This window comes from Lygodium microphyllum, chromosome 8 (genome assembly GCF_053477565.2).
Source record: "Lygodium microphyllum isolate KBCC chromosome 8, Lygodium_microphyllum_v1.1.10, whole genome shotgun sequence".
In the NCBI taxonomy this organism is placed as follows: Eukaryota; Viridiplantae; Streptophyta; class Polypodiopsida; order Schizaeales; family Lygodiaceae; genus Lygodium; species Lygodium microphyllum.
In genome coordinates, this window is record NC_141142.1 from 135,343,337 (window position 1) to 135,415,425 (window position 72,089).

Genomic DNA, 72,089 nt, shown 5'->3' on the forward strand with positions numbered 1-72,089 from the left:
GGTGTCTGAACATGATATGATGTAAGCAATGGAGCAAAGGAGCATGAAGGTGGCTCTTAGGGATTATGTAGAGCGTCAACATGCTATCTAAGTGATCCCAAAATCATAAGAATAAAACAATTTTATGGAATATTTTACAGTAAGTCTTATTTTATTTGAAAATGGTAAAAAAAATGGTATATGTACATATAAAGTAATCTTAATGAGAAAATTTTTGAAATATAATCTAAAGGCTTAATGAACATGCTTATTATAATAACAATTGGATTTTAGAAGGTATTCATATACATAAAATTGAGTAAAATTGTGGAAAATATAGATTTGAGAAAAAATGAATGATTATATGGATCTCGAAGTTGTGGAATAATAAAGATATTTACAATTTTTGTATGGATTCCACAGCATGAAGATTGCTTTGGCATGGCCTCATATTGTGTGTTAAGGTGCATTTCTATGCAGTTTTTGTCATTTCACTATATACCCAAGAATATAAGAATGCTTACAAAATCTATCGATAGGAGGTGGTGAGAAGAAAAAAATGTGATTAAATGTGCTAATTTTCTTATCTTTTTCATATGCACATAGGTTAGTTCATTTATTATAAAGAAGATAGTAGCACAAGTTTTCTTGATGATATCTTCTACGTCGCCACAATATATGTGGGAAAAAGCATGAAAATATATGATTGTGCACATGTAACACGATGATATTTTTCTTTTTATTCTACACTTTGGAGTATTCCACCTTACATGGAAAGGGAATGAAAGCATGGTATTGGAATAAACCTCCTTGATGCATAACAATTATTTGAAAAATCCGTTGACTCGTGTGGAGTAGAAGAGAATTGATAGCCATAAGTTAGCACCTTTATTATTTAGAAAAAGTTTATGTGAGGTTATAGAGAAAGTCTCTTGCAATGATAAATATCAAGAGAGAAGTATGTTATGATGTTTAATATATTTTACACGACACATCCTGGGACCAATCCTTGGGGTGTAGGAGAGTTGTAGAGGCCATAGTAGTCAATTAATGGGGATGAGCTTTCTGTATGTAATTTGAGGTGAGATAGTTGCCTATGTGTGGAAAAATCCTTTGCTTGGAGTTAGAAATGGTAATTAATTGGACTACAATCCAAAATTGTATCTATAAACACAACAGTCACAATACTCATTTATAGTACCCAGACACTCATAGCAGCAAGGTGTGTGGGGTCATTTGGCATGTTTAGGAGCCCAGGTCATAGCCATCAAAGGTAGTGTTGGATCCATTTTGGGTTTCCAAATCAATATGTATAAAAAATAGTATCATAATGTGATTTACGTATAACGAGTAGTTTTATAAACTATAGATAATGGTATAAAAATCAAACAATAGTTTAAGGTAAAAACAAGTTATTTGTACATTCCCATAGCTTCAAACTTGTAAAATTTTTAAAATATTTGAACAACCATCTACATAAAAATATAAAGAAAGAATACCAAATGAAAATATATAATGGAGACATGTATTACATGTCTGCATTTGATATTTAAAAAATGACTCGGACCCCTACACTTTTCCAATCTTACTAAGCCTTGAACAAAAATAAGACTTCACTTTCCACATTTCTCTAATGTTAAAAATATTTCGAGGAACCTCCAAGGAAATGTGGTTCTTGCATTTGTGATAATGAAGATGGATAGGTCAATGTAAAATGTATTGTCTCATGTGATCATGAAATGTCCAATTGATCAAAGGGCTCCTCTAGCATTCTCATTGATTTCTCCATGAAAGCTTCATGAGACTGAAGAAATATGGCAACTAGAATTATTTTCCCTAGTTCTATTGATTTTTATATTGATATCAACTTCCTTTGTTGTGTTTTGTATATTTTTTCCTTTTATCTTATCATTTTTTATCTCTACCTAAAAACCAATACATGTAATATTCTTGAATAGTAATTATTTGTGTACTAATGAGACAAGGTCATGAATTATCAATGATTAAGTGCAGATGAATTATGCTTTAAAATAGTAGTATATATGCTAAACTACATGTAAATTATGTTGTAAACCAGCATATATACTCCATTTCACATGAGTAATTGCTATACTAATGAGAAGCACATAAGCCTGGTCCTAAATAGAAAAACCAATAAACAAATATCTAAGTATGCAAAATAAATTTATGCAAACTATATATTCTTGAGACATTGAAGGTAAATCAAACCTAGTATCTTTTGAGGGGAGGGTTCTCTCTATACTAGGAAGTCCCCCCACACCTTTAATACAAGCTCTAGTATCTTTTGAGAGGAGGGTTCTCTTTATGTTAGAAAGTTTCCCACACCTTTTATGCAATCTCTAATATCTTACAACATCCTAAACTAACTAATAAGCAAGAACATGTGAAAAAAATCGATCTAAAACTGATAGTTGATATAGATTGTAGTATGCTTAAGACACCCTAAATAGGTTTGCACAAGTATATCTATTATATTTTTAATGTGTTTTACGAATGCATATTTGTAGTATCAAAAGCTTGTAGAGATTTTTATAGTCTTATTTAGATCCACGTGTAAAACATCATTGTGAAAATACATGGATCTAGGACATGGCTATGGAGGTTAAAAGAGGAAGAGTGAGCTCATGAGGACATAGACATTAAAACTGACTATCACACAAGTGAATTAGGTTCCAAGATTGAGACTTGGACTCATAAACACAATCTTGTGTGTTGATAATGACACAAACACTTTACTGGAAGGACAAAAGTACTACGACCTTGCATTAAAAAAGAGAGCAAGTACAAATTATGCTTTATAGGGATAGACTGGGCTGCACTTTCTACCACTTTGCATATGGGATTCTACATCATGAGCCCACATTGCTCCATACAAAGAGGCTAAGCTAGGTGTGATTGTCAATATCTCAACACCCCTTCTCAATCACAACCAAAAAAGTACAAAGTGTATAGAGGCTTTAGTGAGCAACCACATGCAAAGTGTGGGCACACCACAAACATGGTAAAGACTAGAGGCTATCGTAGAAAAGGCTAACTGTGGGTACCAAAGGCATGGTGGACATCCAGAGGCTGTAACAGGGACCTCACAAAGTGTACAGAGGCTATAGTACAAGGTTATATGAAGAGTTTACAAGCTTATGTTAGAAGCATTAGGGCTAGGCAATACAAGGCTAAAAATGTCTATCAGAATAGGAGTAGAAGGACTGATGAGGCTTGTCCTTCTCCTGGTGGTCTTGTTCTTCTTCTTCTTCCTTTGATCCATGGTCTTCTTCTGCTTTAGCAACAACTAGATAGGCCTTTTGAGACCTCTTCCTACTATGACATAATTTCTCCGTGTGCCCAATCCTTTTGCAACAAGTCACATTCGAGTTTATCTTTCTTGCCCTTGTACCTGTTACCGACATATAACATTTGTTCATCTTTAGAGGTGCTTGGTTCTTCTTTGGATTTTATCTTTTTTTCTTCTTCTAGCAAGGAGGCCTTAATGTCAACGAGTTTAGGACTAGGCATGTTGATCAATGTAGTTGGCCAATTATTATAGTCAAGAGGTAGGCTTTTTAGCAACACACCAATACAAATATCTTCATCCGTCTTGAGATTTATCCCTGCAAGCTAGGTTAGGAGACTTTCCATGTAGTTCAGATGAGATGCCAGGGATGTATTAGGTTCCATATCAACTCAAAAGAATTCAATCAATAAACCATACTTTGAGGATTTTGACTGTGCACCAAACAAGGTATCTAATCTATCCCGAGTGTCATGGGATATGTCACATGCATCTACATGATGGATGTAGTTATCATCCAACTCCAATTTGATGATGGCATGTGCTTTGTCATCATTCTTCTGCCAAGTAGTTGTAAGAGTTGCATCTTGAGGCTTCTTTCTTGTAATATTTCTACAACAAAATATTATGACCCTAGATCCCACGCAAAAACAATCCGAAGTAGTCTCCCGCAACAAAGAAACTCTGGCCTAAGTGCTCCATCCTCGTGTATTAATAATACCATCCCCCACGTTGTACATATGAAACAGTGGCTCAAAACCGCAACCCACTGCGGGAACTCACCTTCAAGGGAAAAAAGAATAATCAATAAATTGCAATTTTTTTTATATAACTCCCTCTCCTTCACCCATTGCATGGCGGGGAGAGAGAGTGTGTGTAGGAGCTTGTGGAGGGGCATGGGGAGGAGAGCATGCAATCTCCCACCTGTGTGGTCACCCCCACACCCCCCCCACCTTCACCCTATAAAACCCCCCCTCCCAAGCTTGGGGGGCATCACGAGGAAGCTGCCCCGCCTACGCCGTCATCGCCAGGCTGCTGCCATCGCCAACGCCATCATCATCATCATCCTCATCGTCATCCTCACCATCATCACTCCATTCATCCTCACCATCATCACTCCATTCATCATCACCATCACATCTTCACACGTCATCTCTGTTCATCCAAAAGCTTGAGAAGCTTGAAGCTTCTCTAGACCAAGTTCACCCATGGTGTTGGATTTCTTAGACCATGTTCCCCACGGCCTATTTTCCGTGCCACGAGAGACATCTCGGGCAAAAAGCAATTTTGAAAATCGAAAAAAAGGACCAAGGGAGAGTTTGCTGAGTCGAAATTTACTTCATCAATGGCTCCTAAGCAAAAGTCGAGAGGAGCGCATGCGGGAGCTTACATTTAAAGTACGAGAGTGGACAATGCCCCGATATTAAATGCCCAAGTTTCGAAAAATATCCCCGCATGGAAAGGATGCATAAAGCATGTTTTAATTCACATAGGGAAACCTTGCATTGGAAAATTTATATACTTGTTCGATTTACAAAGTTCAGTTGCATGACGAGGTACTTGCATTTGCTTGCACTTCCGTGGTCAAGGGTAGTCGCATTTTTTAACGTATGATGCATAAGTTAAAAGATGAAATTGTGCAAAGGCATCCTTGTCGCGAAGGATAGGGCATATAACACATAATGCACTTATGTAATAATATCCTAGTTGCGACTCGTGTATAAGATAATTGTAGACGGTTATTAAATGATGACTAAATAGTTGCAATGGAAGGAAAGATTTATGAACTTTGACAAAAAAAAACATATAGTATGCAATTCGCATGCAATGATAGTTACATTTTAGGTTGAGTTAAGCGATAAAGGAAGGATTAAATCAATGGTGTATTCATTGGCATCCGACCATGAAGGAATGGTGCATCCATGCATGGAGATCCTTTATCAAAGTTCGAAATTGGGAAAGAATGCATCTTCATTAAAATTCTAAAGCTTGAATTCGATGCATAAACGTAGGGTTTATAAGAAATAGCTCTGAATGTCAATCATTATAGTATAGGGCAAGGAAAAGAAAGATCACTGTAGATCCTATAGTTGCATAAAGGCAAAAGGTCTATGGTCTTGAAATTGCATGGTCGCATGGAATGATACATCTCATACATCTTGCAGTTACTAACATCTTTTAGAGAAAGTACTTGCAAGTTTAGAAGAAAGTATTTTCATCTTTAAAGGGAAGATCATCTTTAATCGTAGGTTGGTTAGATCAATTAAGTAATTCGCGTGTAATTGAATAGCTCACATGAAATTCATAAAGGTATGATTAATTGTCACCTCAATGTGCTAGGTAGGGTTAAGCTATGATAAAATTCTCCTTAGTATCGCACTTAGGATGCCGATTTGATATTTTCGATCTTAAAAGTTCTACCCACATTCACGAGATGTTAGGGTTATCAAAACGCCCGTGTAAGAATGATCTAGGGTTCTCACCCTAAGGATCAGATGACCAAATGATGGACTTCCGCAAGGAATTCAGGGACCCTAGGGCCAAAACGTTTATCAACCTAGTAGGGTTAGGGTTTTGGATTGGGTCAATAGGACTCCCAAACCCTATATCTTGATCAAAGGTATTCGTGATCAAGAAATACCATATGATGAGAGATATAATCCCACAAGTTAGGTACTGATACATATCTCGTGCAACATGCCTGCAAGGTCCTATGCTCTTGCGACTAAATCACAAGTTAGTACCGCTACACCTTAGACCAAGGTTGGCGAGTTCTAATTACAAATTAGTTCTCTAAGAATTGAGTAGTTGCCCTACTACAACACTCGCTCTTGGGAGCTGATTTGTCAAGCTTAGGGCAGTGGTGATTTGCCAAGAAGCAATTTGACCAACCAAGTTAGGACGACGGGGTTGTCTAGGAGCTATTCAACTATAATATAAGGAAACCTAAGGTAGTGACAATTTGGGGTCAACAGGGTATAAACCCTAACCCAAGGAAAAAGGATAAACAAGCAACCCAACTTGCTAAACCTTTGGGATCTCTCCAAGTCGAGAATGATCTAGGATCGAATGCTGGAAGTATTCGAGAAGAAGAAATCACACCTTAGCAGTTGGTCGTACAATGACCACTGGAATGCTCCTGATTGTATACTTAGGTGCACTGTTTGTACTTCTTTGCTCAAGGAACTAATTTAGGAAAAACAACTAATGCTTCAAGTTAAAATCCTGGAGGGAGTGGCAGTATCAGTTACCTCCGACTGTCTGCCTAACCCTATCCAAGGCGGTTGTTAGCCACACCGTGTACGTGGACCAAACCCGCCGCGAGAGGTCTGTCCGCGGGTGCTACTTAGAGCAGGAGGACGCTTGGGTGCCAGGGGAGGCTCTGGCCGTAAATTCCTTGCCTCCAGATCCTGCACAAGAGGCCGACATGACTCAAGATGGGATCTCGAGGCTTGCATACTAGTCAATGGGCGAAACTTGGAATAGCAGTCCTTGAGGATTACTGGGATAGCCTTCGTGCAGGATATTTAATGTATTCCAAAGACTATGATAAATAAAGATCAAATGTTGAAAAAGGAACTTGCTTGACATTGTTTTTCTGTGTCAGTGCCTAAGTTAGGTGAAGGAACCAGTGATTAATTGGTTAATTAAGAAAGTTGTTTTTGCTTGTCAAACTAAATGTGGTAGGTAATTAGATAACTAAGCAACCCGAGGAAAGTGCGGTGGACGTGCCTCTGGGTCCGTCCTACGGAAGGGTGGTCCCGGTTGGCCAAGAACTTTTCTCGAAGGAATTAACAGCGAGGTAGCAATGACCTAGAATCAATAGAGTTAGAGTCCCGATTTATGCTTTTTTAGGGGAATGGAATGGGACTATGCCTTACGGACAGAGAGGTCGAGTTTCGCATCCCTCTCGTTTCCCATTCTCCTTAAACCAAGTGTAGTATAAATCCACTTCGACCCTGATGTTTCTGCGCAAAGTGGTTCGTCTGGGGCTCAACGCTAGCTACTTCCTAGAAACTTGACTATTAGGAAAACCCTGATACAGGTCGGTCCTAAGTGGGAACGGCCAGTTGCTTCCACTTCGTGGCAGACTCGGGAAGACCTTGATCGCAAACCCCGTGACATTCCTTGTGAGTGCCGGGCGGCGCTTGCTAAACTCTCTTCTCGATGGGCTGCTAAGACGTGTCCTACAAGTGGACAGGGGGACACTTTACATTTCTTATCCATTGGTAATGGCCCATAGGCCCTTCTTCATCAAGATGATTTTAATGTGGGTTTGCTATGCTTACTGCAGCTCACAAAGATGGCCATTTGGGAAACCTTCTGAGTGGGAGAGGGCTTGGATGTGGTTCTTCAATTGCTCTATGGTAGATGTTAGAATCACTATCTACACACAATATGCCATCGGTACGAACAAGAATAGGCACAAACTCGGTAGCGATGGTAAATTTTTGCAATGTTGGAAGTATAGTCCACCAATTCAGCAATTGAAGTGCCACAAAGAAGCTTTGGAAGAAGGAGAACAATTCTCCAAAAGGAAGCTCAGTGAGATATGGCCTGGTTTGAGAGATATGAAAGCTCTAAGTAGTGTAGGTATAGGCTGGCTATGGCTGCCAAGAAGGTTAAGTGGAGATAGAGGTGGAAGATGATACCTTTAGCTTGACTTGAGCTAAAGGTCTGAGCAATGATGAAGAGAAGCTGGAAGAGCAAAGAAGGAAGCTGAGATGAGCTCGGCCATGCCCTACTGGGCTCTGATACCATGTGAAAATACATGGATCTAGGACATGGCTATGGAGGTTGAAAGAGGAAGAGTAAGCTCATGAGGACATAGGCATTAAAACTAACTATCACACAAGTGAATTAGGTTTCAAGATTGAGACTTGGACTCATAAACACAATCATGTGTGTTGACAATCACATAGACACCTTACTAGAAGAACAAAAGTACTATGACATTGCATTAAAAAAGAGAGAAAATACAATGCTTTATACGGATAGACTGGGATGCACTTTCTACCACTCTGCATATGGGATTTTGCATCCTGAGCCCACACTACTCCATACAAAGAGGCTAAGGTGGGTGTGATTGCCAGTATCTCATTGAGATGTTAAACATGTCATTTATGAAAAATCTTAACAACATGCTTAACACAAAATTTATATTTGCTAATATAGATAATCTCCTTTATGCAAGCATAGAGCAGTACAAATTAAGAAGCCTAAATAATGAACACAACCATGGATCCAAATCATTTAAAAACACATATAAGTTGCATGTAACCAAAACAAATGTATGCAAACCATAGATTCTCAAGGTGTTGGAAGCAAAGCAAACATTGAACACTTTGAGAAAAGGTGTCTCTGTAGGCCTTGGGTATGTTCTCGAACACCTAACAACACCTTGGACCGGTTCTTTCTCCTTTCTTCTCTCTCCCCCTCCCCCTCTACTTATTTAATTTTAATTTACACATTCTTTTTTGGATTTTTGGAATTCCTAAATTTGGCATACTGGTGTTTTAAATTGTTGTAGGTTATTTATACAATAGCTTAACAACATGTTTAATAGAGCATTTGTATTTGCTAACACATATATTATCCTTTATGCAAGCATACAGGACTGTAAATTAAGAACCCTAAATAATGAAAAACACCATGGATCCAAATCATTCAAAAAAATAAACAAGTTGCACACAACCTGTAAAACAAATGTATGCGAGCCATAGATTCTCAAGGCATTGAAAGCAAAGTGAACCCTCGATACTTTGAGAAGAGGCATCACTCCTATCTTTAACTAGAAAGTTTAGTATTATAATTTTTGGGTAGAGCATAATGTAAGTTCCCTAACAAATATGCCACTACCATGCATGGCATAAATCCGACATGCATATGATTAAGTACTGAGAGAATATGACCTAAGAACTCATGTAGCATATCTATATTTGTGTATTTGAGATCTAAGTCTCACTAAGATTATGGATGATTGACCCTTCTATCAATAGCATCTATAAACATGCTTTATGATTGCGAATAGTGCTAAAATTTACTACCTTTCTAATCAAACCATATCCTTCTTCAATGAAAATAGCTTATATGTGTAATCAATTGCTCTTTAAAGTGCTAAAAATTCTCATTTTGCATCCTTGTAAATGTGCTATGTAGCATGTATATATACTTTATTTATGCACTTATAAAACTACTATAAAGTTGCAAAAGTATTTGAGCCTACCATCACCTCATTTTGATTTTCAACCTACTTTTGAACTATTCATGTAGAAAGGGCTGAAAGCTTCAACTGAGGGACTGATGAGACATAAGACAAGAGTAAGAGCTCCCATGTGGGAGATGTCATGGAGGATAGCTATTATGGTGGGAGCACATTTTTTCCCTCACTTGCTCCTGTTTTCCACATACATAGGTGAAGTTTTTTTGTTCTTCTTCTTGTCCTCCTCTTCATCACTATTTATCTCTCTTTATCTTATTGTTCTTATTCTTCTCATTCTTCTTCTTCTTATTTTTTTGTTTTCAAAGGTCGAATAAGAAAGAGAAACTCCATACTCTCAAAGCAAGTGAGACTATCGCAAGATGTATTTCATTTTTCTCTCCTCTTTTCTTTTGTAATGTTTACAAGCATTCTTCATCTGTGCATCAATATTATTTTTTTTCAATTCTATTTTATATTTAGGATTTAAAGAAATCTCTCTCTACAAATTTGCAAATGATTTGGCAATACATGAAGTGTTTGTCAAGTATGTCTGTACACAAATAAGTTATAGTTGTATGCATCATTTTCCACATTAAAAAAGGTGACAGGGTTTTTTGCACAACTTGTAGAGGATTTCTTCAACATTTTATCAGCTCATGTAAGGAAGTAGGTGTGATAGAGTTGCACACATCCTTTCCCTTGTTGGTAAATGCCTTAGGGGAGGGTCACTCATAAATATATGAATGTATTACATGCATTCAACATAAGACACTATTCAAATATAATTTTAATACATTCATTTACATAAATAAGAATCACATATAGAGGGGTTATTTATAAATTGAATAGAAAATGGTTATATTTTATTTAGGAAAAACTCAAATATAGTTATTTATAAATAGCTCTTGAATACACATGATATAGAGGATATAGATACAATGAATCCACCGAGGTAAATGTAAAATATTTTTTGCCTTCATGTAGTAATGTAATTTTTTTTATTTTACTTTTCTATAGGGTTCTTTAAAAGGTCTTTATGCATTTTTGCAAATGATTTTTCACAAATACAATATGTTAGCATGAACAATGGTTTTTTTTCTATCATTTTTTAAAAACAAATAACCTTGTTAATTTTTTCTTTATTTAGTTTAATTGTATTGTTTCTAGGTTTTTTGTGGATGGAGGAGATTATAATTGCATACATTGTGTCCAATGCCATATTACTTGTATTTTTAGAAATATCTTGAAAGCAAAGATAGAGGAACATAATTAGGGGCAAAAGAATGCTCTTATATCACGTATGATATATGCATCATCACGAGGAGACCCAAATCCTTCTCACAACTCACATTTATTGGGGTGGGAGCCCTACATGCACCATCAATGTATGCATGATAGGAATACCTCTTATCAAGATTTAGTTAGAACTTATACTTTATAATCAAATCCAAGATTTGGTAGCTTAGAATTCTTTCATTTTGCATGCAAGCCAAACTTTGGCTTCTAAAGGTTTATGTAAACTCATTTCAAGTTCTCATGCAAACAACAAGTAGTTTCATTTTAAACTATCTTCATTTAATATTTTATTATATCAAGTTATATTTTTAGGTGTAATTATTCACATGATGTTCATTCTATTTGTATAAATAATGCCCATTAAGCACACAAGGAAGGGCAAAAAAAGAAGAAGAAAAGTTATTAGTTGCACAATTATGGCTCGAAGAACAATTCTGCAATTAGTAGCTCCCTGGTTTTTTCCCCACGACGACAAAGCACATTTATAGCCACTTGAGAATGCAGGTGAAAATTGCAACCGAAGCACGTATATATTGACATTTAAAGGACCATGCAAATTACACAATGTTTTTTGTTTAAAAACGTAATTAAAGTGACACTTGCTCTTTCGTATATATACACATGAGGGGACAGGGTTTTTTGACATAAGAATATGCACAATGTTAAATGTGCCAATAAAGTTGAGATAAATATGTTTGTGAGGCCATCTACAAGCCTCATCCCTTGTAGTATGACAATAAATCTTAACACCCTTGCTTAAGTGTGTTTGTCCTTCGCATCTCTACTTCCATTCTATTATGGTGTCCTCCCTCATGGAGCAGAATTCCATGTAATCCATAAGGGACCTGAGTATATAAATTAAGACAAATGTGTTTGCCATTTGGATCGATGCTCTAAAATGATCTTTTGATGTTCATTTGGGACAGATGTGTGCAATAAAGCCATTAATTGAGGTGAAAATTATCCAATGTGGAATAGACTTATCTTAGTGTTGCTGAATTTGACAAGTAGGAGGTGAGTGGATAGTTTTCTATAATGCACAAAAAAAAGTGACTAGCCATTGATACCAATCAAATGCATGCAAGCATCTAAGAAAATTTTGAAAGCGAGAGGATCCAATTCATGTTTGATCCCTCCCCTCCCTACCATTTAATGTTATGCTTGCAGTGATTGATATAGAGAATGTTTCGTATCATTTTCTTATTTGAAAAGAAATAAATCACGTACTATAACATGGAAATGGACCTAAGCTGAGACTAAACCTCATGCCTTAGGTTCATCATACATCCACAAACATATTTATAATTTTTTGTAATTTTTTATATATAAAATCTATTATTTATTTATTTATTAATAATTACTATTGTTTTTTCATTTCGTCCCATAATAACATGATTTTTTCACCTAAAACAAAAAAAAAATCCTTATTTTTTTACTTAAATATCATATTTTGGACTTTAAATTATTAATAATGATTATATTTAATTATGGATTCTACGTATTATCACTTGCAACCTTCAAAGATATATCAAACAAGATTCATACAAATTTTCATACCATATGTACTTTATTTGAACCATAAAATGTAAAAAACAATCAAATTTTCTTCATAAAATGAACATACTACTAAATTGTGTGATTTCGGTTATGAAAATATAACCAGGCAACCATTGCTTGCACCAAGTCAAGTAATTGTGAGTAAGAAATTGGTGGAATGGGCTAGCATGATCAAATCCATGGGTTGTTTTCAGTCTCCCAACCCCCCTTCCATCAATCGTGATGATGACACCCTTATCTCTATATTGCGTGCAAAAAAAAGCCCTCCTTCCCCCATCAAACTACCAACAGCTGAAACATATGGTATCTTGGCCATTTCAGCCTTCTCATCATTTTCCATGCTCCTGCTTGTACCCTTTTGCAACCAATCTTACTTTGTACTTTGGTGAGGAACCAAAAGTGACCTTCATTTTGTAAACCCATTTGCATGGAAGGGTTTTCTCTCCTTTAGGCAACTGCACCAAGTCCCAAGTGCCATTTTTTTCAAGAGATTCTATCTCTGACAACATGGCTTTATATCATTTCTTATTGTCTTGTCTGTCCATTGCTTCCTTGAAGTAAGACGGTTCACCACTGTCTATCAACATGACACTCTCAACCACATTAATTACACCAAGAACAAATCTGTCAAGTTGTCTAGTAGCCCTAGACGATCTCCTAACCCAATGGTCATTGTTTGCTAGCTATTTCTGCAAAATTCCATTTTCAACATGCTGTCTTGGCATTTCAGCCTACAAATTAACATTAACAGCTTGTCCTGGCTATTCCTACACATGTAATGGCTCATTTTCATGGGCAATAGCTAACTTATCATTTCCAACATCATTTCCTACATTTACAAGATCATTTACAGCAGGTATTTGCTGCTGTATAGCGGACACATTTTGCTGTCCAAAAGGTATTTCTTCCCGGAATACAACCCTACGGATCTCCTCAGCCTTTTCGGGCTGTTTGTACATGCGATCTTCTCGGAAGACAACGTCATTGCTACGTACTATTTTCCTTTTCTCGGGATCCCACAATTTATACTCTATTTCACCCTCGTCACCATATCCTAGGAAAATGCATTTACAGGACTTTGGCTCAAGTTTGCTGCGTTTTTCTTTACGAATGTACACAAAAGCCTCGCAGCCAAACACTTTCAAATGAGCATATGAAGGTGGCTTGCCCAACCACACTTCTTGGGGAACTCCCCCCCCCCCCCCCCCAAAGACCTATGGTTCACTGAGCATATCAATATGTAAAAATTGGAACAAGCTTCCTCAAAGATAGCACTTTGCCTGATATGAAGCAAGCAATCTGAATTAAGAATTTGCCATCAGCAACTGAAGCTATCGAGCAAAATGTCACCAATAATCAGCACATGAGCACGTTCCACCTTTAAAATGATGAAAGCACTTAATATCCTGTAGAATAATCTCTCTTTGACAAATTTTGGAAATAGCTTTAGCAGCAAAATGACAGTCAGGGCATGTACAAAGATTTTTAACAATGAAAAGTGGTGTATTATGGTCTGTGGTGAAAAGACCATACGCAATGGCGAGCTTCTCACTATGATGTAGAAGAATGGTTTCTTTCTCCTCCTCTGTAACATCATGTAGTACAGCCTCTGTTTGTGGAGCGTAGCCTCCATCTTTTAACAGCCTGCTCAACTTTTGCAGCTCAGCATAAATCTCCTCTTTTTGAGGATGATTGACGCCTCCGGCAAAAACTTATGTACTTGATTGTTGACCTCTATGGAGCTACAACCTGGCTGTTTCTTGACACCCATTGACTCCATCCAATCCCTTATCTTTGCTGCATCATCCCACCTGCCAGTTGCAGCATACATATTAGATAGCAAAACATATGCAGCATCATTGTATGGATTCATTTGCAATATTTTCTCTGCTGAACGCTCCCCTCTCTCAATATCCAAACTGTTTCTGCAAGCACTGAGCAGTGTAATCCAAGAAGTAACGTTGGGTAAAAAAGGCATAGAATCAATCAAGTCTTCAGCTTCACGCAGATACCCTGCCCGGGCAAGTAGGTCAATTATGCAATTGTAATGATCTACACTTGGGATTATACCATCATCTTGACTCATAGAATGAAAGAAATGCCGACCCTCATCCACAAAACCAGAGTGACTACAAGCTGAAAGAATAATAGTATAGCTTGCCTCATTTGGAGTAAACCCTTCCAATTTCATTTGCTCAAAAAGTTTCAAAGCCTTCTTAGCATGTCCATGTTGAGAACACAATGTTATCATCGAAGTCCATGTGACCAATGTGTGCTCAACCAGTTTGTTGAATAATCTGAGTGCATCTTTCGGACTTCCACACTTCCCATACATTGTTACAAGGGCAGTTCCAACTACAGAATCCCCTTCAAGCCCGCTCTCCACAACCAGTTTATGTATGTCCTTGCCCTCTCGCAGGGACATCAAACTTCCACAGGCATCAAGAAGGCTTACAAAAAATCCTTGATTAGGTGGCATGCCATCTGCTTGCATCTGCTGGAAAAACTGCAATGCCTCCTGTCAACGGCCATGTTGTCCATATGCTGCAATTAGAGCATTCCATGGAACTGTGTTTTGTACGGAAATGCTGCCAAAGACCATCTTTGCATTCTCTAGACTACCACACTTACCATACATGTTCAAAAGAGCAGTCTACACCACAGAATTCATCTTCATCTTACATCCACTGTTAATAATGGTGGTATGTATCTGCTTACCTTCAGCCAAAGATGGTAAGCTGGCACATGCATCTAAAATGCCAACATAGGTAAATGTATCTGGATTCACCCCTTCTAACCTCATTTGGTCAAAAATCTGAAGAGCCTCCTTACTCTGGTCATGTTGAGCATAGGCTGTAATCATAGCATTCCATGAGACAACATCACGCAAAAGCAGGCCATCAAACAAGCTGTGTGCATCATCTAGACTCCCACTCTTGCTGTACATGTTAATAAGCGCAGTCGTGACAACCGTATCAGAGTGAAGCCCATACTCCGCAATGCAAGCATGCACTTGCTTGCCTTCATCGAGCAGTCTATTTTCAGCACATGAGTCAAGTAAGGATATAAATGTGACTTTATCTGGGACTAAACCTTCCAAGTTCATTTGAAAAAAAAGTGAAAAAGCCATGTCACTTTTACCTTGCTGGGCATGTGCACCAATTATAGCATTCCAGGAAACAATATCACATTGCTCCATCTTTTCAAAAACATTACAAGCATCCTGAAGACTATTACATTTGCTATACATATTAACAAGTGCATTTCCAACAACACCATCAAAGTCAAGCCCTTTTTTCATAATGGTGTCATGAATCCTTCTCCCTTCATCTAGATCTATTGGTTTGCACATGCTGAAAGAGCTCCAACTAGTGTGACCATATCAGGTGCCTCACCTTGAAGCTGCATTGCATTATAGACCTGCAATGCCTCTTTTCCTTTTCCATGCTGAGCATATGCTGTAAGTATGCCATTCCAAGAAACCACATTCCGTCTCCACATTTTGCCAAACAGTCTTTCTGCATCTTCCAGACAGCCACACCTACTGTACATGTTAACTACAGCATTCACCACAGTAATATCATACTCCAATCCATTACTTACAATGTAGAAATACATCTTGAGGCCTTCCTACAAAGACCCTTCACTAGCACAAATAGAAAGAATAGTAATACATGTTACCTTGTCTGGCTCAATGTTTTCCAATTGCAATTGCTGAAAAAGAAGCAGTGCTTCCTTCCGCTTGTCATACCGTGCAAATGCTCCAATCAAAATTGTCCAAGAGAATTCATTCTTGGCAACTATCCTGTTGAACATGGACTGAGCTTCATCTAACTCTGCACATTTTAAATACATTTGCATGATTTGATTGCCCATATAAACATGCTGCTCCTGTCCACTCTCTACAATCTGTGCATGGACGAGCCATCCATTGCTTAGGTCCTGGGGGTTGCCACAATGCTGAAGTGCAGACACATATGCACCAGAGTCCATCTGATGATCTTTGCGAGAGTCGCCGCAATGCTGAAGTGCAGACACATATGCATCAGAGTCCATCTGATGATCTGTCTGGTATAGGCTAGCACTGGGATGGCAGGCGCTCTGATCCTGTTCAATATAAAGATCATCGGATGGATGATCCGATGGCTGCACCGCTGCAATGCGGGTTCCATCATCAGCACAAGCACGGATGCATCCCTGGCTGCAGCAATGAGCTCCATATATCGTCTCTGTACATGCCTTTGGCCGCGCGCGCCGATTTCCAACGCATGTAAGGAGCCATCTTCTGCCTTGAGGCAGACCATCTTTTCTGCTGAGTTTCCGAGTGTGAGAGGTATCAAGGCGGATCAGGCCAACCGCAGAGACTGATTGGATGGGCAAGGCGAGGCACTCTTCCATAAGATAAGAAGACGTGCTGTATAAATTTCAGCATAGTCATAGGCAGAGCGATAGCCATAGCCACAGCCAACGAGCTGTGCCCCCGACCATGAACTTCCGACTTATCTGGTCACCATGTGACCTCTTGGAATTATTAATTAGTATTTACTCCTTGTAAAGATCTTATACTAAACTAGTTGGTTGTGCTTGCCAGACCCCCATCATTGCGAAACTCGCAAAGCTACGTTTCGCATACTTAGGCCCGGTTCAGACTATGCGGAAGGCCACATAACTACAGGCTCGTGATGCTGACGTGTTAAGAAAGGAATTGTCAAGATGATTTCCGCGCGAAGAAATTCATGTCCGACTTCAATGTGCTGAACCCCTACCAAGATTGTATGGGCTTATCATTGCCATGTAAACCAACAATCCAAGCAAGAACTTGTGATTCTTGTGGCCGGTCGTTAGATCTATTCACACACAATGCAAAGAAAGCGTGCATCCGTTCGCCATTGTCTGAACCGGGCCTTATGAGCAGAGGGAAACAAGCATGTTATTGTTTTCCTTTGCTCACAAAAAATAAAACAATCCATTTCACATGCAACACACAGCATACTTTGCACGTAATTAGTGTTTTGCAAAGCTACTTGAATGTATCACATAAATTCTTAGATAATAAATGTCAATTTTTATGTAAGTTAAACAATTCATACTTTCTACATCTTTGTTCTTGTGAAACCTTCAAACAATGCATCCTTAAGTGTAATTTTGAGCGCCCCTCATTGTCGATTATGCTTTGTGCAAAAATGCACGATTGCAATGCTAGTCTTACCTTAATAGCTTCACATATTTTGGGTTGACTCTCATTTGCATAACCAAATGTTCCAGCCTCATACACTTTATAGATAAGTGGAGCAATCAAGCCATACGTCATTTTTTGTATAAAACATTGAGATAGTATATCCTTTAGTGTGAGTTTATTGGCCCTTCATTGTTGATTAAGCTTTTGTGGCAATGCATTGTTGTGAAGCTCACAAGTTACCTCTTAGTGGCTTCACATTTTTTGGGTAGCATAGATGGTTATCTTTGTTGGCAAAAAATTAAGGGAAGTGCACTTTGCCCATCATGAAATTATGCTTTGCACTTATGTTTGATTTCATGGCCACTTGGCAAGCACATGCACGCAATCTTAAGTCAATATACCATTCAAAACATGTATAAACTATATCTCTAAACCACCATGATTATAATACATCATCGATAGAACTTTGATGTAATTAAAAATCATGTGCATAAATCTTCCTTAAGAATAGACGTTAATGATTGAAAATAGGGAATTGTACTCCTTCCCCACTATTGTTTACAGGAGTGTAGAGATGTGCAATGGATCTCAACTCTCTCTCTCTCTCTCTCTCTCTCTCTCTCTCTCTCTCATACACAAAGTATGTGGTTTGAGTATTTATGAAATTACATTTTCCATTTCTAATGTATGGTGCCTTTTAGCCAACAGAGTGATATGAAGCATCACCTTCTTATTTTCCAAATATTTGAAATGTTTATGGATAAATTTTGGGCCATGGATCTTAGAGTTGCTACACTCAAAATATAATTTCTTGATTTTTTCTCTCTCCTACCCTATCCATCAATATAGTGGATTGCATGTGTCACACATAAGCAAATGTACTTGAAATTTATCGTCATAATTTATTGTCATTCTCCTTTATGCTAATTGAGAGAAGGGGGTTTTAGACAAGTCAACTTTGGCTCTTTACATGGATAACCTAGTACTTTATACGTGTGCCAATATATTAAGCTTGTCCCCCACTAAGTTTCATTGGACCATTTGTGAACCTTGGCTCGGATCTTATCCTTGAACCATCCAAAACTCTAGTAAAGCAAGAAAAAAAATATAGATGGCATGTTGTAGCATGGGAGTTGGTCATAGTTGAGAGGTCAAAAGAAGGACTTGGATTAACGAAAGCAAAAGAGGGATCATAGCAATGAGAATTTCAAAGAAAAATCTAGTCCAAGTCATTGCTAACTATAGCAAGGATGAGACTCATCAATCACACTCCCAAAAACTAGCATTGGATCTCATGTAAGAAGGTGAAACAAAAGTATAGCCTTGTCTTTCTTCACTATGAGGGCATTGGCACTAGATATCCCCTGCAACTTTCCTTGCACTTGCATTAACAACTATTCATGAAGTATTAAATTACCAGCATCTTAAAAAGAAAATGAATCCTTGCTACAATTAAATTTGCCAATGCACAAAAAATTCCTATGCACAATCCAAGACTTTATTTTTAGCTTTCAATGAGAACAGTTAGTGCAGTAGGACATATGTTTTGGATTTTGACATAGAGATGCCATGATGGAGATGCAACACAAATCATTGGAAGAAAATAAAATCACTAAACCACACAAAATAATATCCCATAAACTCACACCACAAAAGAAACTCAAAACTCAATGCAACACACAAACAATAATAGCATCTAAACACACACAAAAAGAAAAGTCAATGTAACACACAAAAAATTTCAAATCACTAATTTTTTATGTGTAATGTGCCTTTAAGGTGATAGACCTTAGACTTTAAGAAATGTTTAATATCCTTATTGTGCTAATGTTTAATGTTGCACGTCAAAAATATATTGGCGCAAGAGGTAGAGAGGGGGAGAGAAATGAGAGTACCTATCTAGGTAGCAATGGCCTTTTTTAAGCCAATGCCTTTCTTAATAGACTAGTGTTTGAGGAGGAGATAGAGGTGATACTTGCTCATGAAGCAAAAATAAGATACTTGGTGCTTATAGTCTAGGAAATATGGAAATTTGTGATCTCAATGATACTTCAATGGTTGCATCAGTTGCTCCATTGGATGACTAATGATGAGCAAAAAAAATTCTCCAATGGATGTCTTGCAAACTGGGTAACTTAAGGGAGGAGAGTTTTGATAAACTAGAGAAGGTCCTTAGATAGGCCCGATATTTTTTGTAATAGCTTTATTTCTTAATATTTTAGTCTATTTTGTGTCAAAAGCCAAGCTTGCAAGGGTTTTGTTATTGGCATTCAAAGAATAACACTAGTGCCTAAATAGTGACTCAGTAGCATAAGACTTAAAGAAGAAGAATATTACTAATTATTAGGTTTAGGGTCACTCAACTATAGCTAATTGGTGCCAAAGTTCATATAGTGTTTGGTAGCGAAGAAGGATATGATTAATTATTAGGTTTCGGGTCACTCACCTATAGCTAGTTGGCGCCAAATTTAATATAATGTGTGGTAGTGGGACAAAGAAAGAGGGAGCTCTCATCTACTACGACAATATGAAGAAGAAGAATAAACATGCGCAACGTGTATTCTGAGAGAGAGAGAGAGAGAGAGAGAAGAGGCTGGCATCTGGCATCGTAAGTTATTCTATTTCTAAGCTACGGACGTATACAACAATGACATTTTCTAAATACTTTGATCAGTCCATCGATAGCTACAGGTGAGTATATTGTCGATCTGCACCATGCCTCATCTACGGCATCCAGGATGCCTTTTATCTTACTACCCGTGAATCTGAGAAACGATGTAACCCATATATTAACTTGAATATATTTTTTGCTTGGCAAGCTGCTGTCCACCTACTATGTACTGTGCATAGCTGCTACCGACGTGGATTCAGGTCGACGACGTCATGGCGCACTGCCTGTGTAAGCTTGGATTAAGGCTCGAGAAAGCTTATAATACTGGCCGCTTGGATTAAGTTTTGACAAAGTTTATTATATCGGCCTCTTAGATTAAGGAAGGGTTGAGAACGCTTATATTAATTATACCAGCCGCTTGGAGGAGGTCTTCGTAGCAGAGGTAAGATGACTCTTATCCCTTTCCTTTGCAAACTGCCCTCACAACGTTCTTTCTCCCCTTATTAATGTGCTACCTTAGATTATATTTCTCTTGAGTATCTAGCCCTTTATGGCATTATAATACTTGGTGCTTGGCTTGTACTCACATAGTGTACTTGTTCTCTCTCCCCCCTTTTTGTGCACATTGTTGGTTTTTCATGTCCTTCTTTGTTAGTATCAAAGCATTGTGCACACTCTTGGTTTTTCATATCGTTCTTTGATTAGTATCAAAGCATTGTGCACATTGTTGGTTTTTTAATTTGTACTTTGATTGAGGGGTAAAGTATATTTGCATTGGTAGTCCTTGAAGTACTTGGTCCTTGTGTGCGGAGTCTATAGGCCTTGTATAAACTGATGTGACATATTAAAGTATCAAATCATCATCTTCTTTATTAAGGTGTTAATTAAATGTGACAAATCAAGAACCCTTCTAGGTTAGGTTACAAACAAAGAGTTGTACTTCATTGTAAGAAGAAAAAGAGTTACACAATTTTAAATAACTTTGATAATATTCTCAAGCACTTACAGATTAATGCATGGTTAAAGCATTTCAAATCTTAAAAACATAGTATCTTTGTTAGGCCTTGGAATCAATTAAAGCCAGGGTTTTTAATGAATCTTCTTCTTGTATTTGTGGAGTTACACCAAAACATTGGGATAAGCTTGACCATTAGTTCATCAAACTCAAGCTAGGGTTTCAAACTCAAGCTCATATATACACATGTTGGCTACGGCAATGCTTTTATGTAGATAAGAAAATTTGTAGGAAATTCCATATTGATCATAGTACTTAGTTGGGGGTACGCTTATATATTCGCATGTTTTGGGCATGCTTGTATAAAATTTCAGCAAACTTTCAAACAACTTGTTTATCCCTCTTTCCTAGGATACAATCCATATGCCCAACCTTAGAAGCACTCTAGATACAAATACAACTTATTATAGCATTTCTTTTCCATGGAAGGTTTCTATAAAGTATTTTGTTAAGTCAAACTCTTGGGGAGACTTTTTCATAAAGTACAAGTATATGCTAGCAGCTTGAAAATGTGCAAAGTGTTTCTTTATGCATTTTCATTTCCATTTCCATGGCAAAGCCATCATCCATCATTGCTCATTTTCTTGTTTGATTTGCACCTTAGAGTTAGACCCTAAGATCTCCTTATTAAGTTGTGTCCTTATCAGACACTACTGTGAGATAAATACGAGGGTACTAGAGCATACCTTGTGCTACTAACTTGCAATAATAACACTTATTAATGAATGTTTTTTGTGATTTATTAATCAAATCCAGGGTTTTGAATGAATCTTCTTTTTGTATTTGTGGAGTTACACCCAAACGTTGAGATAAGCTTGACCACTAGTTAATCAAACTCAAGCTAGGGTTTCAACTCAAGCTCGTATACACACATATTGGTTGTGGCTATGCTTTTATGTAGATAAGAAAATTTGTAGAAAATCCCATATTGATTAGAGCACTTGGTTGTGGGTATGCTTGTATACACACATGTTTTGGACATGCTTGTATAAACATTCATCAAACTTTCAAACATCTTGTGTATACACACATGTTTTGGGCATGCTTTTATAAACGTTCATCAGACTTTCAAACATCTTGTATATCTCTCTTTCCTAGCATACAATCCATATGCCCAACCAATTAGGGAAAGAGATGAAAACCATAACAAAGAATCAATTTCATCCCATGGGAGTGTTTTGTATTGACACTTTTCAATCTACATTTTGAAAGAACGATCACTTACACTATCTTTTGTGTATGTTGGGTATTCGAGGAACAATAGGAATGAAGAGTTGTGTCTCATTGTAAGAATAAAATGAGTTACACATTTTTAAATGACTTTGATTATATTCTCAAGCATTTACAGGTCGATGCATGATTAAAGTGTTTCAAAGCTTAAAAACATAGTATCTTTGTTGGCCCTTAGAATCAATCAAAGGTAGTGCTTTGAGTGAATCTTCTTATTATCTTTGTGGAGTTACACAAGAACATTGAGATTAGCTTGACCACTAGTTAATCAAACTCAAGCTAGGGTTTCAAACTCAAGATCGTATATACACATTGATTAGTGTCCATAGAAAAGTCAAAGTTGGTCCACTTTACATCAATTAGCGAACTTCGTAATGAGACACTCATGCATATTTTCGACCTAGAGCAATATGGGTGTACCACCCACTTGTTTGACTCAACATTGTGAGCTTATTGGAATCTAATTTGCATTATGTTGTACTCACTTGTGGAAATGGCATAATTCATTCTCATTGTTGATTCCATGCCATCCTTAAGAGCTATATGATCCTTATGAATATAGAAGTGTAATATCTTGGAAAATTCTATTGAATCAATAGCTATATTATCCTATTGAATCTAAAAGTGTAATATCTTGGGAAATTCTAGTAGCCACTTGAGTGTGAGCTAGTGTGCAAACTCTAAACATGTATTCATGTAGATTCCAAACTAGTCTAAGTCTTAAATTGATATATAATTTACTTTCATATGAACATTAGTGTGCAATTTTAGATGTACAAGATATATCAAAAAGTCATCATACAATCGGACGTAAATTCAACTTAGAAGGGATAATTGTTCTGACAGACTATTAAGTCCTTGGGACACAGTTTTCATTTTTGTGTTTCGATCATGGTATATCCCTCTCTCATTGCAAGTTAGCCCAACCCTAGAAGGCACTTTAGACACTAAAAAACTGTCCTACATATTAAGCTCACTAATTTTTATGCCACATAATTGCTCATAAATGTTAGTCCCACATCCCACCAAACCCTATGGTAGAGCTTGTCTAGATCCCACCAAACCCTATGGTAGATCTTGTCTAAATCCCACTAAACATGATGCGCAGATCGGTCGATGTATGCTCACGTTGTGAATCCCGGAAGGTCCCCAAGAACAATGAACTCTACTTTTTGCACAAGTTACAAGGTAAAAAGCATGAACGATAAGAGCAAGAGACCAATTGGGTGCAATCTCCCCCCATGCCTTGTGTGAGCGCTTCACAAAGCATGTATTTTATGTATATTTCTTCTTCATGCTCAATAATAGCCCAATTTACAAAAATATGACAAGCTTTTAGCTTTTGAGTTTGCTTTTACAAAAATAAGAATAAAGCTAATGGACGGTGCCCAAAGAGTCTGGCACGCCCAATACAATGTCCAAATAGAAATAACATAACCGTGCGCATGGGCGCATACAAAATAATAAATAATCGATGCCTCAATAGACATGACAAAATATAGGCGTGTCGCCTATCAAAATATAATCCATAGATCGAATACCCGCTATCCTCCAATGCTTTCCTTCGCCACTGCTGCTATCTCTACACATCAACTGAAGCATTCACAATCGTTAGTAAAATAATACAATTAAACCGAAAAAAGTGAATACCTAGCAGTCTTCAGCTACATAAATAAATCAACTGGTTAGAAATAAATCCTAATCTTAATTTATTACGAGTGCGCACTCTAAACTCATAAACGTTTATTAATTTAATATGCATTTTGCGGAATCACCCGCTATGGAATCACCCATGTACACACTAAATTAATAAAACGCCCGAAAAGGACAGGCGTCCCCATCAACTTCTCGCACAAAGAATCCACTTTGTGTATGAGCCCCGGTCATCAAAGTTTACGGAATCCACCGTAAAACCTCACGGAATCCACCGTGAAATATGCCTCCTGGCATCATACCCCCGGGGTGGGATAGCAATTGACCTCAATTGCTATTAGCTCAATGTGGAGCTAACAGAGTGGGGAAAGTATTTAAGTCTCTAGCGTGCATCCATTGTGCTTCCTCTACAGGATGGTTCTTAAATTTAACTAAATATCTAGAATACCTTCGGCTAGTTCTAGTGGTCATAAAGTCAGTGTCTATAATAGCTTCTGGTTCAAGTATTTCAGTCTCTTCTTCTAATAGAGGTGGGTTTTCATAAACATGGTGTACATGTAATTGGCCTCTAAATGGTCTCAATAAACTAATGTGAAATGTGTTGTGAATTTTCCAATGAGGTGGTAATTCTAACTTGAATGCATTGTCATTAATTTTATGAATGATCCTAAATGGTCCATAGAATCTAGGGGCTAATTTGACTACTGGATGTCTATCTACACTTTGTAGTCTTCGTTTTTCTATTCTCAGCCAAATATAATCATCAACTTTGAAATTCATTGCTTGTCTTTTCTTGTTGGCTTGTTTGGTATATGATTGCTGGGCTTTAGCAATCATATCTTTAACTTCATCAAAAATACTGTTATGCATACTAGCAATATCATCAGCACTTTGAATTCTATTAGACAAAGATGCAACAAGTGTAGATAATCTATATCCATAAATCACTTCAAACGGTGTTTTCTTTGTAGATGTGTGTGGTGTATTGTTATATGCAAACTGTAATAAATGCAAATGTGTGTCTCATGTCTGTGGTTTAGAAATAGTATATGCACGTAAAAGATCTAAAATTGTGCTATTAGTGGCTTCTGTTTGTCCATTAGTTTCTGGATGAAATGCATATGAAAAATCAATCTTTGTGCCTAGGTTAGCAAACAGAGTAATCCAAAAGTTGTTACAAAATCTAGAATCACGATCTGAAATAATAACTTTTGGCAATCCATGGTTAGTAAAAACAGTTTTCAAAAACAATTGTGCTGCTTGTGATGCTGTTAAAGTTTTCTTACATGGAATGAAATATGCTTGTTTACTAAATCTATCTACAACTGTCCAAATCACATCATGGTTAGATTTAGTATTTGGTAAACCAGTAATGAAATCCATAGAAATTTGTTTCCAAGGTTTAGATGGAATAGACAAAGGCATAAGTAATCCATACTGTTTACCATGATGCCTCTTAACTCTTTAACAAATCAAACATTCAGAAACAAAGTTAGATACATCAGCATCCATATGCGGCCAATAAAAATCTTCAGTTAACATACGTAAGGTAGATATGATACCTCTATGACCTTGATATGGGGGACAATGAATTTCATTCAAAACAAAAGATCGGAATGGAATTGTAACACACAATCTCTTTTCATAAAACATAAATCCATCATTATATGACAATGAGTCAGTAGGAATGAAGTTATTTTGGACTAATTTATTCCAATTAACATGAAAAGTAATATCCTGATGATATGTATCTTTCATAGCAATCAAAGAATCAAAAGATATGACAGAAATATTATGAATGCCAGGTCTTCTACTCAATGCATCAGCCACTATATTTTCTTTTTCAGGTTGGTATTGAATGATGGGATGAAAACTTTGAATAAAGGAAGCCCATTTGATATGACGGTCAGAGATTTGGGGTTGGCTAAGTAAATATCTAATACTTTGCTGATCGGTCTTAATCATAAATTTTGAACCCATTAAATAGTGTTTCCACTATCTTAATGCTTGTACAACTGCTAATAGTTCTTTGTTATATGTGGAATATTTCAGCTCAGAGGGTTTCAGCTTACAACTAGAATAGGCTATGGGATGATTGTCTTGCATAAGTACGGCTCCTATTCCTGATCCACTAGCATCGGTCTCTACTAGAAAGAATGGTCTATTAAAGTCAGGCAACTGTAGAACAGGGGCATGGGTTAATGCATGTTTTAGTAAGTCAAAGGATTTCTGTTGATTTTCGGTCCAATGATAAACAATTCCTTTCTTCAGAAGTTTGGTTAATGGTAAAGCAAGTAATGAAAAATTACATACAAACTTCTTATAGAAACTAGCAAGACCAAGGAATGAACGTAACTCATGCACATTTTTAGGTACAGGCCAATTCAATATTGCATCAATTTTCTTAGGATCAACTTTAATTCCATCAGATGATACAATATGACCTAAATACTCAATTTCTGTTTTAAAGAATTCACTCTTTTTAGGATTTGCATACAGTTGATTTTCTTTCAATAACTGAAAAACCAATGACAAATGCTCATAATGTTCTTTCTCATTTTGACTAAACACCAAAATATCATCAAAGAAAATAATTATACAATAGTGATATTTCAAAAAGATACGGTTTATCATTCTACTAAAGGTAGCAGGTGCATTAGTCAATCCAAATGGCATGACTAAAAATTCGTAATGACCAAACTGTGTTCTAAATGCAGTCTTGAATATGTCTGACTTATCTAGTCTCACCTGATGATAATCAGACTTAAGGTCAATTTTACTAAATATTGCAGAGCCTTGCAGTTTGTCCATAAAGTCATCAACTCTAGGAATAGGATACCTATTCTTTACAGTGGTCTTATTTAAAGCTCGATAGTCAATGCACATACGATAGGTATTATTCTTTTTCTTGACTAATAGAACAGGTGCACCGAATGGAGAACTGCTAGGTCTAATCAATCCTCTATTTAGTAATTCCTCAACTTGACTCTGGATTTCTTTTTGCTCTATCTGGTTATGCCTATATGGTGCTTTGCAAGGTGGTTGTGTGCCAGGGATCAAATCTATTTTATGGTCTTCTAGACTTGAAGGAGGTAAACCAGGTGGTAGGTCTTCTGCAAAACAGTCCTTAAAATATGCAAAAAATTCTTTATGCCTAGGGTGCATATGATTTTCCTTTACTTGCAATTCATTCACCCAAATGAGATAAGATTTACTACTCTTGCGTAATGCACGTTTAGCTTGAGTATGCGAAAGCAGTGGAAAGACATTAGATGCATGCATACCATATAATATAATAGATTTTCCTTGAAAATTAATATTCATTGTGTGTGTGGAATAGTCTATATCTGGGTTATGCTGGTATCGCCAAGGCATACCTAAAATAATGTCACTCGACTGTAATGGAACAACTAAGAAATGTTTTCTTTCTGTGTATTGACCAATTTGAATCTTTAAGTCTTGCACTTCCTGTGTACCATTATACCTAGTGCCTAAAAATGCAGCTTTTATGCGATAATGCATAGGTACAGTCTGTAATTTCAATTCTTTTACTAATTTTGCTAAAATAAAATCATGAGTACTACTGTCATCATGTAAAATAGTATTTTCCTTTCCATGCACCAAACATTTCATAGTCAATAATGAATGTGAAGTAGGCATACCTGGTAAAGTATCGGAAGTAGTAGTAGTGCCATCCTCATCTTCAGTGAAATCAGGTATATCTTCATGTTCGTCTTCGTCCATGGCTCCAAGGTAGTTGATATGAGCTGGTGGCTTCTTTGAATGGCAATTTGCTGCTAGATGTCCAGGTTGGTGGCATTTATAGCATACTATTGGCTTGGCTTTGGTTACATTGTTTGCAATGGCGAGAAGTCTAGGTACATTTGGATTTGGCTGTGGAATAGGCTTAGGGTTTTGATTGACATTGGATGGTAATGCAGGTGGTTTTGCCCAATTTTTGCGGAAAGATGATGAAGAAAAACGACCTGGATTAAATATTCTAAAATTGGAATTGAATTGTTTAGATCCATAGTTACCATTGGCTTGGAATTGCTGTGGTCGTCTGTCTCTACCTCGTAGCTTATCTTCAGTGTCGTGAGCTAGTGAAATGGCGTCTTCAAGGGTAGCAGGCTTGAACATGTTAACTTCAGCGTAGTAATGCCCAAGAAGTCCAGACATATACTTGCGCTTATGTGTCGTCTCTGGTACGTCTTCAAGCATGCGTAGCTGGAGGAGTGCATTCCAAAAACGCTCTGTATACTGAGGAATAGGCTCACGATCCCGTTGCTAGAGAAGATCCCATTGCTTGATAGCTTTCTCATGAAATTGCGGTGGAAGGAAATTCTGCATGAACTTCTTCTTGAAATCTTTCCAAGTAGTAGGACAATCTATGCTCTTGCGTACTACAGTCCACCAGAGAGATGCTCTATCTACCAAATGATTAGTAACACACTTGATTTTATCTTTTTCTGCATAGGTTTCCTCATGGAAATAGTCATCAAACTGACTAGTGAATGCTAGAACAGTTTTTCCTTCTCGTATGCCATTGAAAGTACGGAATTTGAAACTTCTTTTACTTATCTTTGATTCCTTGCGAATGGTTTGAGCTTCAAGAGTGGCATCGATGGTATGTTGAATCAAATCTTCAGCTTGAGGTTTTTCTTTGTCGGTAGACGCTCTTTGTAATTTTGCCAGTTGCACTTGCAATGCTTGCCTAGCCCTTCGTTCTTCTTCCAATTGCATCATGATTAAGTCCAGCTTTTGCTCCATCGTAGGCTCAGATAGGTCGTCTTCAGCCATAAGATCATCCATATGTGGTTCCGTCATCCTGTAAAACTCAAAAGACCTTTCTCACTCAAAATCAGGTTAGCGGGATAAGCGTAGCTCAAGTCCGGGATTACAAGGCTTATGTGTTTTGGGATATATATTTCTCAATCTTCAGAAATTCTGCGATTTATCCTTCTTCGTATGCTGAAAATGCTTCAGCAAACCTGCGTATGGGTAGAGTATCTTCCAACGAACAACTTTGCAGTTCGGAGTTTCTGCGCAGAAACAGTCCTTCTAGGAGTTTTGAGCACAAGTTAGTTCTGACTCCAGTTGACTTGTCTGACTTGCAGAGTTGCAGACTTATGTGACTTGCAGAGTTACAGACTTGTAGAACTTAGTCGACTTAAGAAACTTGCAGAACTTGATCAGAGATTACTCGCAGAACTTGACTTCTGTGGTGTGTGGCCTGAAGTTGTTGACTTGCAGAGATGACTTGTCTTAAGTAGACCAAGCTTAATGGATTAAGCTTAAGGAAGCTTAATCGGCGAATTTCGTAAGGGGGGGGCGTTTTTTTCAACGCGGCGGAAAAATTGGAGATACTCTGAGACCTCGATGACGAATTTTGAAGTTATTAAGCTTCTTTAAGCTTCTAACCAAGCTTATTGACTTTTAACCTTAAGCTTTGAAGGTTAGTGAGAGAGGAGTTATTCTGTTTATCCACGCTTTGATGAAGGAGTGGTCCTCCATCTGTATAGCCCAGTCCTTCGTGATCCAATGACAGAAACATGGGTTCTTGATCGCCAGAAGTCTACCTGTATCGACGGTTCGCGACGAGATTGACCATAGAGCCTGATCGTTCCAGGAGCTCCGCCTTCGCACGAGATGGGTAGCGATTGGAAGCTCTTGATCTCAGCTCCGCTCTGATACCACTAGTGCGCAGATCGGTCGCTGTATGCTCACGTAGTGAATCCTGGAAGGTCCCCAAGAACAATGAACTCTACTTTTTGCACAAGTTACAAGGTAAAAAGCATGAACGACAAGAGCAAGAGACCAATTGGGTGCAATCTCCCCCCATGCCTTGTGTGAGCGCTTCACAAAGCATGTATTTTATGTATATTTCTTCTTCATGCTCAATAATAGCCCAATTTACAAAAATATGACAAGCTTTTAGCTTTTGAGTTTGCTTTTACAAAAATAGGAATAAAGCTAATGGACGGTGCCCAAAGAGTCTGGCACGCCCAATACAATGTCCAAATAGAAATAACATAACCATGCGCATGGACGCATACAAAATAATAAATAATAGATGCCTCAATAGACATGACAAAATATAGGCGTGGCGCCTATCAAAATATAATCCATAGATCGAATACTCGCTATCCTCCAATGCTTTCCTCCACCACTGCTGCTATCTCTACACATCAACTGAAGCATTCACAATCGTTAGTAAAATAATACAATTAAACCGACAAAAGTGAATACCTAGCAGTCTTCAGCTACATAAATAAATCAACTGGTTAGAAATAAATCCTAACCTTAATTTATTACGAGTGCGTACTCTAAACTCATAAACGTTTATTAATTTAATATGCATTTTGCGGAATCACCCGCTATGGAATCACCCATGTACACACTAAATTAATAAAACGCCCGAAAAGGACATGCGTCCCCATCAACTTCTCGCACAAAGAATCCACTTTGTGTATAAGCCCCGGTCATCAAAGTTTACGGAATCCACCGTAAAACCTCACGGAATCCACCGTGAAATATGCCTCCTGGCATCAAAACACTATGTATAGAAACACCTAGGATTACAATAACGATTTGAAGCTTTGAAAGAATAGTGCGATAGAAATTATACAATCATCATACAAGGAGACATTAAACCACACTTAGAAGGGATAATTGTTGTGACGGACTACTAAGTTCCCAGGGGGACACAACCTTCATTTTTGTGATTAGTTTGGCATCTCGAACCATCTAGTATGCAATTTTGATTTTGGGTCTCTAGTATTGAGATGACTTATATTTATGTAGCAACAATAATGATTGAATATTGTGTTGGTCTTTTTGATGTAAGTATTTATGAAGATGCTTTCCTTATGTTACAAAGCTTTTTCCTTGACATACAGTTTGAATATATGGACTAATTAGCTTTGATAAATTTCTATATTTCAGGTAGTTATAATGGATCATATCATGAGATGTCAATGCAATTACAAGTGCAGAAACTCATCTCTTGGCTATCAAGATGTTACAATACAAACTTATTATGCACATAGTCGTCAAGATATGAATGGATTGATGCATGTAGATGTGTATGGTGTAGATGCAAAACATATTGTGCTGCTGGAAGTTTGGTTCCTCCTTCAACTTATGTACGACACCAGAAAATTGAGGAGAGATTCAAGAGTCTTACAACCCATCTAGGTCTACATGACCCTCACAATTTATCATTGGAGGATATTCTAGAAGGGTGTGACATTGAGTTGAATAATGAAGCCCATAATTCGTCCTCACATGAGATTGATAGCTTGGATGAAGGTGAAGATGATGAGGTTGAGATGGATGATGTTGAGCCATCTTTGTTTGATAAAATCATTCAAAGACTAATTCAGATGCAAGCACTCTTGGATAAACATAAAACCTCAATTGAGTTTCAAGAAAAGATGCTTCAGAATTTATTTGGTGATATTGTTGGGATGAAGCCTTCCCAAACTTGTACAAACAATATGTTCACTCCAAGCTTAGGCAAACTGCTAGTGCAACTATCCAACACATGGGATGGATACTAAGGTGGTATAAGTATTCCTACTTATCATGTTAACACAACTTGGTATGGTTAACTCTCAACAATACAAAATATGCCAAGGATGTGAGAGTTCTTCTCATGCACCATTGATCTACCAACCAAGCAAGGAAGATAACTATACCCGGGACACTTTTGAATGTTAATGCAACTTCAATGCCATGGGAAGGAAGAAGTCAAAGCGTGATTGTCCACAATGCTGTGAAAAGTGTTCCAACTGTTGACTACCTAAGAAATATATGCTTTCTTTTGATTATATCTCCATTACAAAACAATTTCAATTACTAACCAAAAGTAGAACCTTATGTCATGAATTATTGAAAATGTGGAAAAATTAAAGAAAATGGTTAATAGAGGATAATGCAATTAGCACTTCACAGATAAATGAGTTTTGGGATAGCATGAAGTGTAAGAGTGTAAAAGATTTCTAGGATTCAAAATCATGCATTAAGCTTCTAGTGATGTGTAATAATATACATTGCAAGCAAGCATATAAAGCATGGTCTCCTTTCCAAAGGTCACCAACAGTTGTCGATGGTTGAAATGAGACAGAAAAACTACAAGTTTATTTGCAAATCATGTCGAACTCACATACAGAAGTACAAAAGGCTCTACAAGGTACACTTTATTGCAATACACATTTTTTAAAATTCCTTGAATAGTCTTTAATATAGATTACTAAAATACATACTTTTTTTATTTTCATGAATATGGTGATCCATGAAATTTTGATTTATTATTATACTAGAATGGGTTTCAGGCCTCAAAGACAATCTAGAAGAATTATGGAGTTGTTGAGATCAAGGTCCTCAATGCTGGAAAGAACTCTTTTATTGGAGTTATACTAGTTTTATTTATTCCATTTAGCTATAAAAAGGTGCTTGGGAGCTCTAGCAAGCTTTATTATGTCTGCATGCAACCATTGATTGATGAGTTGGAAAGTATGTTTGTTGATGGATTTAAAGTAGATTTCAATTATCTAATCACACACATTACTAGAACATAGAAATTTTATTAGTAGAAGATCATCGCATGCGCCATGCTAATGATGGTAACTGATGACCATCTAGCTCAGTGCACAATTGGATCTTTTAAAGAGGGTGGTCAAACTTTTTGTCATAGACACAAAGCGATAGCTACCTTGAAAAGTGAGGGATCTGGACATTACTTATATAATCAAAATAGATTTCAATTGAAACATAGACCAATCAAAAAATCAAGTGATGAAATATTTACTACTAATATCGATTATGGAAGAGAGAGCCCTCACTTAAGAAAATAGGGATGAAATTTTAAAAGAAACATAACTTTCTAGTAGATCATGTTTGTGGAGATTATATGGTCTCTACAACTTTGATTTGTCATTGGATCTTGTATATGATTGCATGTATATTTTGGCTCTAAATTTGTTCTCAAAGTATACGTGTGCTCTAATAAGGACTATGGACAATAGAGTGAAAACACAAATTGATGAGGTAACACATAATTCTACTAAAGCAACTCTGTTCTCTATACGATATGGTCGATGGCCAAGGTACCCTAGTAAATACTGTGAAAGCTACAAGACCAAAGAAAATCAAAAGTGGATACAATGGTGTTTGCCATATGTATTGTGTGAGGTTGAAGGTATTCCAAAGATCTTTTATGACTTGGGATTAATACTCATAGACATTGCTCAAGCTTTTTATAACTATACTCGTGATCATGGTTGGTCTAGAGAAGATGTAGACACTTTGAGGGAATTGCTTGGTTCTTGGAGAGTAAGGTCTGAAGAACTCTTAGGATTCAACTCAGCTCCATTGGAGCATGTTGCAAGTATAAACTCTTCTTAACTTTCCTTTTGTTTATGTATTTATGGTATCTGTATTTTAATTCAATAATGTATCTTCTTGTATATCAATTATAGGTTTTGGAGAGTTCTTGGATGATATTCTTGGTCACGTTAGCCATAATGCTTTTTGGTGCTATACATATAAATGAATGGTCTCAACATATATTAATATCAAAACAAACAACAAAGATAATGAGATTTCTTATGCAAATTATCAAAGGTAGAGCTTCTTTACATGGGTACTCATTCATATAACAAAAGATCATTTCGACAAACTTTTGCCACATCAAAGGATGATAAGACAATTTCACAAAGCTCTCTTGCCACCTGATGGATACTTAGTGGATCTTGATAGATGTGATGAATGTCCAAAATAGCATGCATTAGGTCTCGTGTTTGTATCATGTGTTGATAGAGCAAAAGAGTTATGGAGGCTTTCTATGAAAGCTAATGATTATGCATGCAAAATAGCAATAGTAACAAAGGAAATAGTAATAGGAGGTTTTCTATGAAAGCTAATGATTGTGCATGCAAAATAGCAATAGTAACAAAGGAAAATGAAAGCTAATGATTGTGCATGCAAAATAGCAATAGTAACAAAGGAAATAGTAATAGGAGGTTTTCTATGAAAGCTAATGATTGTGCATGCAAAATAGCAATAGTAACAAAGGAAATAGTAATAGGAGGAAAGAGGTTGAGATACAGGAATGTAACTAGTGATGAAAGGAGGTCTTTTATGAAAGATTTATGGAGGTTTTCTATGAAAGCTAATGATTGTGCATGCAAAATAGCAATAGTAACAAAGGGAATTAATAGGAGGAAAGAGGTTGAGATACAGGAATGTAACTAGTGATGAAAGGCGATACGTTAATCAAACTTTCAACTTAGAGGTGGAACAAGTAATAGAACATAAAAAGGTGTTTCTAAAGGGAGAAACTTATAAGATGGGAGATAAAGTAGGTGGATCTTGATAGATGTGATGAATGTCCAAAATACTCATGCATGTATCATGTGTTGATAGAGCATAAGAGTTTTGGAGGTTTTCTATGAAAGCTAATGATTGTGTATGCAAAATAGCAATAGTAACAAAGGGAATAGTAATAGGAGGAAAGAGGTTGAGATACAAGAATGTAATTAGTGATGAAAGGAGATACACTCATCCGACTTTCCACTTAGAGGTGGAACAAGTAATAAAACATGAAAAGGTGTTTTTAAAGGGAGAAAATTATAAGGTGGGAGATAAAGTAGTTGTAAGATGTGATGAAGATATCATTGTTGATATGAATGTTGGCCATTGGAAAACATGCATATCATCACTTTTGTAATTGAAATATCATGGCAAAGTGAGGCTTTTCTTTGGTGCACATTTCTATAGACAATGTATTATGATTGGAAGGGGCCATGAAAGTTTGGTTGTGGATACCACTATAAGCATGACTCGCTTGCAAAATAGTTGTGTTATTTTCATGGGACTATATTAGACCAATACTATTATTATTACATAAGTTCATCCCACTTCAATATGGAAATTCTATTATTGCATATGAGACAAATAATTTGAGACTAAGGTCATGCTTAACAAAGATAGATTGCATTGGTTGCATTTCTTCTTGTCTAGAGGAGAATGAAATCATTTATATGAAGGGTAATTCATCAGCACTGTGTGGGCCAAATAACTTAAAATATGCCATCATAAGGTCAATTAATTATGAAATGAAGCAAGTTAAAGTGGGATGGTTGACTAAGGTCCATTTCCAAGAAAATATTTGGAAGGTGAGGAGAGAATCCAGAATGGAAAGATTGGTGGTTGTATGTATCCACACAAAAGCGATGGCATGTAATCAAAACAAAAATAATAATTATCAATAAAAAAATCATATCTATTATGTGATGTTCACTTGAATATGACTCAACAATCTTATGATGGTATGTTTATTAAAGTTCTTTTTTATGTTACCTAGAAAATTTTCAACAGAATTTAATACATTTATTCATAGTCACCGTATTTACGTAGGTCTAAAATGTCAACTTTTAACATAGAGATGATGGCTCTTTTAAAGAAGATGATAAGTGAAGATCGTAGGTTCATCGTGCTCATGGACTCTATGATGAATTAGGTGAAATGTACTAAATTTTTTAGATTAATGTTTTTTTAGTAATGGGTGGTTCAATCAAATTCATCATTTTTTATTTATTTCTTTGCTTTCTCAAAATTTTATAATCTCATTATCAGTATAAAATTTGATTAATTGTGTGCAAATATAAAAGAAAAGATTGTTAAAGATGGTACAAGAGAGAATGCACAAAACAAAGATGATAATGTCACTTGTCTTGAAAGGCTGAAAAAGAATGTATTAAATTAATAATCTCTCGAAATCACCATGAAATTTTACCATTGAAGTTTCATGGATGTGAGTACTTGTGGAGAGAGTGTGATATTTATGACTAGTAGAAAAGTACAAGGTAAGATGAGAGGAAGTATTTGAGGAAAAAGGGCCTTCTAAAGAAGGTAAGTTTGCCAATTTTTTTCTCATCAACTTTTCTAATATTTAAGACAAATATTTTTAGTTCGTAAATCCATTAATTTTTTGGCATATACAAAGAGTTCACAACCTTTCTTGGAGTGAAAATTTTAAAAAAGGTTGAACCTATACCCGAAGATGTGATTTCAAATATAATAGCATCACTTGTAAGATAATATGATCTATATGTTTGGTTTTATGATTATCTTGTTAGTTCCACTTCTTCGATACCCATATATTTACCTTTTGATGGTAGTGTGAAGTATATACTCATATTGCTGACTCTCAGACGCTAGATGCATTAAACATCTCGACTATGGATGATATTTCAATTGATCAAGCCTTAAAAAAGGTATCCTATGAAATTGTATATTTATTCTAGATGTTTTGATCTTATAGTTATATGTTTTTAAATTTGATTACTATGTTTATTTTCAAATATAGGTTTATATAGATGATGAAAATTATGAAGTAACATGAAAAAGTTTGAGAAAGTGAAAGGTAAATATTAATATTTATATCATAATAATATGTACATAATTTAGTAAAAGTATAAATGTGATTTAATTTTTAATTATTTATATATTTATTTTAATTAAATACAAAATGATGAATCATTTACAAGAAACAAGCCGAAAAGGAGGTAACAACATCAAAGAAAAGAGATTAAATGTATTATATATGAATTTTGTATTTTTATAAGTTTTACATTAGAATAATGTAAGAACTTTTTGAATCCAAGGATTGAAATTGATCTTTTCAATGGCATTCAAAGGATAACTTTTTAGAGACTTGTTTTTTAATTGTACATGGTCTTTATTTAAAATTATAATCATATAAATATGTATTTTTAAATATCATAATTTACTTGGTTTAAAATAAATTATATTAATTGAATATTTTGTAATTTATTTGTTAATGCAAGTTGATATGACGAAAGAAAATATGAAGACAATACTTTTAAAGTATTTCGGTGTGCATACAATTCATGATATGTACTTTTCATTGAAAAGTACATATAGAAATCTTAAAAAGAGTGATGTTAGCTTTCGGGTCTTTTGTAAGGATATAAAAAAGCAACAAGTGATAATATAATACATGAGATTGTTCATTGGCTTTTAGAGAATGACAAAATCGTAATAGGCACAAGCAACAATATGATTGGTTTAGATTATGTAAAGATTGTAGCATAATGCTATTATACACTCCTCATTTATGACCTCATTACTACTTTAGAGAATTTGTATTTTTTTCTCTTTTATTGACACTATGCATTGATGTCTTCATTTGTTGAGTTCATATTAATCAATTAGATGTGTATTATGTCTTGTTTAAAATTAACTAAATAATCTCTATGTAATTTTCTAGTTGAGAATTTGCTATATAATTTTTTGTTTAAAAATAGACAAAATCAGGCATGTGCAAACTAGGAAAAATGTAATATCTCCAAGTTAGAGAAATATTCGAATTATATAAGAAATTTCCTATATAGGAAAACTATCATATGTAGGAAAATTTCCCTATGGCACAAGAAACTTTTAATCATTTCCTACATAGGGAAAAACAGGGAATTCCCTATCAATTCCCTAGTAAAAAATACACATAAGTAGGGAAAGTAAATTATAGGGAAAATGAAACATTTCCTCTTTGGAGAAACTAGGGAATCACATAGGAAATTTCCTACCGAAGTGCTCTCCTAACCCAATAGCACCAGAATTTGCATGCACTTTTGAGATCACACCAAATTCGAATTCCCCTTGATCTCCAAAGTCTAGCTAGAAATTGATTCTAATACCAATGATGTAGCCCTTATTACTCATCCCTCATTATATCATTACTCCATTCTTATTGCAGGTGGCAATATAGTGTATCAACAATGGTGTAACACTCATTCTTCCTTATGGTCCTATTTGCTGACATGGCAAACATGCATTGGTCATATTCAAATCCCCCACCCACTGTGCATCCAACCCCTCAAAAGATATTTTTTAATTGCATTTCTCTCCATTGTGACTCCTTTTTTCACCCCTTTGCGCTCTCAATGCACTCTCATGCTACTTATCATCTCTCTCTCATTGTTGGTGTCTCACTAACAATGGTTATGCTTTCATCCATCCTTTGCTTCAAGAGGGTTTTTCCTAGGGCTTTTTCCTTGACTCGGGAGTGTATGGATGATGTCAATGCATGGGTATATTGCCTATGCCTTGATGCCTTCCTTGCCCTACCAATGGAGACAACCCTAGTGCACCCTGACGCTGAGTCCACCTTGTTACAATTGCACAATGGCTCTCATATCCAAGTCAATAGCCATACCTATGAGCTCACTCCATAGCATGTGTAGAAGTAGCCTTGCCTCTCCATGGACAGTGTAGAAATCAACCAAGGAGATGGAGGCCAGATGTACAAAGTCAGCGCCATCACTAAACTATTGCCACAAGTCGAAGTAGGAGATAATAATTTTTCCTTGAAGCTAAATTGTATATGCAAGCCAAGACCTTCAACATCTTGCGCAAGATGGCCTCCATGTTCTTCCTGCCAAACACCCCAATCATCACGTAGGTAGGGTTTTTCTAGAACTTCTTCTAGTAGAGTGCAAGTATATGGCACACTACTCCTCCAATGTCAAGTCATCGTAGGTCATGTGTGTCCAACACTTCACATTTCCATTTCCAAATCCCACCACAGTGGATCCTACCTGCTCCCCTTGCATCATTGATACCAACCAATCCTCACCCCCTTTATCCCGAGCGACTTCTATATGAACTATCATAGATCGAAAACAAAATGCTTCAAATATATATATTTTTCATTCTTGTGCAGGATATTGTCAGTAGTTATTGATTCGATACCACAACATTTCTCAATCTAAAGACACTACAAGAGTTGCATCTAAGCTTTCAAAGAAATTTATGGGATACTTGGGAAAATATAGTCCAAAAATTTTGGGCTGCCCTCATAGACCCTTGCTCCTAGTTGGCACCCTTGTAGTGTCCAAAAGATGATCTAGGTGTTGATGCCCAGTCCCATTCTCCAACCCAAATCACCTTAATTCCTGCCCAGTAACCTACAAAGCTTGATGCCATTCCACCCTTTCCTTCTATCCCTACAGCCTCTCTCTCCACCCCTAGCTTGGCAATAGTACTACAATAGCAAGACGTAATCTTCAACCTAATCCCTATTTCCCATGGTATACTCGTAGAGCTTAGTAAGGCAATAATAACTCCATCTCCTAGTCTCCTAGCCATAGATGTAGCTCAAGGTAGAGGAGGTCTCATACCCCTTCTCATCCGTGGAGCTCAACCTGCAAGGAGAAAGGAAGCATCCTTGTGAAGACCCTTTGCACAATCTCAAACCACCCTAGTGTTTCCCTCAGTTGGAAAAGGAAAGAACATCATCAAAGAGGAACCTATCTCCCTCACTGATGATGCAACTCCCCCAAGAAGCCCTATCTAAGACTTCTTTGACTTCACAATCGGTACTTCCTTTTAGGATCCCCAATGGCTTATGCTCATGGAGCACCATGGGGTCATTGAGCAATAGTACAACAAGGCTTTTGAGTAGGTGTAAGTACTCCAAAATGATGATCCTCAGCTATTGGGTACAAGTACTTGGCTGATGTGGACACGAAGGCTAAGTACTTATATAAGCATATATTGCCATTGATTTGAAAAACATTGGACTGAATGATGTAGTGAGGTGTCATCTCTTCTCACCTAGCCCCACCTAGAGCAATGGCAAGAGCTTGCACCCAAGCCCAAATGTCCACTACTACTAGCACAGTAAAAAAGAAGCACATCTTGAACCTATCTCCCTCAGTGATGATGCAACTTCCCCAAGAAGCCCTATCTAAGACTTCTTTGACTTCACAATCGGTACTTCTATTCAGGATCCCAAATGGCTTATGCTTATGGAGCACCATGGGGTCATTGAGCAATAGTATGATGAGGCTTTTGAGTAAGTGTAAGTACTCCAAAATGATCATCCTCAACTATTGGGTACAAGTACTTGGCTGATGGTTGTAATGCTTCCAATCACTGCAAGATGCTAATAGTATGGCATGCTTGGATTTTTTTGGTATTTTTTATTATTGTGTATAAAATTGTATTGTACAAGTTTTTATGGTAGAAGGTTACTCTGCCAATATGTGAGCCATTGATAAAAATAAAGATTGTACTAAATTGTAGCATATTTATCCAGAAGTTGTAGTAATTTTGCAATTAGGATTAGATATGTAATAATGTCAAGTACATCACCTCTATAATTTAATCCGCTCGCAACATGGAGCTCTTCTTCTGTGAGGATTTTATCGAATAATGGAAGGTCTAAGAGAGGTCCAATTAGGGTGGCTTCTTGTGTGATGGCAAGTCTCAAAGAGCTAAGTATGATGGGTCCATTTTGGATTTCTAGATGGCTTCTCATTGCTATGAAATGGTCATGAGCTGACTTCAGAGTTCAACCAATGATATTCTCATGGTGTACTAGACTTTTTCATATGATCTTCAGGACTACCAATTCCTTGATGGTTGGAGGGCATAATGGATTACAAAATGTTGGAATAAAATGACATTCCTCAACTTCCTCTTTTGAAATGTGTCGTAAAAGGTTATTTGGTTAATCATTATATTACTCGTTGAGATGTTCCTACTCTTCCCAAGATAGTGGCAATGTTAAGTAATCTTCAAATTCCTCAAGGAGGATTCTAACATCAAAATAGATATAAACACAAGAAAGGAATGTGATTTTATCATGCAATTCTTGAAGGCAAATAGTCATTGGTTGATTCTCATTTTGGGCAATTTTTGCTACAATGTCTTTTAATTTTCTTAGTTGCAAGTTAGGTTTTAGTTGAGTTGGAGGTTTTGGGTGTTCTACTTTTCCTTTTTCAATGAAGGATTGGATGGAAATATGGAAAGTACATACGGCATTTGACGTCTTAGTACGTAGAGCTCTCCCGAAGAATTATTTGCAGCCCTCATTCGCCAACCATGATCAGTGTCTACAGGCCATGCACCATTTTCATACAATCCATGCTCAATGACATTTATCTCAGACCCATGGTCAAGTAAAGCAACACAAGGAGTTTCACGCTCTCCTATTTTCACTACCGTTTTAGTGGTAGCTCTAGCCCAATGATTTCTTGTGTAGTGACTTCGAGGAATAAATCCTAGAGTCTCTTCTCCATATTGTTGCATTTGCCTTACTCCACCATGCATATTGCTACAAGACAATGCATTTTCAGCCACTTTCTTCTCTTTTCCACATGCTGTCCACTGATTAGTAGCATCCTGCATAGATAATCTAGTACTTACTTCATGCTCATATTCAGCCCGAATACCCAACAAACCAGTTTCCTCTTCAAATTGCAGCAATGCACTAGTGGTATCACCAAGAAACGCTTCCTTTTAATTATGCCAATGATCTCATCATGAAATTCTCGCTTGGCAATGTCAAGCACCTCTCCCAAGGTAAATTCCACCCGACTGTTTAAGATCCGTTCTTCAAGAACCTTCTTAAGATCTATGGATCTCTCAATGTCAGATTGCAACTTATATCTTGGCTGCTTGCCCTTATTTTTGCCCTCTTGTTTGTTATTCTATTTTTGCTCTTAACTGACCTCTTCCATAACATGCTCGGGAGGTCGCTGATTTGCAGCTTTAGGCTGATCCACACTTCTTTTTGTCATTCTTTTAGATGTCCCTGCAATATCTTCAATCGTTTTTCTTCTACAAGTACATCCGTGTTTTGCACCTTGGCTAAATATGCATACACTGAATACGCATCTACCGGTGATCCCCAACCAGTTATGCCACGAATGTCTTGCCCTACATGAGACATTTCACTATCAGTGGTCTTTCTCTTTTCAGCTGCATGTAAAGCATGCGTCCATATTTCAGCCTTTGGACCAACCATCACTTGGCCATGCATTCTATCCAACTGTAAACCAAAAGTAGAAGCATGTACTGCCGCATAAGCATTTCGAACAGCCAAGTCTTCCAACAACTTCTGATACCTCCCTTTCCAAAATTCAAAACAAGAGGCAATCCTGTTTCTTGTGCATGGATCTTGCCATCTTTCCAAAAGATAAGCTGTTGTACCAAGGCCTCCTGATAGGTAGCACAATCCTTTCTCTCATGCTGCAAACTGTCACATCACATATATCTTTTTCCAGGCTTAAGGGTTGTTGCCCGTCCCCTTTTCTCTTGTCCTTTTTCGTCCAATTTTGTAACCTTCAATTGAAGATCCCGCATCCCTTTGACTAATTCATCCAAGACATCTTCCCTAACAAAGGGAACAATAGCAAGTACAGCCATAGGGTTAGCCACAGAAGTAGGTGGCTTACTGGATACATCAACTGTCTTGCCCGTAACAGTAGGCAATCTGGAGACATGCAATCTTTCTCTTCTTCTATGCTTCTTCACAAGTGCAGTAACAGCTTCCTTGACATGTCTCCACTCTGTTTTCAAACTTGTCTCTGTAGTCTGATCCTCCATCAAATCATCAAGCTTCTCTTGAAGCTCAGGATCAGTTGTCTATAGAAACATTTCAATTTTCTGACTTGCAAGAGCTTTCTGTTTTGCAAGATCCAACTGCTCAAATCAACTTTCAAATTCTCTTAACAATTCCACAGCCACAAGACCCTTATTGGGTTGTAAAAGCCACTCTTGAAAAGTCTTACGTGTAATCAAATTGGTGTCCTCAATGTAAAATTCGTCCCTGAGTGTCTTCTTGAAGGCTACCCAGTTTGCATCCTGCAAGTATAATTCAGTAATCCGTGCTTTCAGTTCATGAACAATAACACGTACAAAATACTAGCTCCATGCAGATAAAGCCACCCCAAAGAACTCCATCTTCTGAGCATAGCTATATACATATGCAGATACATTCCTGCCATTGAATAACTTCACCTCACGCTCAACTGCTTGCAAAGCATTCATCACAACACTTTCTGTTTGAGCTGAAGCTTGCATCACCTATTATTGTTGTTGTACCTGCATAAGCATATTCATATTTTGCACCAATTGTTGCAAAACATCACTGGAGAATGTATTCAAACATTCTCCCATCTTGTCTTTCCTTCTTCTGACAATCTTTCACGTTGGGTTCACCAATGTCGGAGGGGTTTTTGTCAAAAGGTCGAATCCACCGGGGATCAGAAGTAGAAGGAAGTAGAGATAGGAGATGGAAGAGAAGATAGAGAATACCCAAGTGGTAAACACTAGAAAGACAAATCACAATGAATTGAATCAATATGTATTGAAAGAACCTGGAATCTTCGCACTACTCAGAAGTAATCTCCAGGCATTAGATCTCCTGGAGCTTCTTCGTGTAGAACAAAACATGCATAAAAATTACAGCTCCTTCTCTGCTACTCAGAACCCAAATTTGATGGCTCCGTTGGCTCCGAAAGGGGGGTAAAACTCCAAGACATTTGCTCACAGATCTCCCATATCACTCCTTCTTCCTCTTTCAGTTCAATCTGCAGTTTTCAGCCTGTTTACAGTGATCGCGACGCGCGCGATTTTGTCAATCTATCTTTTTTATGAAAAATCTCCTAATTGGCTGAAAAAACAACTAGCTTTTTGCATGCCATCCTAATCTAGAAGCTTTTTCTAGCTTTTTTGGATTTTTACAATAAACAATATAAAAAATAGACTAAAATTATCCAAAAATCTAGTATTTTTGGATAATCCATGCAACTCACACTAGTACTAATGGCTCAGATCACATTGACACCCTAGATCAATAAAGAAGTCAGATGATGATGCATTCCATACTTTTTCACATTGTGTCCTCATAACATTACGACAACGTATGCACTAATGTCAAGCACCATGCTTCGTACTCCTAGCTTGCTAGCCATGTGTAGGTCATCTTTGATGAGAAGCTTATCAAATAAGAGACAATTTTGGGGGGTGGTTGAAAGTGTGAAATCATGGATGATTGATAATACTCATAGGGATGTAGGAGTGACATACGTGGGATCATGTAAAGAGGTCCAAAGTGCTTTCCATTTCTCTGCTATAGTCATTAGTCGATAGCGAACTTTAGTTTCTAGATTACAGTTAGAATGCCATTTGTGCTTGAAGGCACCTTGTCCTTTTCCCTATTGAAGAGGAAATTAGGCGCAATTCTCTTTCTCTGGATTTTGGCATACCTTACATAAATTCCTTGGTGATGGTTGTGTAGTGAGAGATAATGTGGTGTTGTTCGTCCCATCTCAATGGTGTTTCTAGGGCCTACTTGTGCTCATTCATAGGTTTTTCAATATCCTTGTAAATATATGCTCATGTGAGTGATGTCATTTTTGCATCAAGTTGGACTAAATACTTCATTACAGGATGGTGGTTTGATATGCTAGCTTGTTAGCTATCTCCTCAATAATTTTCTTTCTGTACCTAGACTTGAGGTGCATTGGAGAATTTGGAGGTAATGAAGATACTTCTTGAAAAATAATTTCTATGAGTGGACTAAAAAGGGGTTGTTCCTTTGTGGATTTGAGCTCTGTCTCATAGCCAAAGGTTGTGATTGGTGAGATGCCCATCAGGAAGTAAGAGCAATTGAGTCAGTGGACTAGTTACTTGTGTCGTTTGAGGTTGACTACTTTGTCAGATCCTTAACTTGGTTGGATGTGGCAATGTCCTTGATTGATTTTTGTGAGTCTATTTGCATAAGTTGAGTAGGATCAACAGGCTGCTATTGTTGGGCTTCCTATGATGCCAGGAGGCATATTCCACGGTGGATTCCGTGAGGTTTTACGGTGGATTCCGTAAACTTAGATAACCGGGGCTCATACGCAAAGAGGATTCTTTGTGCGAGAAGTTGATGGGGACGCCTGTCCTTTTCGGGCGTTTCATTAATTTAGTGTGTACATGGGTGATTCCATAGTGGGTGATTCTGCAAAATGCATATTAAATTAATAAGCGTTTATGAGTTTAGAGTGCGCACTCGTAATAAATTAAGGTTAGGATTTATTTCTAACCAGTTGATTTATTTATGTAGCTGAAGACTGCTAGGTATTCACTTTTGTCGGTTTAATTGTGTTATTTTACTAACGATTGTGAATGCTTCAGTTGATGTGTAGAGATAGCAGCAGTGGCGGAGGAAAGCATTGGAGTCTAGCGGGTTTCCGATCTTTGGACTATATTTTGATAGGCGCCACGCCTATATTTTGTTATGTCTATAGAGACATCGATTATTTATTATTATTTTGTATGCGCTTATGCGCCTGGATATGTTATTTTTATTTGGACATTGAGATCGGGCGTGCCAGACACTATGGGCACCGTCCATTAGCTTTATTTTCTTATTTTTGGTAGAAAGCAAACTCAAAAGCTAAAAGCTTGTCATATTTTTGTATTTGGGCTATTTTTGAGCATAAAGATTGGAAATATACATTAAATACATGCTTTGTGAAGCGCTCACACAAGGCATGGGGGAGATTCAACCCAATTTGTCTCTTGTCTCATGTCGTGCTTGTTTTTACATTGGTTTTTGTGCTAAAAAGTAGAGTGCTTTGTTCTTGGGGACCTTTGGGAATTCACTACGTGAGCTACCTGCGTCCGATCTGCGCACCAGTGGTATCAGAGCGGAGCAGAGATCAAGGACTTCCAATCGCTACCAATCTCGGGCGAAGGCGGAGCTCCAGGAACAAACGACCTCTACAGTCAATCTCGTCGCGAACCGTCGATACAGGCAGACTTCTGGCGATCAAGAACCCCTATTTCCACTGTCAGATCGCGAAGGACCACTCTCTGTCGGCGGAGGACCACTCCCTCATCTTCATGAACAAGTCGTGATAAACCAGTAAGAGCCATATCTATTTCTTCAAAAAAGCTTAGTGTAAAAGCTTAATACAAAGCTTGAGAAGCTTAACAAGCTTCTAATCAACAAATCGATCAGAAAGGGAAGCCCCGAAAATCGCGCGGAATCAAAAACGGCCCCCCCCCTCTTCACGAAAAAAACGGCGGACTGTAGCTTCTTACTTAAGCTTATTAAGCTTAAGCTTAACTAATTAAGCTTAAGTCCTTCCATACTCTGCAAGTTCTACTGGGCAGACAAGTCTGCAAACTCTCGGTCACGCACTCCAGAAGTCAAGTTTCGCAAGTCGACACTAATCAAGTCCTGCAAGTTCTGCAAATCGGCTAAGTCCAGCAAGTCAACAACCCTGCAAGTCTGTTAAGTCTGCAACTCTGCAAGTCAGACTAAATCAGAACTGACTAACGCTCGAAACTCCTAGAAGACTTGTTCGTTTGCAAAAACTCAGAACTGGAAAGTTGTTCGCAGCAAGCTGTTTTACCTATCTGCAAGTTCGTTGAAGTACTTTCAGCAAACGGAGACAGAAATATTTCAGAATTTCTGAAAATTGAAGAAGAAAATACCCAAAAATACATAGCCTTGTAACCCCAAATTTGAGCTACGCTCATCCCGCTAACTGATTTTGAGTGAGAAAGGTTTGTTGAGTTTTACAGGATGACTACCCCACATATGGATGATCCTATGGCTGAAGACGACCTACCCGAGCCTACCATGGAGCAAAAGCTGGATCTTATCATGTTGCAATTGGACGAAGAGCGAAGAGCTAGGCAAGCCTTGCAAGCGCAATTGACAAAGCTACAAGGAGCGTCCACTGATAAAGAAGAACCTCAAGCTGAAGATCTGATTCGCCGTACCATCGACGCCACTCTTGAAGCACAAACCATTCGCAAGGAATCCAAGATAAGTAAACGAAGTTTCAAGTTTCGCACTTTCAATGGCATAAGAGAAGGAAAGACTGTTTTATCATTCATTAGCCAGTTTGATGACTATTTCCATGAGGAAACTTATCCTGAGAAAGATAAAATCAAGTGTGTTACTAATCATCTGATAGATAGAGCATCACTTTGGTGGACTGTCGTCCGCAAGAGCATAGAATGTCCTGCTACATGGGAAGATTTCAAGAAGAAGTTCATGCAAAATTTCCTTCCACCGCAATTTCATGAGAAGGCTATCAAGCAATGGGATTTACTTCAACAACGCGACCGTGAGCCTATTCCACAGTATACAGAGCGTTTTTGGAATGCACTTTTACAGCTACGCATGCTTGAAGACGTACCAGAGACGACACATAAGCGGAAGTACATGTCTGGACTTCTTGGACATTACTACGCTGAGGTGAATATGTTCAAGCCTGCTACCCTTGAAGATGCCATCTCCTTAGCTCACGACATTGAAGATAAGTTACGTGGAAGAGATCGACGACCACAGCCATTCCAAGCAAACGGTAATTATGGATCTAAACAATTCAATTCCAATTTCAGAAGGTTTAATCCAGGTCGTTTTTCATCACCATCTTTCCGCAAGAATTGGCCTAAACCACCTGCATTACCATCCACTGTCAATCCAAATCCTAAGCCTATCCAACAAGCAAATCCAAATATACCCAGACTCCCAGCCATTGCAAATAATGTGACCAAAGCCAAGCCCATCGTATGTTACAAGTGTCACCAGCCAGGCCATCTCGCAGCAAATTGTCATTCAAAGAAGCCATCAGCACATATCAACTACCTTGGAGCTATGGACGAAGACGAGCATGAGGATATGCCGGATTTCACTGAAGAAGGAGATGATCCTACTACTACTTCCGACACTTTACCAGGTATGCCTACTTTACATTCATTGTTGACTATGAAATGTATGGTGCATGGAAAAGAAAGAATTATATTGCATGATGACGGTAGTACGCATGATTTTATTTCAGCAAAATTGGTAAAGGAATTGAAATTGCATACTGTACCTACGCATTATCGCATAAAAGCTGCATTTTTAGGCACTAGGTACAATGGCACACAAGAAGTTCAAAATTTAGAAATTCAAATTGGTCCATATATTGAAAGAAGAAATTTCTTAGTTGTCCCATTACAATCTAGCGACATTATTCTAGGAATGCCATGGAGACACCAACATAATCCCAATATAGATTATTCCACACACACAATGAATATAAATTTTCAGGGAAAATCTATTACCTTATTTGGTATGCATGCATCTCATATGTTTCCACTGCTTTCGCATACTCAAGCAAAACGTGCATTACGCAAGAATACTAAATCATATCTCATTTGGGTGAATGAATTGCACGCAAAAGAAACTCATATGCACCCTAGGCATAAGGAATTTCTTGCATATTTTAATGACTGTTTTGCAGAAGACCTACCACCAGGTTTACCTCCATCACGTCCAGAAGATCATAAGATTGACCTAATACCTGGCACACAACCACCTTGCAAAGCCCCATATAGGCACAATCAAATAGAGCAAAAAGAAATCCAGACTCAAGTAGAAGAATTACTAAATAGAGGTTTAATTCGACCTAGCAGTTCTCCATTCGGTGCACCTGTGCTCCTAGTCAAGAAAAAGAATAATACTTATCGGATGTGTATTGACTACCGAGCATTAAACAAGATCACTGTAAAGAATAGGTATCCTATACCTAGAGTTGACGACCTTATGGACAAACTGCAAGGATCTTCTATATTTAGTAAAATTGACCTTAAATCTGAAAATCATCAGGTGAGGCTAGATAGATCCGACATATTTAAGACTGCATTCAGGACACAGTTTGGCCATTACGAATTCTTAGTTATGCCATTCGGATTAACTAATGCACCTGCCACTTTCAGTAGAATGATGAATCGTATTTTTTTAAAATATCAATATTGTGTGATTGTTTTCTTTGATGATATTTTAGTATTCAGTCAAAGTAAAAAAGAGCATTATGAGCATTTATCATTAGTTTTTCAATTACTGAAAGAAAATCAATTGTTTGCAAATCCTGACAAGAGTGAATTCTTTAAGACAGAAATAGAATATCTAGGTCATATTGTATCAAAAGAAGGAATAAAAGTTGATCCTAAGAAAATTGATGCAATATTGCATTGGCCTATTCCTAAAAATGTACATGAATTACGCTCATTTCTTGGTCTTGCTAGTTTCTATAGGAAGTTTGTACGTAATTTCTCATTACTTGCTTTACCACTGACCAAACTTCTTAAGAAAGGCATTCTTTACCAATGGACTGAAAACCAACAGAAATCCTTTGATTTACTCAAACGTGCATTGACCAATGCCCCTGTCTTACAATTGCCTGACTTTAACAGACCATTCTTTTTAGTTGTGACTGATGCTAGCGGATCAGGAATAGGAGCCGTGCTAATGCAAGATAACCATCCAATAGCATATTCTAGTTCTAAGCTGAAACCCTCTGAGCTCAAATATTCCACTTATGACAAGGAACTCTTAGCAGTTGTTCAAGCATTAAAACAATGGAAGCATTATTTAATGGGTTCAGAATTCATGATAAAGACTGATCAGCAAAGCATTAGACATCTACTTAGCCAACCCCAAATTTCTGACCGCCATATCAAATGGGCTTCATTCATTCAAAGTTTCCATCCTATCATTCAATACCAACCTGGAAAAGAAAATGTAGTTGCTGATGCATTGAGTAGAAGACCTGCAATTCATAACATTTCTATCATATCTTTTGATTCTTTGATTGCTATGAAAGACACATATCACCAGGATATTACTTTTCATTCTGATTGGCAAAAATTAGTTCAAAATAATTTCATTCCTGTTGATTCATTGTCATATAATGATGGATTCATGTTCTTTGAAAAGAGACTGTGTGTTACTATTCCATTCCGATCATTTGTTTTGAATGAAATTCATTGTCCCCCATATCAAGGTCATAGAGGTATCATTTCTACATTACGCATGTTAACTGAAGATTTTTATTGGCCGCATATGGATGCAGATGTGTCTAATTTTGTTTCTGAATGTCTGATTTGTTAAAGAATAAAAAGACATCATGGTAAACAGTATGGATTATTAATGCCTTTATCTATTCCATCTAAACCTTGGGAACATATATCTATGGATTTCATTACTGGCTTACCAAATACTAAATCTAACCATGACATGATTTGGACAATTGTAGATAGATTTAGTAAGCAAGCATATTTCATTGCATGTAAGAAAACTTTAACAGCATCACAAGCAGCACAGTTATTTTTGAAAACTGTTTTTACTAACCATGGATTGCCGAAAGTGATTATTTCAGATAGAGATTCTAGATTTTGTAATAATTTCTGGATTACACTGTTTGCAAATCTAGGCACAAAGATTGATTTTTCATCTACATTTCATCCAGAAACAAATGGACAAACAGAAGCCACAAATAGCACTATTTTAGATCTTTTACGTGCATACACTATCTCTAAACCTCAGACATGGGATACTCATTTACATTTATTACAGTTTGCATATAACAATACACCGCACACATCTACAAAGAAAGCACCTTTTGAAGTTATTTATGGACATAGATTATCTACACCTGTTGCATCTTTGTCTAATAGAATACAAAGTGCCGATGATATTGCTGTTATGCATAACACTATTTTTGATGAAGTAAAGGATATGATTGCTAAAGCCCAACAATCATATACCAAACAAGCCAACAAGAAAAGACAAGCTATGAATTTCAAAGTTGATGATTATGTTTGGCTTAGAATAGAAAAGCGTAGACTGCAAAGTGTAGATAGACATCCAGTTGTCAAATTAGCCCCTAGATTCTACGGACCATTTAGAATCATTCATAAGATTAATGACAATGCATTCAAGTTAGAACTGCCATTCCATTGGAAAATTCATAATACCTTTCATATTAGTTTATTGAGACAATTTAGAGGACAATTACCTATCCACCCTGTCTATGAAAACCCACCTTTACTAGAAGAAGAGACTGAAATACTTGAACCAGAAGCCATTATAGACGCTGACTACATGACCACTAGAACTGGCCGAAGGTACTCTAGATATCTCGTGAAATTTAAGAACCATCCTGTAGAAGAAGCACAATGGATGCACGCTAGAGACCTAAATGCTTTACCCACTCTGTTAGCTCCACATTGAGCTAATAGCAATTGAGGTCAATTGCTATCCCACCCCGGGGGTATGATGCCAGGAGGCATATTCCACGGTGGATTCCGTGAGGTTTTACGGTGGATTCCGTAAACTTAGATAACCGGGGCTCATACGCAAAGAGGATTCTTTGTGCGAGAAGTTGATGGAGACGCCTGTCCTTTTCGGGCGTTTCATTAATTTAGTGTGTACATGGGTGATTCCATAGCGGGTGATTCCGCAAAATGCATATTAAATTAATAAGCGTTTATGAGTTTAGAGTGCCCACTCGTAATAAATTAAGGTTAGGATTTATTTCTAACCAGTTGATTTATTTATGTAGCTGAAGACTGCTAGGTATTCACTTTTGTTGGTTTAATTGTGTTATTTTACTAAAGATTGTGAATGCTTCAGTTGATGTGTAGAGATAGCAGCAGTGGCGGAGGAAAGCATTGGAGTCTAGCGGGTTTCCGATCTTTGAACTATATTTTGATAGGCGCCACGCCTATATTTTGTTATGTCTATAGAGACATCGATTATTTATTATTATTTTGTATGCGCTTATGCGCCTGGATATGTTATTTTTATTTGGACATTGAGATCGGGCGTGCCAGACACTATGGGCACCGTCCATTAGCTTTATTTTCTTATTTTTGGTAGAAAGCAAACTCAAAAGCTAAAAGCTTGTCATATTTTTGTATTTGGGCTATTTTTGAGCATAAAGATTGGAAATATACATTAAATACATGCTTTGTGAAGCGCTCACACAAGGCATGGGGGAGATTCAACCCAATTTGTCTCTTGTCTCATGTCGTGCTTGTTTTTACATTGGTTTTTGTGCTAAAAAGTAGAGTGCTTTGTTCTTGGGGACCTTTGGGAATTCACTACGTGAGCTACCTGCGTCCGATCTGCGCACCAGCCTATTTCTACTTAGGTGAGACATTCTTAGAAGACTTGGGACTCCTAACCAGGCTTCTTGATGACTCTAATGGTTACTCATTGCTTTTAACTTTTTGGTCTTATGTAGATTCTTATGTAACAATGATATTACCATGGAGTGGATACTTTGATTCCTCTTTTGGGTTTGTTGTCCTATGAGGTATTATCATCATCTCTTTGGATTTGACAACTACATTATCTAGTTGTATCTCATTGTTAGACCATGTCTCCTTTTTTTGATAGGTGAAGTTTGACTTTTTAATTTTTTTCTTAGCTTGCTCGATTTCTTGAGTGGCTTTTGACCTAGGCCCTATTCCATGTTCAAGTCATTTCTTTTGGGCTATGACTAATAGAGGTGGTGACACAGGTAGTTTGGGCAACCAAATCCATCGATTTCCTACGTAATACCCTTGAGCATGTAGCAACGCTTTGGAACCCATCCTGAATTGTGCTAACTCTCCATCATTTCATGTTCAAGCCATTTATTTGAGCTATGACTGACAAAGATGGTGAGGCAAGTAGATTGGGGCAACCAAATCCATTGATTTACTATGCAATACCCTTAAGCATGTAGCCCGGGTAGTTCATTATATGTGTACTCTCCATATCATGTGCATTCAAGGCCTATTTATATATATTCTTATCTATTAATTTTTCCTTAATAAAACCTAACCCTTTTCTATTCAATATATAAGGAACCCCTTTATATGGGACCCTTTTATATGTAAAAAATGTGCAAAATTTGTATTTTAAAAATCCCTTATATTGGACTCGTGTGATACATGCATATATTTATGACTGATTTCCTCGAGGCATGTAGCAATGCTTTGGAGTCCATCACGACATTGTGCTAACTCTCCATTGACGTTCGTGGTGGTATCCCCAAGATCTTCATCTCTTTTTGAACATGGGTCTATATTTGGTAGCATTAGCAATGGAATGGGAGCTATGAGATGTTTGGATTTTCTTGCTAGGACTAGGAGCCTTCGCATCAAGGGACATTTGCTTTTGGTCTTGTGCATCCAATAGTTCTCTCAAAACTTCATGACTCTCTTCTATTGAGTTCTAATCTAAGGCAAAATTTGATTGCTTACCCTTATCTTGAGCAATAGTGAGGTTGCTTTTACTATATACCATGATGAACTTGATGTTAGGTAGGACTAAGTATATCGGATGTGTCTTATAGTCTATATTGCACATAATTGCACGTTTTAATGGTCAACCAAGTAAGATTTCCTTCCCAACATCCTCTTGATTAACACGCATATAAAACATACCTAGCAAACATTTAATTTTTAGGAAAATTAAGATTTTTTATTTGCCTAGAAGAGAGTATGGTGATCTCCCATAAGGAGTAACTGTAGTATTTGTGCGCACTTGTTCAGGTTGTCCTATGCAAGTCCAAGCGTGACAGGTGAGGGTATTATAATCATCTCCTTCATCGATGAGAGCTCGAGTGGTGTACTCTCTTTTCGCAAATTAATTTGACCCTAAGATAGGTAGTTGGGATTAGCTCATTGTCTTTAGGGTCAATGATGATAGCCTTTACCATACAAGTGGAAATGTGAGGGCCAATAGGTGTAGGGAACTTGCTATTGGTTATTGCATGTTTTTTACCTTCATGATGCATGTAGATAAACCCAATGCATTGAGGATCTCTAGCATCAGTTTGTGGCTTTGGACACTAGCAAGTGACAAGGCCTAGTTGATGGCAATTCAAACAAGCTCTAGGCTTGCAACGCTATACGTGATAGATGAAGTGTGGGGTGGGTCATGAGATGACTACATGGCAGTTAGGTTTTGTCTCATTTGGGCTCATAGAATTTGCATTTTATCTTACAGTTGGTTGGTCATGTTATGGAGTTGAAGAACAAGTTTTATGTTTCTAAGTAGATGATCTATTTTCAAGTTTCGATACTTGGAAAGGTGAATACTTCTATGATCTAGATCCAATGCATTATGAGGTTCAACTATGGAAATTGTGGAGCATCTAATCTTATCCCTTCTTGGGGAGATAGTTAGCTAATCTCTTCCTCCGACATTCAACTCAATGGCTACTAGGATTGCATTGAAAGGTTTTGACTCTATAGTGTGTTGGAAAAGATTCATGATCGTTGTTCATTCGAGACTTTCAACTCGCACTAGGGTTCCCGATGTGTGATGAAGGTGAAGAGTTGAATAGAAGAAGAAGATTACAAGGTCTAGGTCCATTTTTTATGTGGAATACTTTTGAATTTCCTTTAATGCATCTCTAGATTTTGTATTCTATTGGTTCTAATTCCCATAATCATGTACTGACCACCATAAATGCAAAACTGCATTTTTCCTAGATTTTAATTTGTGTGAGTAGGTGGTGCATAAGTAAGCTTTCTTTTCTTTTCAAACACCCATGGATCTTGCATCACTCAAAATGCTAATCACAATTCAGTAATGATTGTAAGGATTGTGATACTTGTTGTTTGTGTTGGCTCTTGAGCTTTTGGTGTGGGAGGGGTAGATGGGGAGATGCGAGATGATGGTGGTGTGCTAGCCACAAGTGATGTAATGAGGAGGGCAAGCAGGCAAAGGAGGAGGGCACAAGGGGGTCATATTCTTGCAGAGTTTCAATCCACCGTCATTGCCTCATATTAAGATCAGGCTAAGTAAAAATCCACTTAAGACTTTTATGAAAACTTATTTCCAAGCAAGTAATGTTTGCATAATTTGAGAGCATGAATCACATCTAACAACTCCAGGTCGTGAGTAACATATCTATTTTCATGGGCTTTCAACTTTCTCGAAGAGTAACCTACATTAGTACACATCCCAATGCAAGAGAGCTAGCATCTGTGACAACTTCAAATTCCTTGCTTAAGTCAAGTCGCCTTAAGATAGGAGTAGTTATCAAACTATGCTTTAGTTGCTCAAAGCTATATTGTTCAATTGGTGTCCAATTAATGGAAACTTGCTTTTTGAGTAGATCTATAAGAGGTGCTACAATTTGGGCATAGTTTCTGATTAATACCCTATACCATCCTGTTAGACCTAGAAAACTTATCACTTCCTTGATAGTAGTTGGGGGTGGCCAATCTTGAACATCTTTGACTTTGGCAAGATCTACTGATATACCTTCAGCAAACACTATGAATCCCAAGTATTCAATCTTCCTTTTGAAGAAGGCACACATCTTCTACTTGGCATACAACTTGTGTAATCTCATTGTCTCTAGGACAATGCGAAGATGTGGTTTATGATCTTCTTCCTCCTTAGAATAAGTTAGACCATCATCAAAGAATACAAGAACAAAATCATCGAGATGTGGTCTAAAAATGTCATGCATTAACCTATTGAAGGTAGCTGGAGCATTTGTCAACCCAAATGACATCACAATAAATTTGAAAATGATCGTATCTTGTGTTGAAGGCGGTCTTTGGAATATCTTCATTCTTGACTCTGATCTAGTAATATCATGATCGATGATAGATTCTTAGAAAAGATCCTTGCTCCTTGTAGATGATCAAGAAGCTCTCGATATTGGGTACTTATTCTTTATTGTTACCTAGTTTAGCCCTCGATAGTCGATACAAAGACGGAGAGTTCCATCTTTCTTCTTTTGGAATAATACTAGGGCTCCCCATGGTGAACTACTTGGCCGAATATCCTCGGAATTGGGTACTTATTCTTTATTGTTACATGGTTTAGCCCTCAGTAGTTGATACAAAAACAGAGAGTTTCATCTTTCTTCTTTTGGAATAATACTGGGGCCTCCCATGGTGAACTACTTGACTAAATATACCCTTGTTCTAGCAGTTGTTTGAGTTGTTCTTTTAGTTTGATAGCTTCAGTAATAGACATTTTGTAAGGTCTTTTTGCCACTGGAGCGGCTCCTAGAACAAGTTTGATCTCACGATAGACTTCTCTTTCCGAAGGTAACTCAATTAGCTCTTCAGGAAATATGTCGTCGTACTCTTTTAATCATGACGGGTCTTCTTTTGTCTGACCATCTTGATTTACCTTGTTAAGCTTGATCAAGTAAATAGGTAATTCTTTCTTCAAGCCTTTTAGAATTCAAGAAGCTTTTACTAATTGAACTTTAGGTTTTCCTATTTCACCTTATGTAGTTGCTATTTCACCATTCAAATCCTAAAATGTGACTTGACTTTTTTCACAATGGATATGAGCATCATTGGGAATCATCCAATCCATTCCTAGAAAACATTCATAAGCTCCTAAGTTTATTACTCTGAACCTTATATTTGAAAGGTTTTCTCATAGGTTGAACTCTACCTTGGCAGTTTGCTATGTAGAAAGTACTTCCTTTCCATTTGCTAATTCCACAAGCAATTTTGATACATTTATTGTATCTATTATTAACTTCTTAGCACACTTGGGTAAAATAAACGAGTGTGTACCTCCACAGTAAATCAAAATTTTAAATGATTTACCTTGATGACTAGATGTTGTCCATATTACTAAATATTGATGATTTGGACCTTTTTTGTGGAATGCAGTATGAATAGTTGCTCTTTCAATATCTTCTTCCATAGTAGGATCTTCCTTCTTATTAGTCTCTTTTAAGGGAATATTTGACGTTCTTTCTCTTACCATAGCTACTTGACCACGACCTTAGACAGCTTTGCCTTGACCTCGAAAATTTCCCTGGGTAGGAACAAAATGTTCAACTCCATTGCATTTTGCCTTTTTCTTCTAACCTTGATAAAATTGGCCTTGGGTTCTTTTTTCTTGATCTTTGAATCCTCCTTTGTTCTGGTTATTGTAGCTCCAGAACTTATTATTACTAGGCTTTAATTGTACTTCCCGCACAATAGGAGCAGCTCGAATCAAAGCATCTTGGAGGTCTATTGGACACATTGATTCCAAACAAGTGTTTAGAGGAGAATTTAGCCCATTACAGAACTTGGACACTTGTTGAACATTATCCATGGGGGTGCATATTTAAGAAGAGAAACAAACTTGGAGTAATATGCTTCCACAGTCAGTCCCATTTACTTCAAATTAAAAAACTCATTCATCTTCTGGGTGCGATAAGCTGGAGGTAAATATCTTCCTCTTACAGATTCTTTCAGCAAATCCCAAGTAATCGTATTTTCAGGGACACCTTGATCTCGGTACTACTGTTTCCACCAAAGTCGAGTTTCACCAATTAATTTTAGCTTAGCTATCATGGCTTGGTTGGCTGGGATAATTCCAGTAGCAATAAAATAATCTTCCATGGATTCAATCCAAATTTTTGCATCGGCTTCCACATTCTCGCCTTTCCCATCAAATTTCGGAGGTTTGACTTGCTTCAAAAGATTCCTTTTCTCTTGGGCTTCATTGGGAATTATCGTGGGTGCGAGATTCTGATTTTTCAACAAGTTCCAAGTCAAAGTTTAAAAATTTTATATAGCATTAATATTAGATTCTGATACTCAAATTATTTTTTACTTAATTTATTGAGACAATTTCAATTAAAACTCTTTTTCCATTGCTAAAGTTAAGCTACAATTTCAGAGGTTTCAAGGGAAAATAAGGTTCCATTATTTCTTTGATTGATAAAGTATCAATCAATCTTTATTACAACAGATGTACAAGGTAATCAAATGGAAAGAAATACATTATTCAGATAGCTCATAGGCTCATCTTATTTTTTTCATAAAAGGATTCCCTACTACAATCTAAGCATGATACTCTGATACATCATTTATGAAGTAACTTGGATTCGGAGAGTAGATATCTAGGAATCTATATTTTTGAGGGAGTTCAGGAAATCCATTCTTTCTATAGTTGTGGCAGCTAGAGCGACCTACGACTTTTACTCTGTCAAAGCTGGAAGGATCTTTGTAACTTCCTCATAGATATACCGATTTAGTTTGATCTTCTTGCCTCTAGTATACAAGGTTGAGTTTATACTGGCCTCATAAAATAGATAGATCTCGATAACTTTAAGATCTTCCATCCATTTTACCCTTTTCATATTATTCTAAAGATAAGCTAAATGGCTTGCATCGATATAGGAGTATTCTCCGCTAACAGCACAGAAGAGACAAGGAAGGAGTAGAGGGTCTGCACCAACCTGAGGCACCCAGTCCTAGTACCGGTGTGCCAGAAATTGCGCCCCTGCCCCCTGCAGAAGGAAAAGAAAAGGACCTGATCAGGCCAGCTTTCCCTCTCCTCATACCATCCATGCAAGCCACTCCTATCATGATGACACCCCTTGCCATCGCCACCCAAGGGCCCACCCCAAAAGTCGACGAGAGCAATGTGGTCACCTGGCTACAGTTTTTGGTGGAAAGGGAGCTGGCAAGGGAAGCAGCCGTGGCCACCCCAGCTTCAGAAGCCAAAAGGGCAGCCACCGCCAAACTGGAGCCAAGGCCGGAACTGAAAAGGCAAAAAATAGAAGATGTCGCCACCACTACGACCATGCCCCACCCCCCACCTCCAATAGGCCAATACGACGAGTATGTGAAGGAATTGCTCTCGCAGTTGCAAAGGGCCAGGGAAGAAAGGAGGATAGTTGTGGAGGAGCTGGCAGCGGAACGAGAATCACAAGCCGCCCTCCAGCTGGAAAGAACAAAGCAGATAACAGAATATCAAAGGGAAATCGCTGTGCTCCGGGAGGAAGCAAGCACTAAGGAGGCGGAAGATTTAAAAGCCCTGAAGGAACGTGACGCTGCCTGGGAGGGAAAAAGAAAAATCTTGATGGAGCGTCTCAACGGGAAGAGGGAAACGAATGCCCACCTTGGGCGCAAAAATGATCAGTTATCTGCAGTCAACCTGGGAGCGCAAAGCCAGCTTGACAAAATCAGACAGGAGGCTGCAGAGCTGGACCAATTAAGGGCAGAACAGGTGCGAAGGAGAAGCTGGACCAGCTCAATGCACTCGAGGCCCAGCAGCAACAGCTCATGGCAATGACCCTCCATCAAGGGGGAGAGCCTGGAAGATATGGAAAGAAGGGCAAAAGAATAGTCCGATCACAATGAGCAGAGAGTAGAGACTTAGCATGCCAGCTAGCCAAGGCCGAAGGAGACAGGGTGCTGGCTGAGAATCAGGCAGAGGCAGCCCAACTCTCCATGATAGCCCAGCAGCACACCTTTCTCAATACGCTGCTCCACGCCACCAGACCAGAAGGAGATGAAGCCAATGATCAGTTGCAAAGGAAACTAACCATTGCGCGCAGAGCTCTCACAGTAGGCCTGCACGTGCTGCTGCAGCTAGGAGACCCGCCGCAGAGCCTAGAGGAGAAAATGAGATATCTTGCACAGGTAGGCTTGACGGCGCAGAAGATAGATGACCTCGGTTTCACAGAGGCAAAAACACAAGAAGACAAGCAAGCAGAAGGGGGTGAACCGGAGCTCGATCTGGGACCTCAGGAGGAGGAATACGTCCCACCACCCCCTCAGCCACAACAAGCTGAAGTGCAGCCCCCTGATACATCTGTCGAGAGAAGAGCAGCCCAAACCAACCGCAGTAAAGAGATGGTGGAGAAGGCAAGAAGAAAGCTGAATGCCAGACCTGTTCCAAAACAGCCTGCCCCTCTCCTACTGCGCACCCAAGATTCCCTTGTTGACTTCTGTGCCGAATTGATTATCTGGAAACAGCAGGAGTATAACCGCAACCCCTTCGACTTGTGCTTTGAGTTTCCCACTGCCTTGAACAGGGTATTGCCCATTCAATTGGTGGAGGATGTCATTGCCATGGGGGCAAGGCTCAAAGCCAAGTGGTTAGCGGAGCGTGAGGCTCACCCAACTGCTTAGGGAGCCGAGGACCGCGAGTTTTGGCAAGATAAAGTCCTCCAGGTGCCTAGAACAGTGGAAGGCTATAATTGCCAACCCACCTGGAGGAGACGCATTTTTTACGTCAACCTGGAAGCATGGATGGCATTTTGCAATACCCTCCCTTCAGAGAGAAATGACCCCACTTTTATGCCGTATCCTCGAAGGGTAGGGGTAGACTTCAATCCGTCCATCCACGGCAGGTTCGATTTCCCCATCATCTATAATACCAATAGCATCTCCCATAGGGATGCCCTTCTCTTCACCCTCCCCGACTTGTATAGCTCTATAGATAAATTCCTTAGCAAGTTCACCTCTTGTCCCGACCCCGCATTCGTCACCACTTGTAATTATCTTAGGTTAATTAGGATCCTAGTCCACCAAGAGCCCGCACCCCAAGGACGCCACCTCCCACCCCTCTATTTTGACCCCAACGCCATAGACAGCAACACCATGACTTGCCTCATGATGCATGCTTCTCTTTTGCCATCTTTCTGTGGTGCACTACTCGAAGACATGAACGACAGCAAATTCACCCAGTGCAACCACCCCTTCCTTTCTACCACCACCCTCAAAACCCGCCTCCACATCAAAGGCTACTTGTTGAGTCGAAAATTTCTTAACAAGGCCCTCCGCCCTCCGCCCTCCGCCAAACCCTACCCACCATTCCGATGACGAGGAGTAAACTCCTGTCATGCCCTTGTACTGCTTTCCTCCATATATACGCCTCATGCAAAAAAAAAAAGATGCACCACAATCACCGCACCTAGGATCCTCCCTAGCCCCCCCCCCCCCTCCCCACTTCACACTTAGGGCACATCAAGGGCATGACGTTCAGACTTGTCACCCTAAGACTTGCACCGCACCGCCAACAAAGCACGAACTGGGTCCTCAAGTGTGGGATGTTACCAAGGGCTTAGACCCATCTCCCAGTTTCAATACCACACGCACCACGCACTACACAGCAAGACAGACACACCCCTTAGGGAGTGCACAACTTTTCTTGCAGGTTATGTTTGCACTTCAAGACAGGGCCACCCGCGGAGGAGGATCGCCCACAACTTCCCTTAATGATCAACACTTCTTTTCCTGTACCGGCACCTGGCCACCTGCCTGCGATGGCCACCCTGAGTGAATCACGTCAAGGCAGAGCTGCCATTGTCATAGATCTTGGAACCACCTCGTCCAATGATCCATGCCCAATGCCTCAAGATCCACGGATCGCTTATTGATTCCACAAGCCTGAAGACCTTCAACTCAAAACTAAAGACCTTCACCTCAAAGACAAGGATCTTCAATCGAAGCCACGGGTTTGCAAGCCAAACCGCATTTGAGGGGTTTCTTCATAATAAATCCCTCCAATACCATCATCCTAAGGGATGGCTTATTGCTTCAAGTGTTTCTCATACTCAACAGACGACCGGCTACGTAACCAGTGCCACAACCGTGTGACAGATGCCGAGCATCTTCATGGAGCCTAACGCACGCCGGAATCCCTCCTGGTTATCATCCCCAACCTCCATCACCTCTCAATCCTCCCAACCCTGGCCTAACTGTTCCGCCTCAAGGCCGACGTAACTAGCCACTACGGCCCACCGCAGTGCCATGGGACTAGCACTCTTCTAGGAGGGGGGTAATGTTAACCCCAACACAAAGAAAGCAAAAGAAAGTGGAAAAGACGCAGGGCAAAGGTGGAAAAAAGGTAGCCCGACGGAAGAAAGAAGAGGAAAGAAGACCAAAAGTACAAGGGCAACCTTAAAATTCCAAGGCAAATGCAAAAGGGAAAAAAGGCGCATTTTAAAATGAAAAGGCGCACCCTGAAATCTTGTAAAAGAGCGCCGGGCTCTCACCTGTGCAATTTGTAAATGTAGACAGGCGGCGGAAAGGAAGCTAGGAAGATAGAAGGACAATGAGAAAAGGGGCCTACACTAATGGCCGGCCATGTAAAAAAGGGGGAGACCACCCATGGAAATTAGGGCATGTATATAAAGTTGAAAAATGAATGAGAAGCTTATTCTTTGGTGTGTGGCAAAAAGAGTCTTCTTCTTCCTCTCTTCTTCTCTCCTCCTTGCTTGTGTGTGCTCTTGAGAGAGGGAGTGTGAGAGTGTGAGGGAGTGAGTGTGTGTGAGAGTGAGGGATCAAGAGGGTGAAGCTCTTCATCATCTCCTCTCCTCTTCTTCTCTTCTCTTCTCTCTTTTTCTCTTATGCGCACGGCTATGGAGGATGGAGCTTGGAGATGGAGGAGGCTTGAGGATGCTTGAGCTAGCATCAAGAGTCGTGGAGCTACCGGAGTGCAAGAGAGAGGAGGGTTACTCGATCGGGCATCAAGGTAAACTCACAACACTTGTAGGATCGACGGCGCGTCGGGTAGGTGAGAGATAGCCATTAGAGCTCGCTTGGAACGCTTGAAACAATAGGCGGTCCGTGGGTCTTGGCGGTTGAGTGAAAGCTCCCACATCAACACCCTCTCACACTTGTCATTTCCTTGGCTTATAGCTTCATCTTTTCCATCCATGGCATCACTCTTCTCCGTCCTTAGTCTCACCTTTGAGACCAAGGAGCCTATCCTTCTGTGGGTGAATAGCCTATGCCTCAACACTTTTCTTACCCTTCCATGGGATTTGACCCTAGTACATCCTACTTTAGAGTCCATCCTACTTCAGTTGCACAAAGCCACCATATGCACCTTGGTTACCAAGGCTACAAGCTCACCCCTCAATGGGTGTAGGAGAAGCTCACCTCCCTATGGACGATACACTTGACACCCCCATTGTGCTTCCAAAAAAGGAGAAGGATGCCCTCTTCAGCTCGGTCTACAAAAATGAGTACCACCTCAGCTCCATCTCCAAAAAAAACAAACAAAAGCTCCAGGAACTTAAGTTTTTTTTTAGGCTCTTTACTTGCACAATAAAACCTTAAATGTATCATGCAAGGTGGTCTCCTTCTTCTTCGTCCCCAACACCCTTGCTATCACATGGGCCAACGTCTTCTTGGAGTGCCTCTGCTCTAAATGTAGATGCATATTCCAATGCAAGAATGACGCCAAGTCCTTGTGAGTGATGTGCAACCAGCACTACACCCTCATGTTTCCACCTCCCATTGTTGTAGCCCCTACTCACTCTCTTTCGCACTACCAAGGTAGCACACCCCTCCCCTTCATCACCATAAACTTCTAAAAAGGCTATCATAGATGGATAGTTGAATGTAGTATAGGAGGAGGTGGCTAGCACTTCTACAAGCAAGCTCGAGCCAATTACCATAGAAGGCAAGCGTGTGACCCAAGGAACTCATGAGGACCCTACCCCCACCATATTAGAAGCAAGTCCCTCCTATTCTAACCACAACAAGTTGAACTTAAAGTCTTGCATTGCTTTTCTCAAACAAATTGCCTAGGCTCAAAAGCACCCTAGGGAGGAGGAAGTGCAAACTGCCCACTAGTCTATTGATACTGGCATCACGATTGGTATCTCGGTAATCATCCCAACCACTTTGGCTACCACTCTCACATCTGCCTAGCAACTCATCATTTCAGCTAAGTTCTTCCCAGAGATTGCCTTGTGTTGTCTCAAGTATGTGGAAAAAGGTCTCCAATGCCACTAGGTATTACAACAATATGTACGGTTCCTGTAAGAAGGTGAAGTACATCAGGTGTGACAAGACAATGAGCCCCTTCTTGGACCCAAGTTAAGCAGTAGCTCATAGTAGGAGGAGCTTCACAAGCAAGGACAGTGCCTTGAGGCCTATCAGGAAACATGGTTGGATTTGGTAGAGTCCCTCTAGGACTAGTACCATCAAGCTATAGTAGAGTTGACATTGTTTCGTGGACAACTTGTTGTAGCCAAACACTTAGAGAACTACCACTTTATCGATTTGGATATAGTGCATACCTTGTAGGCCAGCTTCTAAATGGACCTATGGGATACATAGGAAGAAGCAATTCAGAGATTATGGGCTGCCCTCTTAGATCCTTGCTCCCAACTACCACCTTTTTTGCATCCAGACAATGATCTCAATGCCCATGCCTAGTCTCAATAGCTCATCCTTCCAATACCTTCCCTAGCCATTACTAATAGCAATGCCATAGCACCATCTATATCTACACCTATTGCCTCTCCTTCCACCACCAACTCGACAACCACACTTTAGCAAAAGATTACAACCTCCACCCTCACCCTTCCTTCCCAATACATGCTTGTAGAGCTTGGAAAAATGCTAACAGCCCCTTCTCCCACCCTGGTTGCCACTAATGTTGCAGCTTGTGGTAGGGGTGGCCTCAAAACCCTCATTATCCCTGATGTGCAATAGCTTGGAGAAAGAGAGCATGCTCGGTGAACACCCTTCGCATGGTCTTGTACCACCAATAGGTTGCATGCAGCTTGCAAAGGGAAGACCATCCTCAAAGACAAGGTCATTCCCCCCCAATGATGATAAGTCCCTCACCACAAGCCCTAACTAGGACCTCTTTGACTTTGGCACTGGCACCTCCTCTTAGGATACTAAATTGCTGATACTCATAGAGCACTGCAAGGCTCTTGAGAAATAATGAGATGAGGCCTTAGAACGTGTTGAAGTCCTATAGAGTGGTCACTACCAACTCCTGTGGCTGATGCGCATGTTGAGCGGAAGTACTCATGATGTGCATCCCCCCAGCAGTCTAGAAAATCTTGAAGTAGACCATGTCACGAGAGGACACCCACATCCTGAGCCAATCCCAATCAATCCCAAACCCCACACCAGCTCAAGTGGCTGTTGCTCCTACCCCATTAAAGAAGAAGTGCACCTTGGTGAAGAAGTCTAAGGAAGAGACTAGAGATCGCCACACAAAGACAAAAGTGGCTAGTAAGTGCATAGTAGTAGAAGAGGTGGTAGTAGACATCAAGCCCCATGCCAAAGTAGAGGAACTCAAGGGGACGTTGATGCAATTTGAGGCCCTTGTATCCAAGTGCATGATGTGTATCTACTCCCTCCAAGATGTTGGGGGTGATCAAGATGAACTAATTTAGATCTTGATTTGACAACTTGTAGTATCACGGATGGAGCATGATTGTAAGCTTCGTGGCTCGGTGCCTATTACCTAGAGATCTTGGTGGAAGATCTCTTGCTCACCAAATCATGTAGCCTTTGTACTAAGCCCACATGGAACTCTAGATTTAGCACAACAACCTTCAATACTCCTCGCTCCTGGTACTCCCTCCAGCTTTGACTCTACCCCTGCATCTGAAACTTACTCTCCCACCTAATTTGCCACTATTGGCTCTGCCAAACCCTACACCCAACCTCGCACCTACACCTCTCAACCCTACATAAGACACACTTGCTTCCAAAGACAAAGGCACCATTAAAAAATAACTCACGTGGGTTCAAGTCCTCCGTGCCTATCGTTTGCAAATGCAAAGGTAGCTTGAGAGGTAGTTTGAAATAGCATTCATGAAAGGTGGCAAGAAAAGGTCATCAACTTTGGTGGCAACAACATAGTAATGCAAGGCGGTGCATTAGCTAAGGATTATGCCAATAGGATTTTATGGTAACATAAGTGCCACAAGCTATATAAGGATAAAGGAAGAAGTGATGTGTTCTCTTTGGTTGGATCATTCCTTTTTTACCACTCCTGCTACTCCTCCTTCTTTGGTTGTTTCCACTTCTCCTCGAGTCATCTTCACATGGATACTCCTAGCTTATCCCTTTTCTCTTGACTATGAGCCCATATTTATTCCTCTTTACTTCCTCATTTGACTCATAGTTTGGATCATGACCCTTCTTGAAACCTAATGATTTCCCTAATACCTTCCACTAGTGTAATGCTACTAGGAGCAATCAAGTTAGTCCAGTCCATTGATATGTATTGCTTATGAGTAGTTGTCTTCTGAGATGTATTTTGTGTTCCAATGCTTGGGTTCCAAACTTTGTCTACATTTTTATGGAATATATGGTCATACACTTTTGGATGAACTTTCTATAGCTCAGAATGGTGCTCACTATTGTTGGTATACTTTGTAGCTAAGTTGGAAATGTCAACATACCCCTATGTTGGGTTTGGGTATGGAATGGCTTTTCTATTCCATAAAGCTAGTGCAAAGAGTTTGCAACTAGTGACCACACACATAATTTATACTCGATTACAATAAGAATATTTCTATTTGAAGAGACTTGAGTAAAAACCATTATAATAGTGATTGATAAAAGTATCCATTCATAGTTGGCCAACCATGGCATAAATACATTTCTAAGGAGCAAACTAACCTAGAGTGCCAATGTATTTGGGGTCACAGACACATTTCATTTTGACATGTGGAATGTTTAACCACTTTTTTTTTGTGGTAAATTACATCTTCCATTTTGACAAGTGCATTTTTCTTTGGAGTTTTCTTTGTGCCACCCAAAAATTAAGCTTTATGGGTTGGAATTTTATGGATATCTAATCTTCTGGTACTAGAAATTGTAAAAATAGTATGCTTTTTTTGTGAGAATAAAACATTGGACATCATCCCATGGTGGTATTGCCTTGTGAGGGATGTGGGAATTGTAGTAAGGTCAAGTTGATCATTAACGTACCCATAATTTTGTTCTTATGACTCTTCTAATAAGTTTAGACCATAATGAAGATCATTGTGATGATGAAGATTTTTGGGTGTATGTGTCTTTTACTTGATATGGATTCCGCATTTTGCTCATGTGGCTAAAAGTTTATATCAGCTCTTGAGAAAAGAGGAAAAGTTTTGATGGGGTAAACAACATACCAAGATAGTTTAGAAGTTAAAGAGCTTATTGATTTTAGCCCCAACACTAAAGAGAGCAAAGTATGAGAATGACAACCTATTATTCTCATCGTGGATACAAGCCCAATTGGCATTGGTTGGGTAGTGGGTCAGGATGATGCTGATGAGAATATGTATGCCATTTGGTTTGGAGCAAAGGTCCTCAATGAACAACAATGGCAGTATTCTTAAGTCAAAAGAGAGCTTTGGGGTGTAGTGACAACAGTTAAGTGTGATAGGGAGTATTTTATGGGAGCTCATGTAGTGGTAGAGACTGATTGTCTACCTCTATTGGGCATGATAGTAAATTGCTCAACTCCTGATATTGCCATGTTATGGTGGATTGCATATATAAAGTCCCTTAATCCTCATTTTCAGCACATTGCAGGTAGAGAAAAGCCCGTGGCTTACATGCTTCCACGAGCAAGGTTTGAAGATGAAGAGGAGTTGATGGAAGATGAAGAGGATGACATGATAGGTGCCAAAAATGACTTCATGATAGCATGAAATGAGTATGTAACTGCTATTACTATAGGTATAGATATGAAAATAGTAAGTACAGTTGTCATTAATGCCAGTACAACTATCACAACAACAAATACAACAAGTATAGCTGTTGGAATAGGGATTTCAACAGTAAGAAAAGAACTTATATCCATGGAGAAGAGATGGACAGTAGTGAGAAATCATCATTAGTGTTATGCTTCAGTGAGAACACAATTTTTGGAAGAGTTATATGAGGATGATTGGCTAAAAATAGACCAATATCTCAGCCTCATGACAAAGAAGGTTGAGTGGCCTGAAGCTAAATTCAAAAGGATTAAAAGAAAAGCTTATGGGTTTTTCTTGAAAGATGGATATTTATGGAAGCATGCAAAGAAAAAGAGAGGAGCTCCAGTACGTGTATTGGGAGATATGGCTTCTCAACAAGAGGTGATGCAGGAGTTTCATGAAAGCTTATGTGCTAGACATAGAGGAGTTTGGGGCACATTTGCCAAGATCATAGACAAGTATTGGTAGTAGAACATGTATAAAGATTTGGAGAATTATGTGGAATCGTGCAATGTCTGTTAGATGTATTCCATGGTAAATCATAGAGATGGGTTGCAACCAACCTATCCATTGTCAATGCATTATAAATGGGTAGTTGATTTGGTTACCATGCTTACAGGTTTATGGAATATGAGATATATTGTACTTACACAAGAAGACTTGACAAATCAAGTGGAAGGTCGAGCTCTTAGTACAAAAACTACTAAGAAGTTTGTAGGTTCTTATTGGAAGAAGTCTTTTGCAGGTGTGGTTGTGTTCAGCTTACAATCATGAAGCAAATGGCAAAAGTGAAAGAGGTCATTAGCCTATCATTAAAGCATTAGCAAAGTCATACAAGGGTAGAATGAAAGAGTGGCCAAGAATATTACCCTTTACTTTATGGGCTGATAGGACCACTCATAGTGCAGTTACAGGATATATGCCTATTGAATTAATGTATGGACAACAACCAATCATGCCTATTGAGGAGACTATTGCTACTTGGAGTGTTCTACCATGGGAAGAGGGTTTGAATAGAGAAGAATTGTTGGTTCTATGCATTAGATAGTTAGAAAGAAGACCTAAAGACATTGAAGCAGCCATGAAAAAGTTGAAAACTACAAGGATCAAGAACAATAAGAGGTTTGACAAGCGACACACACTTTGACCACGAGCTATACAAGAAGGGGACTGGGTGCTGGTTTATGACAACAACTTGGAAAATTAGCATAGTGCCAGTCGAAAGATGGCAAAGTGGTGGTGGTCCATATGTGGTAAGGTTTGTTTTTGACAATGCTACCTATGCCTTAAATGAGATGGATGGGACAACTCTAAGGATTCTAGTGACTGGAAAATGTATCAAGCTCTTTAAACATAGGGAGCCTTCAGTATATGAGTTGAAGGAGTTGGATACTAAGCATGAATATGAGAATATGGAAGAAGAAGAGGTAGGAGATGAAGACATTGACAGAGGATACTTCTTCTGACACTGTAGATCCATAAGACTTTGATATATGAGTTGAAGGAGTTGGATACTAAGCATGAATATGAGAATATGGAAGAAGAAGAGGTAGGAGATGAAGACATTGACAGAGGATACTTCTTATGACACTGTAGATCCATAAGAATTTGATATATGCCAGAGGATGTGCAGGTTAAGAGAGGGTGGAAGTCGTGCCACTACGCGGACACAGTGTGAAAAACTCTAGAGTGCATCGTCATTTGTCTTTCTTATTGATCTAGAGAGTCAATGCCATATTAGCCATTAGTATCAGTGTCCGTAGTGAGGATGGTTCAAAAATACTAGATTTTTGGATAAGTTTAGCCTATTTTTTATATTTTAGATATTATTTATTGTAAACATCCAAAAGTTGTAGATAACTTATAGAATATGATGACATGTTTAAAAAAGCAAGTGGCTTTCAGCCATTTTTGGGGGATTTTATGCAAAAAGAAGGATTAGCGAAATCGCGCGATGCGAAATCACGCGATGCGCAATCGCGGTTTATAGGTAGCAAACAACACTCTGAACTGGGAGAAGAAGAATGAGTGATTTGTGAGAATTTTGACCAGGTGTCATGATATTTTACCCTCTTTTCGGAGCTAATGGAAGCATTAGATTGGTAGTTTGAGCAATAGAGAGGAAGCTATTGTTTTATGCACGTTTTTTGTCTATAAGAGATTTATCTTCTTAGGATGCAGAAACAAATTGGCAGGCTTCACCTCTATGAGTATTTTTTTACATCTTCTATTTCTTTAAACCTCTTCTCTTCCATCTATTCCTCTCCTTGAATCTCCCTTCACCCTAGTGTCTCTTACCCCCTTCGTAGAATTTCGACCCCAAACGTTTTGACAATCGTATAAAACCTCGTAACATACTTTTCTCTTGATATTTATCATTCCAAGAGACTTTTGATAAACTTACATAACCTTTTTCACGATAAAAAAGTGCTAACCTACAGCTAGGGATCCTCTTCTACCCAAGTAGGTCAATGGGTTTTTAAAACAATTGTAATGCATTTAGGAGTTTTTTTTTAAAAAAAACCATGCTTTTATGCTCTTTTCATACAAGGTGGAATACTCTAAAGTATATAAACAAAAGAAAATCAACATTGTATTACATGTGCACAATCATATCTTTTCATACATGTGGTGTGTAGAAGATAGCACTAAGAAAACCCATGCTATTGTCTTTCTTATACTAAAAGAATCAACCTAAATATAAATTAAAAAGATCATATAATCATCACATTTAATCTCATTTTTCCCTTCTCACAACCTCCTTTTGATAGATTTTGCAAGCATTGTCATATTCTTAGATATGTAGTGAAATGAGAAAAATCACATAGAAACTCACCTTAGCACACAATTTGAGGCCAAGCTCAAGAAATCTCCATGCCATGGAACCAATACAAACATTGTATACATATATATTTATTATTCCACAACATTAAGATCATCTAATCATTTGATTCTCCTCAAAACCCAATTTTTTGTAATTTTACTCATTTTACACATATGAACGTCTTCTAAAACCCAATTATTATTATAAAAATCATGTTGGATAAGCATTTAGACAATATATTTGTTATCTTTTCTCAATAATAATACTTTTTATGCACATATATAATTTATATTTAACTATTTTTAGATAAAACGAGACTTATCGTAAAATATTTCATAAAACCACTTTATTCTTTATGATTTCGAGATCGTGTAAGCAACCCACTAATGCTTCACACAACCACTACTAGGCACCTTCATGCTCCTTCACTCCATTGCTTACATCACATCATGTTTCATGACTCATTTTTCCTCTCCCTCCTCCTCTGAGCTTGTATAAACACCTACCATGGTGAGAGAGAAAGAGGAGAGAGAAAGATTAAAGATTGATCTTTTGATAGAATACGTCATTTTGCATGATTTTTGTGGCAAAAAAGAGGCAAAGAAAATTAAGATCTCACTTCTAAGAGTGTTTCCCTAAATCTAACCATTTGTAAATTCATGATTTCATGGGTTTTAAGAGGTGCAAAAAAAAGGGCTCCCCTCTCCCCAATCATGAGGAATTTGGGATTGTTAGCCCTCTTAACCACTAATTAGCACTTATCTAGTTCATCTCTTGCATCTTCATGGTATCGATAAGTGGTTTTGCTAAAATCAAAGGGGCAAACAATCTGGGATTTGAGATTTGAAGGTACAATCGTGTCATGGCATCATTTTCTACTAACTTGGCCTTCTCAATACTATTTGTGACCTTTGGATTAGGTTGTTGCTTTGTAACATAGAATCTAAGGTCTATTTTGGAGAGAAAGTGAGGGGAGCAAGGGGAGAGACTAGGGTGACATATGAAGATGTTGTGAACTTGGCCTAAGGCCTTATAACTTTGCTAGGTCTAGTAATGTAAAAAATTCCATAGATGCTGATATTGTTGATCTAGATATGTTGAGGATATTTGTAATACTTCCACATAATTAAAAGTTAGTTGGTTAGTTCGAAAGTTAGTTAGTCAATTAATAACTTGGTAAGGACTGTAGCCATCGGTCATGGAAGTTATAACGTGAACGAGAGTTATGAGCCATATTAGTCACTAGTGTTAATGTGTATAGTATGGATGGTCCAAAAATACTAGATTTTTTGATAAAACTAGTATATTTTAGATATTATTTTTTTATAAATATCCTAAAAAGCTATGGAAAATTCTAGAATAGGATGTCATGTAAAAAACAAGTGATTTTTTAAAAAGCCATTTTTGAAGATTTAATGAAAAAATGAAGGATTGACGAAATCGCGTGCATCGCGATTGCAGTTTACAAGCAGTAAATAACACTTTGAACAAGGAGAAGAAGAAGGAGTGATCTGGAAGATTTCTAATTAAGTGTCTTGGGGGTTTTACCCCCCCTTTTGGAGCCAACGAAATCATCAGATTTATGATTTGAGCATCAGATTGCTAATTTTTCTAAGATCCCCTTCATAAAGAGCTCTTCTTCTGGCTGCAACCCTTCTTCTCTTGTTTAGCTATAAATATGAGGCATGGGGAGCAGTTTAGGGAGGCAGAAGAAACCCCTGAGAGGCTACAAGAGGGAGGGAGGTAGGATGATACCCTTCTAAGAGACTGCGAGACGGAGCGAGCGAGCGAGCGAGCGAGAGAGAGAGAGAGAGAGAGAGAGAGAGAGAGAGAGAGAGAGAGAGAGAGAGAGGAGTTATCTTGAGAGGCTGCGAGGGAGAGAGTTAGCTCAATTCCCCTATCTCGGTCTATGACTAAGTCATGTTCTCTTACGCTCCCCCATCTCGAATTTATTTTTCCTTCTCTATCTCTCGAACATGCTTGCGGACGATGGCTCCAAAGTGACGAGGTGGAAGGACCATGGGAACCATTGAAACTGATCAAGGAATGGGTATTGCCAGAGATACGGGAGTGCTCGAGGTTACCGGAGTTGCCACTACCACCGAAACATCGGGTGTGGTGAACGCAAGCCCGAGCAAAGATGAAATTTCCAATGCCCTCGTACCAAACCGGGTTATTCATTACTAAGTTATTATTTCACCAATTGCCAGAAGTTCATTGCACATATGTCTTTATGTGCATTCAATATAGTTATGGTCAAACATGACAAGGTCAAGTGTTGACTAACGCTTGTTATGAAAAGTGAAACTCTATTTAAAGGATGTATAAGTCATCTCATTAAGTTATTTGCACAATATATTTCTT

The 72,089-nt window shown here is 38.3% G+C and overlaps 1 pseudogene; it reads right to left on the bottom strand.

Annotated features, from left to right (window-relative positions):
* Positions 1-12,436: 12,436 nt before the first annotated feature.
* Positions 12,437-16,865, bottom strand: LOC148032899 (pentatricopeptide repeat-containing protein At1g11290, chloroplastic pseudogene; annotated as a pseudogene).
* Between the last annotated feature and the right edge of the window lie 55,224 nt (positions 16,866-72,089).